The sequence below is a fragment of the Centrocercus urophasianus genome, unplaced genomic scaffold (assembly GCF_019232065.1).
Source record: "Centrocercus urophasianus isolate 14NV4802_14NV808 unplaced genomic scaffold, USGS_Curo_1.0 seq_12, whole genome shotgun sequence".
NCBI classification, from domain to species: Eukaryota; Metazoa; Chordata; class Aves; order Galliformes; family Phasianidae; genus Centrocercus; species Centrocercus urophasianus.
This window is the reverse complement of record NW_024884364.1, coordinates 779,748-845,174: the sequence shown is the minus strand read 5'-3', so window position 1 is coordinate 845,174 and position 65,427 is coordinate 779,748. Positions and strand designations below refer to the sequence as shown.

Sequence of the window (65,427 nt, the reverse complement as noted above, 5' to 3'; positions counted from 1 at the left end):
TTGGTCCTATTTCTGAGAAGAAATTCATATGACTGTTCTGTTTTATAGGTCTTCCTCCGACCTTTTTAGCCCTGCATTTCTTATAAGTCTTTACAAGCCACCATTCCTCTATTCCTTGCCCTATATTTTATTTCCAGCATAACTGATCCTGTTAAGAATCTGCATCCTACCATAACTAGGGCTGTCCTTGTATGCAAGCAGAGATACTAGAGAGGCTGCAACCGCAAATCCCTTCATCTTTGTTTCCCATTCTACAAAAGAAGGCAGGTCAATGTGTGCCAATTCACCTTCCTATTCCCCACATTAACTGGGACGCTAAAAAACATAAAGGAAAGATCAGAATGCTTTGCCTATGTCCAAGGAGCTAACACCAGGAACATGCAGTACCCTGAAGGCACCCTTCTCGTCTAGACTTACTTTGAAACGTGAACTGCATATGAAAGGAAAAGCAGATCAACAAACAAAAGCTAATACATATGAATAGACTTCCAGGTGTTACTGAGTCTGGCTGTCAGGACGGTATATTCTTATCAACATATCATCCATTTCAACTGCATGACTCTCTAGGCAGAGTGGGAATAATCCCACTTTGAGATGTTATCTGTCAAACTGTACAACACAAAAGTTACAAATTGTTGACTGTTTTCCGGAAAGGAGCCTCTGAATGTCAAAGGTAAGCCAAGATCCTTTACCCTTAAAGTAAATACGATGAGGTTAACAAAGAAATTCAGGCATTCTTTAAAAATCTCTTCAAGCTTAAAAATTATTCATGTATCAGATGTCTTGGCTTTACCTGTCAGTTGATACAGATTGATGTAACTGTTTGAGTTTAGCAGAAATGTAACATGTGGAATAAGATTTAAAGTTAGCAAGCCATTGCATTTGAGTCTAAAAGCATGCTTACCTTGCATGGAGAAAGTACAGATGATAAGATGAATCCATGGAGTCATGTAGTTCTTAATAGTAGCTATTTTAAAACCCTGTTACTGTTACTTCAAAAAGGAGAAGAAAGTCTTGGAATAAACTTCAGAATCTGTATAACGTGCAACGTTTCCCAATAACAAACCTTAATATTCCAAAGTATAGCTCTACAGTTTTGTATTTCTTTGCTGTTTGAGGGGCTGAAAATGAGAGAAATAAGAAAGGTAGGTTTATTGCATGTTACTATGTCTCCAAACTGAACAATGTTAGTTGAATATAAACTAATACACAGCAGTCCCTTAAAGTAGGCATGCTTTCAGAAGAGGTTGCCAAGTAATTGAGCAAGAGAACTGGAGTGACCAGGAACTTCTAAGCGCTAAAGAAACACTGAGGGTTCTCCTTTACAGAAAGGGAGGGAGGGTTGTTTTCGGTCACAGCTTAGCGTTTTTTATTTTGTGGCTGTACAAGAAGCCCAAAATCTAGGCAGATACTTACTGAATATTCTATTAAAGGTAGACACAGAGGGTTTTCTAAGCTTAGCTATGTGTTGAGGATACATACACCTGTCCTGTGTTCTAACTTTTCTGTGTATTAGGGTTTATTTCGGTGAAAATAAATCCTATGATAACACTCTGTGAAAGGCTAGGAAATTGACCACTTCTGACTCGCTAGAAGCAGTGTGATCTTTCAATCCTGTTTGCACAATACTGGCAAATATTCACAAAGGCCCAAGTAAGCCATATTCACAAAATCATTATGCTTCAACTAAGCCCTATCTGTTCATCTTCTACACACACAGACTTTAAGTATGCTACTTATTTTTGACAACAGCTCCCTAAAAATGTCAGAACTCATTTGAGGCTATCCAGGATGATAAAATCCTCCTTTTTAAGGGGCTTCTTTCTCATTCCTTTTAAGACATTTTTTTTTCTATTTTTCCCAGAAAAATCCTTTTGTAGCTGAGATGTTACTTACCAGATTGCCTTTAGCTGCTTTCTGTACTGTGTTAAAATTTTATAGGAAATAAAGGAGAGACAAGGATAAAGTGTCCTTGCAAAATAAAATTTAGGAAGAACAAGGGAAGGATAAGGGGATCCCTGCAAAATAAGAAAAAGAAAAAGCTGAGAAAAAGATTTTCAATCACAAAAATCTGATTAAACCAAATTATTTTGCAAATATATGCCAGAAGGTGCTAGCTTAGCACCTGCATGTGAGTCTTGTTTGCTGGGCAGAACAAACAGAGATAGACTTTACAGGATACAAAGATAGTTCTAGCTGGGCAAAACAACAAACTCTGAATCCAGATTATAAAGTATGCATAAACAAAGGAAACAAAAGGGAATACCTACTGGACGGGGGATGGCTGATAGGCAAATTGAGAAGAATGTGAACATCGAGTACCTCACCCAATGGGGAAAGGGGGAAGGGCTCCCTAGTATCGGAGTACAGGAATAAAAGAGGGGTTGTGTCCCTCAGTACTCTGAGAGACCCTACAGGGTTATGCCCCAGTGAAGTCTCCCTTTGTTCAAATAAAGAAAGTTTAAGATTCTCCCCCATCTCTTTTTGGGATAAAGATGATTGAGCAAACTTATTGGAGCAGAAATTTTCCTAACAGGAAATTTCCCCATTTCCTCCAGGCCATCTGGGAAACCAAATCTTGAAAGCTGCTATGATGGGAGTAAGTCACCTGGCCATCTGCCAGTTACTCAAGCTTCATTTCATTTACACATACCAGAGGTTCTTTTCTGGCACTTGAAATTGAGAAACTCAGTAGAATAACTTGGCATCCCAAGGAGTTATGTGAAATTTCTTTAATACAGCACTGGATGTATGGGGGATTGCCCCACCAAAAATGCACACTGAGGGGGTACACAACTATACGTATAAAGGCAAAGTACATACATAGTCATCAGATTTTCCCAAAATGTGTTACATATGCATTGAGTTTCTGGGAACTCGTTAACATACTCTTCCACCCTTTTGAACCTGCTCTAAAATGTTGGAAGGAGTGTCTAGGCTCCACCTGATGGTCATTTGATGAAGCCTAGTAGTCATGCTTTTGAAGGCTTGAAGTCTTCCTCACTGTGTTCTTTTAACCTTTAGAGAGGTGGTAGCCAGATGGGTTTCTGCTGATATTGCAACAGCAACTCTACCTTATGTTCACAGAACCCTGTGTTCCTGTGGTTTCTGTTCCTTAAGAAAGTTATCTGTTTGCTTTATCTATGAGGCCTAATTTTAACAAGGCTTTACACTGATACTTGAAAGTTGTTTCTAATTGATATTGCCAAGAATAAGCAGCACCTATTCTACAGTCAGCTGAGAAACATTCAGGTCACCAAGCCAGCGCATATACTGCCTGCTTACTTTGGTCCCAGATATTTGTGTCAACAGGCAACAACCTCACTGACATCCACTGTACACCCCTATATTAGGGAAGCTTGCTCTGCATCAGTTTTATTTCAACATCCTGATTTGCCAAATTCCTTAGCCCATCATTTGCTGCTGGACAACGTCAGCCTGATTTGAAACCATGCCCTGAAAACATCTTTCTGTATTCACATTTTGCACCTTTTATTTCCTTACTTACCTGCCCCATTCAGACACAAGATGGCAAGATTGCTTATCTACAGGAAAGGGGTTGAGGGAATGGAAGGTCAGGGATGGAGTACTATGGATCTGAGCACTGCAGCCTGAGGGCAAAGCAGCAAACTGAGCAGGTGAGTTTCATCTCTCTGCTCGTATCATTTCCCTGTCAGGTTCCTTGTGAACCCCTGTGCTGCTGCCCCATTGCAGTACTCCCATGAAACTAGTGCTATTCTTGATAGTATTAATGGAGATACCAGAAAGAGCCAGCAGTCAAACAAGAGGAAAGAAAGGAGGTAGCATGGTTTCCCTGTGTAAGCAGGAAACTGTTAGCCTGCCAGACCTGATGCTGGAAGTACAGCCACAGTATCACCTCCACATCACTGCAGAGTACCAAGGAAGTTTCCTCTATAGCAGATCAGCAGATCATTCTTCATCAGCCCTTTCCTGGATGGGCTTTCTAGAATGCTTGCTTATTGGTATTCAAAAAGGTTGCTTCACCTGAAGGTTGAGACTGCACCATGACACTGCCAAGAGGTCTGCTTTTTGACCCCAGCAAAGGACAGAGGTTGGATGTTCTGGGTAGGCAACTGCTGGACATCTTCTAAGGTCTTTTTCATTTCTGTGCTCTCTGAAGTGACACTGCAGTCCCTCTGAAACTGCCAAGCAGAATAGAAATTTACCTACGTTGCTTTGAAAGTAAGCCTCCTATTTATTTCCATGGAAACTAAAACATTGTCACAGTTCCAGCCTGGTTTGGCCTAGTTTCATTATTAATGGAGTGGAGGGATCCACAGACCCATGCCCTGGGAAAGAGGAAAGGCGGGGAAGGGTTAAGGTAGGGAAATGGGCCTTAAAACAAAACAGCAGTAACAAGCTAAGGGAGAATACTAATTTACTAAATATGATAGCAGAATGCGAAATAACACAAAATAATGCAATATAATTGGAATTGAAGCTAATAAATCAAATAAATGAGAGTGTCCAAAACTGAAGGCCTTAATCTAATGCTGTAGACAAGATGGCTAGGGAGCAGACGCTGCAGAGACAAGCAGAAAAAGAGAAGGCAGTCTTGCAACTCCCGGTTTTATCATGCATTTTAGAAATGAAAATGGAATAATCAAGACTTCTGGGAGCTGTAGTTCTTCTTTTGTGAGGCAAGTACCCAGAACTATAAACAGTCCATGGAACTGCAGCATTAACTCTTTAACTCCCAGTGCATTACATGATGTTATGATGTGGAATACTGGTAACAAAAAATCAGAAAACCGCAACAAGCGCATACAGAGAGCATGATAATACTATTTCATAGAGCTCAACTACAAGACACTATTTTTCAACATAGTCACCACCATTAGCCAGTGATGAACAAGACCCTGCATGCCTATGCAGTACATTGGCATACATATTCACTCTTTTTCAGGGTCTCATAGATATGTGCTCATGTCTCTTTGGGCATGCTCAGTGGTATTTAGGGTGGTTGAGTACCCACCTATTTCTTCCCCTTTTTTCACCATCGGTTTCATCACTGAAACCTTTGTCTCACTTCCACCCTCTTTTCCCCAGTTTGGAAGATTGTCATTGCTTATCAGGCCAGAGTGAGCCACTTTTTAAAAACAACTTATGTGGAACCCAAGGAAAAAGTCCTGACACATTTTGAGACAAAATACAGAAGTGTTCTGCTGTGACTCCAGTACTTCTCATGAGGCAAAATCACTGAGGCAAAAGATAAAACACTCTACTATGTTTCCAGTGCAAAATTATTGATGAAAAACAAGGCTGTTCACCTACTAAAGCTGAAATGGAAAGTTTTAGAACTATTGCTTATGGATTCCTTTTGCTAAGCTAACACATTAGTTCTTAAACTAATGTACTAATCCCTATTGCTAAGCAAACCTACCTAAATCAAATAGGTATATGCCTATAGCCCAACCTCCTGCTCAAATTAGAATCAGCTACATGATCAGAGCAGGTTGCTCAGGGTTTTATCCAATCAGGTCATGAAAACCTACAAGGACAGGGACTATACAAGCTCTCTGAACAACCATTTCCAATGTTTGCCTGTTCTCACTATATCCAGGCTGAATCTCTCATTTCATGTCTGCTGTCTCTTCTTCTCCCATCACATGCTACCATGAAGAACCAATTTCTGCCTGCTTGGAAACCTCCTTGTAAGTACTGGAAGGCTGCTACTAGGTCCCCTACAAAGCCTTCTCTTTTCCAGACAACCTGTGCTTTAGCCCCTGATAACCTTTCTCACTAGTTTATCAATATCTTGTACTAGGAGAGTATCAGTACTGAACACAGTAGTCTAGAAAAGGCCTAACAAACTTTGCACAAAGGAGGATAATGGCTTCCCCCAGCATTTGCCATAGAGCCTTAATTGTGACTCCTGCTTCCATCCTGCAATACCACAGTCCTGGTACTACAAGCTGGTGACAGACAACAGTCTTTAACACAGGTTAGTGTACCCTCTAGCCATAGCTGATAGCTTTCTGAGGGTCTCTAAGCTAATATTAATATACTGCTGCAATACAGATATATAGGGGAAGCTGTCAGGATATCAGTACTCCTTTTACCATGTCATCAGAAAAGTGAAACAGCCATATCCTTGGGAAGATCACGGACAGTTCACTGCATAGTAACATCTATTAACGTAATCTGTTTGCATGAAATTTCTACAGCAGATTATCCTACGTGCAAGCAGACTTCATCACCACATCTCACTCTACACTTTTTATGAAAGGAAACTACATCTCAAAAAGAAGATGACTAATATCTACTTCCCTAAAAAAGGATAAACCAGACATAAAAAGGAACTCCACAAACCTATCCATATTTAGCCCTTCTTTTTTGTGGCACAGCAGACTGTTTTTTAAGGCAGTTGGCCCTGAAAGAAAATCCTGGAGACTTTGGAATGGAACTGGCATCTGAAAGTATGCTCTGAAAGATCATTGCCCTCGCAGAATTTCTAAAATACTCCTGCTTGACATAAGAAATAGTAACAAACATGAGGCTACATAACATACAGAGAATTTGGAGAGGATTATTTTGACCTAATGGCCTCCCTTCATACATCACCATTATGAAGTTACTTGGAGAACTGGTTACGTAATTCTCCCTTGGCCTTCCTTTGCCTGTTCTTGTTCTTCAGCTGTGACAGAAAGATGATTCAGAGGGCTATGATGAAGGTTAAAAATATTTGGGTTTTTGCTCTGGATTTGTTTGTTTGTTTCTTGTATTTTGACTGCAAACAATCTGTTGTGTTAGCTCAATTGAGAAGGTAGTCCAGAAACAGTTAGAGGGAGCAGAATACTTAAGCCAATGTAGTGACCGAAAGAAAAATATGTGTATCTGATCTAAGAAATGTTTCTCTTTTTTACTTTTTTTTTTTTTCAGACACTGAATTTTGTGCGGATTTAATAAACTATCAAGTCACTGCCTTCTTTTCAGTTTTCACATAGTTTATTTCACTTGAACTCAAACTACTGTATATCAAGTCAGGCTTCACATAGAAAATAAGGGCATCAAATGAAAGAGGGTGCATTCAACAGAGCAAAAGTGTGTACAGCAGGAGAGCCAGAGTAATGGTGTTTTCCTTATGAAAGCAGGAAACTCAGATTACTGGTTCCAGAACCATGGTGTTCTTTTCAGAATCTTTGATCCAGACATCTGCAGAAAGAAAAAGCATAAGGCATAGTGCATGAAGAATATTTAGGAATAAATCAAAGGGCCAAGAAGTTGTAGAGAATCCTTTTGTCATTGACATAGACCCTTCCAGTTGCATTCAGAATTGGGATGCTGGGAGAACTGCACACATGAGGGAAATACGGAAATGGAATAAAAATGGATCCTTTAAACTCTCCATAGTATGTTCAAGCCTGGTCTGCATATTTGGATTAGAAATAGTGCCACCAGCTAGTGTAGTAGATTCCAAATCAATCTGCAGTCCGATCAGATGGAATTAAAGACAGAACAGAAGTGGCTGCTTTGCTTGCTTATGGCCAGTTCTCAGTTCCAGCTGTTTCAGAGGTTCCCATCTTGAAAGCGTATTAACACTAACCTGAACTGCAAGGAGAATTGTATTCTCTTGCTGTACGGTCATCTGTAGGAGCAAAAGGAGAATGCATGGTGAGTCACAAAACTACATAGTAAAATAATGCCAAGCTTCTTTCTCTTTAACACAACCATCCCACTCTCCTTATTTTCCCCTCTTTAGAGTGTGAATATAGGAACAGAAAAATGTCTAGAATTTTCATTTGTCTCTACTCCAGCTATAAAAGATCCTATTATGCAGTATGATTATGTTGGCTCACAATGTCAGAGGCAGATGGTGGTGGTATGGCAGTTGAGGTTGAACCTTGTTGCCAATATTCTGTTACATTTTGTTGCCGTGTGACAAGGGGCAATAGAGGAGCAGTCTGACAAATGGCACCTGACAATGAAGTGCATATGAAGAAAAAGTGTGGAATTGATTTCCCCATTAAGAAAAAATTGCACTCATTGATATTTATTGACACTTGTTGAATGGTTATGGAGACCAAACAGCAGATGTTAGTGTGAGGTAGTGGGCAGTGCATTTCAACACTGGGGACAACAACAGTAGATCACCTCTGATGGTACAGTTTTTTTTTTTTATGAATGTGGCATGCAAGCTCTTATTCACTACTGGAAAAAAATGCACAGCCAAAGGTGGTGACTATGTTGAAAAAAGGTATTTTGTAGCTAAGGATTTGCTCTATCAAATACTATTATTGTGCTCTTTGTGTCCGTTCTAGTTTTCATGGATATAAATAGGAGGCATTACTTTCAGAGTGACTTACATAATAGGATGTTTTTTAAAGAGAAAACCTTTTGGTAGGTTTTCCTAGTAGCCTTGTTTTTTTACTGATAATATATTCCTGTCTTACAACAAGCACAAAAATTATGGTGAAAGATGAGATAGCAAAGAGAGAGCATACTAGGTTACAGTACTTATTTCTGCAAAGACTGCATTAAGAATTCTCCTCTTCTTCTTGAAATGGTATGGGAAAGGAGAGCAGGATTGGAATTCAGTATACAACATGCTCAGCTTTCTAAATCTCCGATGGTACTTTTGCATATTGCTCTCAAATTCTTTTCAGATAGTTCTTTTTATCCTGTGTGCTGTCTCATACTGAGCATGGAGAGGTAGAGGCCTAGGATGAATTCAAGATCTCTGGGCTTAGTTCATGTAGAGCTTCAAGGAATTGATGCAAGTTGTAGCGATACTGTTAAACTTGCTGATGCTCTTTAATGGATAGCCCAGTAGTTTGTTTAGGTAGGGGGAAGAGCCTGTTCTTTGTACCGAGTAGATAAGGAAAGTTCTGCTTTGAATCAGATTATAGTTTTGTGAAACCACTGTGAAAGTATTGTGCAATCAAGGTAAGAAGCTAACTGAGCATCTGTGTAGACCAGGTTCAACCAGAGGAAGACTGCTGATGATGACCACAGACCCCAAAAGACCACCACCATAAAAATCTCATCCTGTGCAAGGAGGCAGAAGCCTATGTTAATTATTTTGGGAGAAGTATTGAATACATATGTACTGCCTGGGAAAACATTTGCATATGTAACACAAGTAATGTATATAGGCTGAAGATACTTTGTACAAAACATGCATGGTAAGCAGAGATGATTCACCACGCACCCAGAGCCAAAAATAAATATTGCCTGCTTTTGAAAACTCCAACTTGAGTCTTAAGTTAACAGGCTAAGAAATTATTTCCCTATTATCCTCTGGGACATGACAGAACCTACTCGTTGTCTGGACTGTTACACTACACCTGAGAAGCATAGAACTTAATTCTGCCTTCTTACCAATTAAGGTGGCAGTACGTAACACTGATTTTAAATAAATGTCTAAATATTTTCAAGAGAGCTCAGGAGTGAAAGAAGACATGGTAAACTAACAGAGAAGCTTTCTTTCCACAGAGACATAATTTGAAGTTCAAACAAACAAACAAACAAACAAACAAAAAAAAAAAACCCAACAAAACAAAACAAAAAAAAACAGTCATTTTGAATATCCACCCCAAAACATAACCTCAGTGTCTAGCAGTCTCACTTCAAAGAACAGAAAAGAAAGTGATTCTGAAACGTAAATGTAGAAGTTCTGTACAGAGGAAACCCAAGCTTGATGGTGACTCTTCATCAGTGACTGTGAAATCTCACCTGGTTTATAGTAGTCATAGACATGCACTATGGCTGGTTTCAGGTTTTCTATTTCATTATCTTGTTCCACTGATATGTTAAGATTCAGAGAAGTCTTGTCCAGCTGGAGAGAAAAATAGACACTGGCTATCTCAATGTCATCTGCATTCCGAGTTCATTCCCTCTGCATCAAAGATTTTTCTTCACTTCTCCAGATTCTTTCATACTCTCTTTTGCCAATTTTGAGTTGTATGGTTAGCCTAGAGATTTGTATTTTCTGATCTCTAAAGTCCCAACACAAAAGACTGCTGTTGTTTTTATGAGAGTCTCAAAACAAAGTATTTCTGTTGTGCAGCAACTGCTTTAGTACTACTTGACTGAGCAGATCTGTGTGGTCTTCCTCTTACTTCTTCCAAGTAGATTGTGACTTTGTCTGGTTTTATCTCTGCCTTTTTCACCAAGAGTACATTCTCCAACTTTGCAGGAAGACAAGAGAATGTGTTTTGTTAGCATCAGCTCATTAGCCTTGCCTGATGTCTCACATTTAGCTTGATATTTGTTAGCACACTACTGCTGATTATGGCACTTAGCCTAGACATGGGAGAGCCTGCCTTCTCTAACCGTAAGGGCCTGTATTCGCTAGGAGCACACAGAAAACTTTCTTAGATTTGGAACAAATGTCCTTTGCCTATGATTCTACTTTAAGCATTTGTAACAAAGGTAAAGCCATTAAGAAGGAAAACACGATGGATCTTTTAGTTATCTCCTAGAAAAATGAAACATATCACTGAATAATTCTATGGGATTCATCAATGCTTAACGGAGTATTCCTCCAAATGACAACAGTGAGAAATTTCAGTGCACCCCAGATAGCTCTGATGAGGTGTTTTTCAGCTCCTTGCTAGCTTCTTACCTCATCAGTGGTTCTAAATACCACAAACTACACAATCAGCTCAGCAAATAGAAAACTGCCTTGTGGAATAGCCCACTGTATCTGCACTTGCTTAGTTTATTTAACTAACTAACTAAAGTAAGATAACTTCATAGCAACTATTATACTCCAGCAGTTCTTAGAGGTTTGGGTATTTCTAGCTGAGATACATCTGGAAAGTCTATCTTCACATTTTCAGGGAAGGCCAGAGGAAAAAGTCTTACCTCTTTCACAGACTTTTTTGTAGGAATGAACCCTGACAGCATATCCACCTTCATCAGGACCATATTACTTCAGTTACGGTCCCCAGTGTAACTGAAAAAAAGGCAGGAGAGAAACACATTAGATGGGGAACTCATCACAACATTTACAGAATATCATGATAAACTTTAGTCCAAATTCTGTTCTGCTCTACAGTGATATGAAAGCACAACTGCCTACGTAAAGAGGAAAAAAATCTTATTGCCCCAACTAGCTCAATATGGAGAAAGACTGTGCAGCAAATGTACACATTGCCATGTAGTGAGATGGAAGTTATCTTTGACGTTATAGATTAAGAGTGGACGGGTCTCCCATTCTTTTGTCTTCTCACCCAATAAAAGGAAGATGTTGGCGTTGTCCTCTTTCAGGACAGTAGGCATGGAGAATACAAATCAAGACACACTGGTTCAGACCATGCCTCCAAATTCTCCCTGTGCTGGGAACTCTGGTTCTTGAGAACACTGGCTGTCTCATCTGCCAGTGCTCTAGGAACTGCTGTGCTGCACTGTGCTGAGACAGTTGGGCTATGGAAACCACTGCCAATGTTTTCCCTTGCTTTCCCAGGCCTTAGCTCTCTTTTCATTGTCTTTGAATCTGCGGAGAAGGCAGTCTGTCCCAGTGTTTGCCAAAAATAGAAGATATTTAGGGGGTTCTAGCTATATTGTGGAAGTTCTCACTGTTTTCTGGTGAAGGAAAAGCATCAGAGAATCCCATACCTAACTGATAAGTGGATGTCAAACTGTTTCCTGACACCATCACATTCTTGTGTTACTGTTTCCACATCCAGGAGGAAGACAACTTCAGTGTTTGGTGGCGGGGTGTTATAGTAGAGAGTGCTCTGGTAGAAAAGAAACAATGTCTGTCAAGTACCCCAGAACTTTCCTGCATGAGCCAAAGGTCTATCTGTGCCTCCAGCTTTTAACAAACCGATAACCAGTAACTAACACAGCTTGCTCCTGCTGTTCTTTCTGTCCAGACGTGCTACGTTGAGCCCATAGGGTCTCATAAAGCCTACGAACATAGCCCTAGGTTTGAAGGCTCAGATACCTTAATACAAGGTCCCATTCAGTCCAACGTTGTCTCTGTTTTTTAATAAAAATAAAATAAAATAAGGCTTGAGAAAGCATATTAGCTAGAACACTGCCCACAAAGAGAAAGAAGCAAAATCCTATATAGAGCTTGAGGCTATAGCATTTGCTTAGATCAAAATCTCACTTATAGAGTTAGTGGCAAAACTTAACAGCTCTGTTTCTTATATATACTCACCTGTATGTATACACACCCACTGCCAGTTGCCTGTACTGTGTACATCCCTGGGACTTCAAGGAGAGGTGCTTGATGCAAGACTAGTTTATTATTTTCGTGCACATGGAACTCTAGTGGAGAAGCCTCTTTGACTTTCACTGTCACCTTTACATCTCTGACTGCATGAGGAATCAGGGCTGCATATTGAGCCAGGGCCTGCAGGCTAACAACCGTATCCTGAAAGTAAAGAGAAACTCACTTTCCTATGCAGTAAAGCAGTACAAGATCCAGCACTCTAAATCAGGCACAACAGGGAAAAATACACATCGAATGGCCCCGAATCATGCTCTGATACAACTAGGGTATATATGCCATTGAGTTCACAGGCTTCTATATGACTTCTGTATGTGGTGAGCATGGCTTCTGAGCCCTGGGACTAGCAGTTCTAGTCCTGGGTGATCCCGCAAACAAACTAACAACTTCCCCACAGCATACCCCTTCGCAAGCAGGGCTCATGTATGCCTCTCTGCAAAGGATGGATCTGGAGAGGTATGCACACACACAACATACACGTATCACTCTATGTACAGTATCTCTCCCTATAACTTTCTCCCTATAACTTTCCCGAGATTGTTACCTGTGTGGAAGCAAATCCCCCAAGAGCATTTCTTTGTTTACTGAGCCAGTGCACAAGCCTGCACTTTCATTGATGGCAAAATCTGGTTTGGAAACATGAGCCAGAAGGACATAGGCTACTATCTCAATCATAGAGGAAGATTCTTCACTACTGGAATCTGATGTCAGATGTTCTGCTGGTGCACAGAGAAAAAAAATGTGGGAGAGAAAAACTTTAAACCCTGATGAACATTAGCTCATCCTGCCCTTCTATATCTGGAGGAGTGGCAGTTTTCTTTACAACACCAGAAATGGCTGCAACTTTCTGGAGAAACTCAGAATACAGAAGCCAATCTCTCCAGTGGTTTTTGTTCTCTGAAAATATGCAAGGCTCCAATTCTTCCTCTGGAAGCACAGAGAGATCAAGGCTGCAGATGTGACCCCAAGTTCTCATTCTTCTAAGAAACAGTTCTGCTAGGATCTGATTGATTCTGAACACAAGCTTTTCATTAAGAGCGCAGTCCTGGTTTTATTTCATTGCGTGCATACTCAAAGCTATGTTTCTGTTAGTGGTGACAGAGATGAACTAGTTTTCACATGCCATATTCCAAGCTATGATAAGGAAGCCACACTTGTTATTACTACGTAGCCAGGCACTGCTTCCTCAGTGATATGCTGTGAGTATATCAGCTCTTGGATCGTAAGTGTAGCTCACATTACTGTCATTAAGTGGAGAATGCGTAGGTTGACTTTAAGAGACCAGGGACCAATGGTGCACAGCATGGGGAATAAACTGGAGGAACTAGACATCTGTGTGTTGTCACAGGGCCATATTCTCACTGCAATCATGAAGATGGGATGGGACAGCTTGTATGACTAGAATGTTGTCATGGATGTCTATGTACATTTTAGGAAATATAAGTCAGCAAGTCAAGGTGATAGAGTTGCTCTTCATGTGAGAGAGCAACAGGAATGTATGGAGTTCTACCTAGGGATGAATTATGAATGAATTGAGAATTCATGGATAAGAATTAAGGGGTATCATGGGAAACACTGGAAAACAGGAAGTTCCAAAATAACATGAGAAAAAAAGTTATTTACTTTGAGGTTGACAGAGTACTGGAACAAGGTAACCAGAGAGGCTGCAAGAGTCTCCTTCTCAGGAGATTCTCAAAACCCATTTAGACTCTTTCCTCTGCAGTCTACTACAGGAAACCTGCTTTAGCAGGGGCATTGGACTAGATGACCTCCAGAGGCCCCTTCCAACTCCTGCAATTCTGTGAATCCAAAGAGAAGAAATCCAAATCTTTGAAAGGCAACAACTTACCAGTTTCTTTCTCTAACTTATCCAGAAGCTCCTGTCTCATCTCCACATCCCTGGTCAGTGTGAATACATAAGCCATCAAGGCCTTGACATAAAGGCTGGTCTCATCAAATGTAACATTCTTAAGACAACGTAAGGCATTATTCAGCATTATATCCTGAGAAAGGAATGAATTTAAAGTAAATTTCTCAATATATCAACAATCCTTGAGTATTACAGCTACATCTTCCCTGCAAGCCCTGCATCATTTTCAGTGACAACTGTTCCCCTAAGGTTAGTTGGGAATCATAGATGCTCTGCTTGCTGCAAATCAGGTTAGTGACAGCAAGAAAATATTATCCATGTTAAAAAGCCCTAAAAGAGTTCAAATGTGACTTACATTCTTCTCCAATTGGAGCTCCAGAAGGGCAGCAGCTATATAGGCTGTTAATGGGAGTGTATCATCCACACCACCCTGTAAATCACACAGACAAACAAAAATGAACATTGCTTGCCTTCAAACATTATGCGAACTGTCATTGTTTAACTACCAAAACTGCCTATGGATAACATAACTACCAGAGCATAGTAGCATGCTGTGGGCATTCTTGATATGGTGGTAAGTTATTGATTTATTTTTTTAATACGTTACAAGTAAACACTAGAACAAAGGTTTTATGATGCAGAATTTGTATACAAGATGTGAGTTTGTATAGAAATCAGTTGATTGTGAAAAGCTACAGGTTAACAAGGGGAAAAACAGTAATCCAAGTCTCTTTCCCCATCAGAGGACAAGCATTCCCAATGAAGTTCTGCCAGCATCCTCAGGGAAGAGACAAGACTGCATCATAAACAATGTTGTGAGACATTATTCATACTGACAGCAGAAACTTCAAAGTGCAAAGAGAGGGAACTTCATTGTGACCCAAAATATCTATTCAAATAGAAAGCCCATGTTGAGAAATGAGTGGAAATCAGATTAGGATAGTCTATCTGTACACTCTGGTTTTAGTTTGTACTGCACTGAAGGAAGGGAGGGAGGGAAAAAGTGAACCCTTTACTTTGCTAAAATGTCAGCCTGTTTTATTTCAAACTGTGCCTTGTGTTTAGTAGGGTGACTTTGCAATCTGAGTAGTCCTGATTATTTTTCCCTTTACAGAACACATGAACCCACGTAGTGCTGCACTATATCCAGTTGTTTGGTACTCGAGCATCAGGGCATGTTCATTGTGCATTTCCAGCTACAGTGCAGGGATCAATCTGGGAGTGCCAGGCTCCAGGAAAAGTAATACTTGGTGGGCAGTGAAGGGTCAACAGTGTCACAGTGTCACAGAATCACAGAATCACCCGGGTTGGAAGGGACCTCAAGGATCATGTAGTTCCAACCCCCCTGCCTAGCAGGGCCACCAAACACACACGTGTGTGTTCAAGTGTCTTCAGATCATTCCATGTTAAAGCACAAAGTTGGGCCTATCTGGAGTTTTTATTGTGGATCATAATGCATGAGAAGAGGGACATTCCAGCCAGAGTTTTTTGTACAAGCACTATAGAATACAAGTATTTCTCCCTGTACCCCTAATGTGCCTTGGCACAGTCATGGTGCCATTTATCTAGAGAAAAAAAAAAAAAAGAGAATGCTCAATAGAGATTAAAAACTCATGTAGAGAAAATATATATTGTTCTAGGCTATGCTTCACTCTGCTCAGGGAATATGTTTAACTGAGTTAAACCATGCTTTGCACTACTGTGCGCAGCAGAAGAGCCTGGGAGTTGACCCTGTCCCCATATTGGGTTTCTCCCACTCCTACTTCCACTGCCATTAGTCATACCTTCAAGTCATTATTGAAGAGCTTCCCCACACTCTGAAAGCAACCATTGGGTAACTGATGCTTCTGCAGCCAGAGCACAGCATCCTGCACATGATCTTTGCTGATGTAAATGTAAGAGCTGGCCTGCCCAAAGGACCGGGCCACAGAAACTGTCAGCCTGTGGGCAGAGCACAGATGTCACAGACAGGAAATAGAATGGATGCTAGGTTTGGGATGACAGTACCAACTCTGGTCACTCACCATGTGTTGCCCTGGGTGTCAGACTTCCCAAAGGCACTGTAGGAGCCATCATCATGTTTGTAGAGCAGCTGACGCTGATAACCTATGAAGACAGGGGCAAAAGCAACTCTCAGCATGAAAACATGTACCAACTCAAACTGTACTTTTAGTGTAGGAAGAAGCCTTTTACAGCAAGAGACTTCACCAGTTCCTACAGAGACATTGAACCAAACTTACTACATCAAAATGCCTTGAGCATCCCACAGTACCAGAGTGACAAGAAAAAGTTGCACAGCATCACTGAATGCAGCCGCTCTACACTATTAGCTGATTTTGCAGAGTAGAGACATGCTCAGCCATTTCACCTCCCCACACTTTCCAAGCAACACTGACACCGTACTGTGAACAGAAAGATCAGTAGGAATGGCTAAAAAGGCTTTTATCAGAAGGGACAAAGAGAAATCCTAATATGGTGTACTTTGCAAAATAAGACACCAGCACTGTATTAAATTTGGATTATATCAGACATAAGCAAACACTAACTAAATTATTTATCTGCTATGGCCACCCCTTATTCCAGTTAGTAGCAACTGTTACCCTGTTTCCACAAGGAACTGTATGTGCATCAGACTGATAACAGAATGAAATACAGGCATCACAGTATAATGGAAATAATTACCTACACCCTCCTGAGAAAAATAGGCTTAGTTCTTCAATAATATCCAGAGACAGAAATAATGATTCTTCAAAAAGATGCTTTACCTTTTTTGAAACCATTTCCTTATACTCAGTGATCTCTTTCTTTGGCACAACTCTGGCATTGCTTCCACTCATCTTGCACTCACACATTGGACAAATTTACAGATTTACATTTACAGCACTTTTTTTTCCTCCAAAAATAGAAGAAAGGACAACATTTACCAGTTCTCAGACAATAACTTCAATTTCTGGGTCCAATTGTTTAGTCTTCTTCAAGTACTGGAGTATGAAGATGTTTGGTGCAAACTGAACCATGTTCTGTTCACCACAGCCAAATGGCATCTTAAGCAGCTGATCTAAATTTTGAAGTGCCAGGCCCATGATATCCCCTAAAATATGAGGTGGAGAGTAAGGAGAAAGAAAAGTATTCAGCGATATAAAATGAAAGGACTCCTGCCTTCTCTAAGCTCTACTGGAATCCTGAAAAAGAGGTCCTCATGAAACTGATGTGTGTAATATCACAATTAGATTTCTTCCTGCCCCTCCTGAATAAGTCCAGAATAGCAAAGGAAGTCGTATCATTCTGGGAAGAGGCAGGGAATGCTAAACTTCAGGGGATCTGAGGAAATCCTAAGAGAACTGTCATTCCTGAGGTATCAAGGAGGGAAAAGAATTATAGAGGCCTGCCAGATGATAAGCCAGAGAGATGTTATTGGTTGCTTTAGGTGGATGATTGAGAGACATCAAAAGGAGATATCGTGTTTTGCTCCTTCTTCTCCAGACACTTGGGATCCTAAGATCCTTCCATATGAAAGGAATAACTGCTGAAAAAGATTACTTGATACACATTTCTAAGGCCATCATCACACTCTTCAGATTATCTTGTGGGGAACTGGGAACAGGCCAAAGCACTGTGCAATCTTTTCCCACTAGGGCCCAAGAGCAAGGAAAACCTTTATCACCAATCACAGAGAAAGTGGCTCGGCCAGATCCCTCCAGTGTTTCTGCAGGCAGGGTCAGGAAGAATTCTTCCGAGACTGTGTTATCTAAGGAAGGGAAAAGCCAGAAATTTACTCAATGGAAAAGTTATCACACTCAATTGAGACAACCCAAAGGGGACCCCGCGAGACTGAGTATGAAAGCTGAGATCTGAAAACATGTGCCTCATACAGGAAACGCCAGGCAGAAGATAGATATGAAGAAACTACAGTTGTTCTCTCAGGAATGACACAGGTGCTCGTTCTTGGACAAATTCCCCCCACCTCTGGGTACCTGCAGTAGTCCCATCCCTTCCATCCTGATAGCAGTCAGTGAATTATGTTCTATACCTGTAGCACAGAGAAAGGCATTTTGGGTCTTCTCTTGTAGAATGCCTCCTGGCTGCAAGTGGAGAAAGAGTGGTTCAGAAGGTAGGAAAGGAAGTCTCCATGCCTCTGTAGGCCTGTCTGTTTCCAAGAAAGATCTAAACTTCCTCTTGCTAATGCCTCATGGGATAACATACTGTCCCCAGGTATTCTCCATCATTGATCTGACTAACCTTCACAAAGGTTTTATCACTGTGTCTGTCTTTCCTTGCAATGGTGTCACAGCAACCCTGTTATCACACAGATTATGCAAATCTTCTGCCACACTGCTCACAGTGATATTCACTTTGCCTGCAAGAAGCACGAGAGTGCATCACTGAGCACTTGCAGCAGAGTTCTGTACATACAGGTGATGGAACCAAACAGAGGGGCAGGCAAATTTCACACCTCCTCCCACTAGCTACCACACATCCCTCTGCTTAACCTCACCCAGTCTAGTGGCTGTCACATTCCACGCAAAGATTTTTGCTTCATTGGCACAGAGGCAGCTGGTGAACTGGCAGACTGGACAGGCATCCACCTTTAGTTTTGGAGTCTCTATGAGGGTGGTGTGCACCTGAGTGTGCTGAGGTGTACAAACATACATTGGCATAGAATTAGCACCAGGCACTGATCAAAGGAACAAACATCATGAGTCACAAAAATGATACTGTGTTTTGTGTCCTAGATACCAGTATATAGCCAATAGCTTGCCTTTAGGCTTTTACTCTTGCTCTAACATAAAATATGGGACTGGGAAATACTCACTTGGATACAGACCTCGAGGTAGTTGAAGACGGTGGCTTTCAGGCTGAAAATCTCTCCTTGTATCACAGAGTATGGCAGAGACAAGTCTACAAAGAAAGGCTGGAAGACCCTAAGTGTAGCTGAATGAGAAATCCCAAAGCCACTATCAGCAACACAGAAGACATTAGCATTCCATTCTGTAATAGTGTCAGGTACAGTAATTTGGAGAGATGCTTGACCTTCACCACTGCAGCAGGAGGAGAGAGAAAACTTGCTTAGAAGTAGTCAGAAGTTTCCAAAGATCTCTGAAAAAGGCAGGCAGAGGCTATTACAAGCCTGACAGAGACTAAATCCCAAATCCAAGTTTCTGGAAAATATGTCCGTGGTTTGGGCTTTGCGTCATCTGACTGAGGTATAAGACTGGCATGAACAACATGACTGTCTGCAGAAAAGCAAGTAATACGTCAGAAAAAAGCGTAAGTCACAACAGGTGAAATTACTTCTTCATTCATAGGCAATCTAGCATAAACCATAAATTATCTGTGTATACAGGGTTAGCTTCACGTTTTCTGTGAAGACTACAGAACCCAAGGACAGCTAATAAGGGACATAGATTTGAGCTTTTAACTATTATTGGTTAACTGGGTTATCCTGGGCTTGCTTATGAAACTCCAGCAGAGCAGATCTCCAGAAGAGATCCTTCCCCACAGGTAGCCAGCTCTTAAATAGGTCTAGGAGAGGTGCAGCCAGGCTGCACCCCTTCCAGCAGCACAGGTGAATTGCTTTCACCTGTGCTCCCGTGGCTGACTCATTGCTCCCCTCAGGTGATCAATCAGAGGTTCAGGCCGTGATTCACCAGATCCCATGCGCTTACCCACAACACTGTCTGTATTAGACAACATCTTTCTCTCAAAGTTTTGTTGCACACAGGAAACAGGTTTCTTGATTTTAGTACTGGTAAATATTTTCATGCGCAGTAACTGGGAAAACAGTAAAGAGAGTAAATCAGTGGTAAATAACAGGCAATAAGGAACGTTGAAAATATCTTGAGATATTTTCATATTATAGCAAATTTCATAAGGCAGTTGTTGGTAGCTAAAAAACTTTAAGATTCTGCTTGTTTGTATACATATACATAGACATTGAGAGCAGCCCTGTGGACAAGGACTTGAGGGTTCTGGTTGACAAGAATCTGGAGCCAGCAGTGTGTACTTGCAGCCTCGAAGTCCAGCTGTATCCTGGGCTGCATCAAAAGAGGCATGGATAGCAGGGCAAGGAAGCTAACTGTCCCCCTCTGCTCTGTCCTTGTGAGGCCCTGTCTGGAGTACTGCATTCAGGTCTGGGGCTCTCATCACAAGAAAGACAGGGAGGTGTTGGAGCAGGTCAAGAGGAAGATCATAAAGATGATCAAAGGAAGAAACACTTCTCCCTTGAAGAAAGGCAGAGGGAGTTGGGATTATTCAGCGTGGAGAAGAGAAGGCTCTGGGGAGACCATATTCTGGCTTTCCAGTGAGGGGAGCTTATGAACAGGAAGCTGACCGATTTTTTATGTGGTCTGATAGTAATAGGACAAAGGGGAATGGCTTTAATCTAGAAGAGGTGACATGTAGGCTAGATGTTAGGAAGAAATTCTTTCTTCAGAGTGTGATGAGGCTTTAAAACATATTGCCTAGAGTTGTGGATGTCCCATCTCTGAAGGTGCTCAAAGCGAATTTGGAGGGAGCCCTGGGCAGCCTGATCTAGTTATTGGTAACCATGGCAGAGAGGTAGGAATTAGGTGATCTTTAAAGTTCCTTCCGCCATTCTATTATTCTACAACTCTGGACAGTGCATGAGGAATGCATTGTCCTTACTCCTAAATTTTAACTTTCCCCATAATCCCCAAGTGAGTGTGGGTACACTGGATTAAAACATGACACAGATAACTTGTAGCAATGAATGACAGGGAAGCTGAAGTTTACTAAGGCTAAATATTTGTAGGCATTCAGGATGGCACAGTGGCAATCATTGGTTCAGGAAAAGTTTGACACAAGTGCAGAGTCTCACCTTAAACAAATTAAAAACGTCAGCATCACTTTGGTACCATGGTGCTCCCATCTGAGTCTTTTTAATGAGACTGGATTGCTGGGGCAGACAAGGGTATGCATCAAAGTCTTCCAGGTGATAAGGGAACCCTTGTCCTCCAATTGTAAAACTGTCATCAAAAACCTTCTTACATAACTGCAAAGGAAAAACAGAGGTCTTTGTGAGGAACTGGCCAACAAGATTGTGTAAATGAGCCAAATATTTGGACTATAGCCCTATATTTAATTTCATAAATCTTCATAGTTGACAAAGTTGGCACTGAGCCATCTTATGATTAAGGACATGAGGCCCAAGGAGTGGATGTAGGCAAGAAACCCTTAGGCTCAAGATCTTCACCTCTGGCAGTTCAAGCCTTTTAACTCTAAGGTGCAAAATCCGGATAAGACACATCTCAGTTTGAGTGCAAGGCATTGGCATATCTGACTTATAAATTTGATGAGTATTATTTAATATATCTGTTAGAAGTAAGTGCTGTGCCTTAGAACAGCATTCCTGTAAAAGAGATCACCAGATCACACTGAGGTGCCTACCTACAGCTGCAGTAAGTCCTTCCAGATTTGGATGAGGGTTCTTTGTAACAGGCTGGCCTACTCTAACATATCTTACAACTTTGTATGAGGCATACCCATGTGTATCATCTCTGGTACACTTCTAAATTTTCAGTTCTTGCAATGTTTTTGTTCTAATAAGTCTTAAATTCATTCCATTGAACCACAGCACTGCTTTAAGGATAAGTTTCTTCAAATCTTCTCAGAATTATTCTCAAAATGCACCTGGGTGCCAACAAAATGATGGCCACTTTTCACCAGTGACCTCATGGCCAGTATGGGTTTTGTCTCCTGGCTTCTGTTTTCTAAAGAACTGCTTGAGTGCTCAGCCTGAGTCATGCAGTTATAATTCAGCAATATCTGAGACAAAAGGACAAGAGGGCCCTACCATCATAAAATCGATTTTTTAATTGTAGACTACCCTGAGTTGGAAAGGGCCCACAAGGATCATCGAGTCCAGCTCCTGACTTCACAAAGGACTATTCAAAATTCAGAACATACTTAAGATTAGCTTAGCCTCTCTGCCTGGTAGCAGACAGAAGAAGAGAAAGGAAGGTTTATGTGAGAAAAGAACTTTTCCTCTAAGCAGTAAGCACCAGCATCTCTTTGAATCTGCTCTCCTGACCTACCCTGGCAGTGGTGCGCAGCTTCCATCACTCTCCAGGTTGAGATTCAAAGCACAAGGCAAATGCAGTAGGAACATGAAGAACACATAACTACTCAGAAAAGACCTAGGAGGGAGAATGCCAGAGCAGCCACATAACAATGCATCTGGGCCTAGGAACGGCCTATGGGCCTTCTCCTTCCAGGAGCCTCCTGTCAAAGCACGGAGACAGAAGGCAGGCAGACATTAGGGTGCTAGTCATGGCAGGCTGTACTCACTGTGTCTGCTGTTAGAGTATTGTTCTCCATCAGGAGGACGCTTTTGTCAACAGATTGGACAGAGCAAAGGGATCCTGGAGCAGCTTTGAGATTCAGACTTACTTTTGACCCTGGGACTTCCTGCTTGCTTGAGAAGTCCAATTCCACCTGCAAAAGGAGATAGGATCAGGCACTTATCATTAGAGAGTCTTAGGTGTATGGGCAGTGGAGTGAAAGAGAATAGGGAAGGGATGAGATGCGGAGAGAGTCCATCCTGGAAAACCACTGGAAAGGTTGCTGGAGCTGCAATGTACACAGCCCAGTCTTAATTCCCCTACTTCTTTGCAGCCACCTCCTGCTGATTCAAGACAGCCTAGGCAGTGAGAATTCTTCAGTAGCTAGGTTAGCAGAATTCTCTTTGCATTAGGGAGAGCATAGAGGACACTGTGCTTTCAGATCACTGGGGAATGTAGGGAGAAAACAGTATTCAAAGGGGCATGATTTACTCATTGGGAGGGGCTTGCCACTCAGTGCAGGGGAGGGCAAAACTAGGAATTTAGAGATGAAGGAGGTTACTTATTTTGTTTCTCAGACAAAACTACTGGACATTTGTTTTAGCAGGTATCCAATCTACACCTTTTGACTAAAGATAAAACAGAACCAGAAACGACAACAGACCAGAGAATATCAGTGATGTGATTGTCCTCTTCTTCCATTTTGCATTTCTGCTCACCTTGTGTCTACTTGAAACTCTTCCACATCAGCCACTACTTGTCCATCCAAGAAGAGTGTGTACACTAGAAGCTTGATGTCAGGCAGGAAGTCATTGCCAATAGTTAGAGTTAATGAGAAGGAACCATGCAGATCTGTACAATGCAGGAAAGAAGAGAAAAGAAGAGAGGAAAAGGACTCACTTGAATCCATGCCATTTAGAATCAGCTGACTGGAGACAGGAATCAGAAGAGGGAATTCATTATTTTCTGCCTGTAAACAGGAACACTTCATACAGTGCCACAGATTGCAGATTAACAACAATTTTAGAATAGCAGCCAATCCTCAAGGTTGGCAAAAATATCTCTCTTCCCTCCTCCTGCACATTATGTAAGCAGATGAACTACAAAATTTTGTATCTTCTCAAAGATATAAGCTAGCAGCAAAGTCACAAGGTCAGGAATTAGATCAATTAGATCTAATTAGATCAATTAGACAAGACTGGAGAAGGACACTCACCCGGAAGGCCACTGCACCAATCATAATGGTAACTGTGTTGATCTAATAAGGTGGACCACAGTCTAACAACTCTTTCAATAGCCCCTGCCTGTGGTTAATAGTAACATGTATAGTATTTGGCATTGTTTGGCAGTCACGCTTTCCTGAGATGTGCAATAACTTTCATGAGGTACTCACTCTCATGCTGCGGGATTGGCACCTGCTTCTTTCCACTGAAAAGGATCCTGCCTTTGGCTATCACCTGAAGAGCAAAAAGAAGAGCCATTGAAGGGCCTGAATTCTGCAAGCATGAGAATGTAAACAGAATGAAAGGGGAGAGAAGGAAATGTTTGACGGTTACTGTCACAGAAGCTCTTCTGGTAGGACGTGCCCTAAAAATCTCGTCAGCAAAGATGTTGATAGCATCTCTGGCAAGGGAATTCAGAGGTGTTTGTTAGGCCATGAGAAGTGGCTACTTATGTAGCCAGAGTCTAGCACCAGCAGCTGCTATTAAACACCAGTGGAATCTGATCTTCATGTTACTAAGATACAATTTTTTTTTTTTTACCTTAAAAATGTGCCCAGTTCAGTAACTGATACTCATCAGGTCAGTAACAGATAATCATGACATCACAGCTAAGTTGTAGCCAGACTCTTGCTTTAGATTCACTTTCCTGTAAGCAGACTTCATCAGCACATGTTCATGTACCTCTGCAGTACATTAGTATACTGTGCAATTTCAATTTTTTTTTCCTGTACAGATACAGACAAGGAGAGGTCAGCTACCTCACACAGTTGGAAGTTTGGAGCACTCTATTGGATAGAAACCAGTCCAGTCTTTCAGTGCTACCCATGTGAAGATAATAAATACTAGACTAAATGGCAGTCATCTGCCATTGCTGCTCTCAAGGGGTTCTTCACCAGTTTGTATAAATACCTGGGACTGTCCTGGCCCAGGTTCAGCACCTTTTACTTGGCCTTGTTGAACTTCATTAGGTTAAAAGGGGCCCACTTCTCCAGCCTGTCCAGGTCCTTCTGGATGGCTTCCCTTCCCTCCAACATACTGACTGCATTGCTTAGCTTGGTGTCATCTGCATACATGCTGAGGGTGCACTCAATTTCATTGTCTAAGTCATTGATAAAGATGTTGAAGAGCACTGGGCAAAACAAAGCAGTTTTACTGGCCTCAGATAAGTTTAACATTTCCTAATAGTATCTACATGTTATTGTGAAAAGGACAAAATAGCAGTATGGTCTTGCCCTGAGATTCAGATGTCTTCTTTGCTTACTAGATAGTAGAAATCAATGTGGTCTGTTCCAGAGCTGAGTTTATTCTGGTTAAGGATATAGTCCACTTGCACATTCTGCTCTTGATCACAGGGCATCACATCATTCCCGGCCTGGATCTCAAGGAAGCTGTTGCTCTCAGAGTAGAAAGGTTTCAGCCAGTGGAAGCTCTCCCCAATCCCTGAGTTCTGCTCAAAATTGTCCATGGTGTAATTTTCAAGGTAGTAGGTGCCCTTCAGAGTACAAAAACATGAATAAGCAATCAGTATGACATGACAAGAGCTTGAGACAACTGAAAACACTAAGATTATACCTGAGCTACTTGGCAGATTACATATCTGATATGTTTTAAAAGTTCTTTTGTGTAAGGTCAATATTGAAGTCAATAATACTGTCTCTTATGAAGTTTTAGCAAAAAATTTTTAATTTAATATTTTTTTAATAAAAGTATTTAATATTTTGCCCCAATCTTCCTTTTCCTTCTACATCTTTGTAAGGACACACAACATCAACTTTTAACCATCAACCATGAATATAACACCCAAATTTTCTCTTAGTATTTCTCATAATATGCCCTGAAGCATAAAAGGCAGCAAAAGAACCTTTGCATGATGAAACTCTATTCCTTGCAGAGAATCTACGACTTTGTGAATAATAGCTGTGAGCCTATGAACAAAACCTAGAGCCTGCTTGAAAAGATTACAGAGCCCAAACAAAATTAGGAAACTTCACCACGGATAGACTGTTGCCTCAGGAGAAAACATAAAATCATAGAGTCATAGAATCATAGAATCCTTTGAGTTTGAAGAGACATCTGAAGATCATCTAGTCCAATGCCCCTGCAATAAACAGGGACATGCACTGCAAAATTAGGTTGCCCAAGGCATGATTCAGCCTTGCCTTGAAAGTATCCACGGATAGGGCATCAACCACATATCTGGGCAGCCTGTTGCAGTGCCTCACCACCCTCATTGTGAAAGACTTTTTCCATATATCCAACCTAAATCTACCCTCCCAGAACTTGAAGATATTTCCTCTTGTTCTATAACCACAGACCCTGCTAAAGAGTCTGTCCTCTTCTTTCCTGTAGCTCCCCTCTACTTTCCTGTAGCTTTCCCTGTCCACTACCAGGTCACCTCAGAGCCTTCTCTTCTCCAGGCTGAACAGCCCCAGCTCTCTCAGCCTGTCTCAAAGGAGAGGTGTTCCATTCCTTGGATCATTTTTGTGGCCCTCCTCTGGATGTGCTCCAACAGATCCATGTCTCTCTTGTACTGAGGACTCCACATTTGGATGCAATACTCCAGGAGAGTTCTCACCAGTGCAGAGTAGAGGGGCAGGATCACCTCCCTCGACCTGCTGGCCATGCTTCTTTTGATACAGCCCAAGATATGGGTAGCTTTCTGGGCTGTGAGGGCATATTACTGGCTCATGAATCCCATACCATCTGCAAGAATACACATAGTGGGAATACACACGTACTGCCAGGCTGGATACAATGAATTCAGAAGTTGTGAAGAGTATACAAGTGCTTCAAAGTGTGGTTTTGAAAATGAGGTCAAGAATAGCTACCTGCCAGGCTGAGCCTGAATAAGATACGTGGGAGACAGCATCCGCTTGAATTGGACTTCAGCAAAGACAGATGTCAACTGCAGTTCTGCTGAGCCATCTCCAGCACATCCCAGAGAAAAAGGAGAGATTTCACCTGAGGAAGTGGTCAGATTAAAGAATGATTTTAGTGAAGTCACTCACTTTTAGAAAAGTGAGAGGGATACAAAAGATGGATTAGGATCATGCTCCAGCTCAGGACAGCAGAGCACCTTTGAAGAGTGTTTAGCTGAACTGTTTCAACAAAGCCTCTTGTCTCTCGGGGAAGATGGAATCAGAGAGTAATTAAAGATGCTTCTACAGATATAGTCAGATGAGATCAGGAGCCAGAAGCCTGTGCATCACACCTCAGATGTCTTCCATTTTCCTTTCCATCCCTCCTTATTTCACTGATCTTTTTTTTCTGTGGCTGATGCTCACCTTCAATGAAACAAGTGAGCTGTTCCAGCTGGTGGTATTCAATGAGAAGTGGACTTTCCCTTCCTCATCTGTGAGGAATGACAGGTGTGTCTTCTCATCATTTACATCAATTGTTAGGTAGACCATTTCATTTCGGAGGGCAGAGTTATTACTGTGGCAGAACATCTGCAGACAAAAGTAGGAAGTTAGTACTCCCATTGTACTCCACTCCAAGGTTCTATCTGTGCTTAATATATATATATATTTTTTTCTCTATCATTAGTCCTTCCAAATCCTTCTATGTTTCATACAGAATGGAAGGATCCAAATAAAATATGGATTTATGCAAAGCAGTTCAAAACCAGAAATAAAGGCTAGTGTAGCCAAAAAACACACATACATTGGAGGTGGAAAAGGAAATTTCCTCAGATCCTAAGCCTTCTCCTGGACAATGCTCCAAAATCTTAGAACACTAAGTCTTGTCTTGTCTCCAGCCACTTAACTGTTGCTGTTTCTTTCTTTTGTTCATGGTATAGTTAGTACTGGCCCAGATAGAACTGTTTTTAGCCCCAGTGGGACAGCTGTCCTAGCATCATCCTGGGAACTTGAATCAGAAATGACTGTTAGTGAATAGATATGATTAGATACACAAAGCTTTAGTGATTTGCCAAGTTGCAATTACCACTTGCATGGCTGTCCACAGGCTGTACAGGGAGTAGTATCTCCCTGCTTCCACCACACCCATATCCTTATACCACATAGACTAGAGCTATGTCTATTTCAAGAGCTGCTCCTGAAGAGCCTTGCAGAGACTGCAGCTGGTCCTAAAATTCCTGTCCAGGGAAATTGCTAGGTTAGGGTGATGAACAGAAATTGCTTTTATAGAGGGCTTCAGTCATAGACTAAAGATTGCTTCCTTCTGCCAACAGAAAACAAGACCTATGATGTATCCTCAGAGAAGGGACACATGGGGGTTACCTGCCCTGTGTATGGTAGTCCACGTTTGTAGAATGGTTGGAGATTGATAAACTCTATAGATTTCATTCTTGTCACAATAGAAATTCCAGAAAAATCTTTAGTCTGTGCTCCTATTTAGAGAGAGAAGAAATCTATTAAACTCTAGCAGTGCTCTTAGAGAAGCAGAAGACAAGATGATACTTCCAAGCCATATACAACATTCAAATTTAGAAAAGAAAATACGTTGTGCTGGTGTGTAATTCCTTCAGTCTTTTGGGGGACATCTGCATTATGAGGGGGTGCATATAAGCACCTATTTCTCTTTATTGCTGATTAAGGGAAATCAGATCATTTTTACTTATAGACAACTACTACCATAGGTGCCTAAAAGTGGCCTGAAGAATCCCACTCACAGTGTGGCACTCCAAAAAATGGACACCTCCAGTTGTCACATCAATGGGACATTAACATTCATGCTGAGAACGTACCACGTTATAGTCAATATTGTGGCAGACCAAAAAGGAGCAGAATGAGATTCCTGACAGCAGAAGTGTACATAAGCAGACTTGCCTGAGGTTTAGGAAAAGAGAGGATGAGATTTTGGGTACGAACTGCTTGTCAGGATGGTGCACTACAATTAAAAAGAACTGTGAGGGTTTTTTCCATGACTTTTCCAGGGCTTTGCAACTAGCTAAGAAACACCTTGGTGTTCAGGCAATCACCAAAATGACATCCACTAGCAGGTAGATGTGGAGATGAAGGGTAGAGAGGATTGGGAAATCTGGTAATAATAGATAGAAGAAGTACTAGAATAGAGACCATCATCATGATGGAAGACAGAACTACTGCAGGAAGGTCAAAGCCAAAAAATTTCAAACAAAGAAAGAAGCCTGCTGCGAATTATGAAACTTTTCACATATTCTCCAGTACCTGTTCCAATTTCCTCCATTTCTCCTATCACAATTATGTAGTTGTCAGATTCATTTAATTCCAGAGCCTTTGTCTTTACTGTAAATTTAGCACAACCATTTTTGTCTGTCTGGAGAAATGGAAACACAAACAGAAGGATGATCTGGAGGTAGAGGAGCTGTTTCATATATGGTGGGTAATCCTAAAGAAATACTTCTAAATACTTATGGAACAGAAGGAAGCTCAAAACCTGTAACTGCACAAATCCATCATGGATAACAGCAAGAGAAGAAACTCACACACTTGGATTTAAAAAAAATGTGGCATTTAAAAAGTTCTTCAGTTAAATTATACAGTGGTTAATTAAGTCTAAAACAAACTCAGAAGGAGACTGCACTAGGCCCAGATCCTGCACCTGAGTGACTATGTTTCCATCTGAATTAGAGGTAGCCTCCTCCCTAAAATCTTTTGGCCATTGTGAATAAAGGCTGACATGATGGCATTCCAATCACAACTGTCTCTCTGATGTGACTATTTTAAAAATTGGCATCCAGCCAGTTACAAATTTCAAGAGCTGTGCCAAGCATTAAACAGCGACTTGGTACAGACAGTCTGCCATGAGAGGTGGGGTGAACAAAGTGTTTTTAATTGTGCCTGTTGAGTTCTCCTGAGAACCTTGCAGGGATTATTGCATGATGTGTGAGAGGAAGCTGGCACTCATTTGGCGTTTTGCACAGCTAAGACTGCAGCGTTTCAGATGGAGATAATTTGCTACTGGATGAATTTTTAAAAATGCAGCAATCCATCTGGATTTTTCTATTTAGACTTGTTGCTAGCTGACATGATATTTAAAAATGTTTTATTGTGACTTTCAGCCTCAAAAAGGTGCATCTGAAAGCTGTAAGAAATACTAGGCTTGCAGCTTAATCACAAGCATATAATGAGCATAGATGTGCAAAAAAGTGTAACTAACACTGGGCATAATCTTTGACAGGACACTGGTAAGTTTAAGATGATCTATAAACTGTATGAAAAGTGCAACAAATAGTGCATCGAGTCTGTGACTTAATGCTCTGATACCACATGTGTTGGTGGGAGCAGACACAGGGCTGAATAGACTAGTGATTTAATTCTACATAATATCATACAAACTCTTTGAAAGACCAAAGACACTATTACTTTTAAAGAGCTTACACCTTCTCCTGAAACAGTGAGTCAGATATGGGCAGCCAAAACAGTATTTGAGCAGTAAAGTCACAGGAAGATAAATGGTCTGATCTATACATCTAACAAGTAGGAAGAAACTACATTAAACAGATTTCTGTGCATTAGGGGTGCAATCAGGCAGGTTAAAGGGACAGACAGACAAATAGACATTTTCATCAGGTGATAATTTCATCTATCTTATTTGTTCACCTACCCAGCTCCGTTGCTTCCTAATCTCAGAAGAATTTGAGAAATTCTGCATTTCATACTGCAACAATGTGATAAAAGTAATATCTATTTTCCCTTGAGCAGGCTTTCCATAGGTATACCTGTGTCAAAGGAGAGAAAAACACGTCTGAAGATGAACTGCTTCAGCAGAAATATTGAACCAGGTCCCCTGCCCTATCTAGGGTTAAGTGGAGCCCAGAAGAGTGTTGTATCTTGCTTGCTCAGAAACATCATCCCTTAAAATCAGTTTGCATCCCACTACCATACATTGGGAATGTGTTTCAAGCCACTGTCTCAAGTGTGCCCTCTAACCAGCAACCTTAGTATCCTTCAGTGTCATAGTAGATGACTCATATAAAAAAGAACTAGCTTGACAGAGTGATTTGTCTCCCTCAACAAAAAGTTAATGTAAAACCACTGTACTGATAGGCCACTTCTCTTCTTCTAGCAATCTGGAGGTGATTATGGAGCCAGAGGACAGATCACAACAGTACTTACTTGCCACATAGTTTCAGCTGAAATTCCTCATCCTCTGTGATGAAGGGAGGGTGCTCAAACTTTAATTCAATCTTTGTCAGCTCTGCAAACAGAAGTTGGAAAGATACAAACCAAGGGGGAAAAAAAAAAAAAAAAAAAAAAGAAAGTGATACCAATTAGAAATTCTGCTATAGCTACAGTCCAGAGGGGAAAGAATATAATATTCCCACTTACTCATTCCAGTGCTGTGACAGAACTTACTCCTTTTGCCTGTGCCTCCCTCTGCTGCTGCAGTTCCACGAAGAACTGCTTTCTACTCCAACCTAGTGAACCATAAACACTATAAACAGCACAGGGTTTTATTCTTACACATATCACTGCAACTGAATGGGGTTAAGATGTGATGCCGCTCCTGTTATGGCAGCTGAACAGTATATTTAGCTTAGAAGAAGAAAACAATGAGCAGCAGCAAGAGCTCATTACAGGGCCCAGCTACAGCTAGAACAACATGATAGACTACAACTTTTTACCCTACCTGGCTGCAGAACCTCTAGAGTTCCGAAGGTTCTGACCACGTCCCCTGTCTGCTATTCTCCCAGAGCAAAAGGTCTGATGAACACAGCCACATCACCCTCGTCTTTCTCTAGATATCCACAGTGTTTTTTCCTCACTTCTGCTGTCTAAGTCTTACCATATTCATTAACACTGAATGTTTTCTGAGCCATCTTGTTGCACTGAAATGGTATATTTCCCAAGGGCTGCTTCAGAGGCCAGGGGAAAGGATAGATCCACAATGCCATGTCTTGACTTCACATTCAGCCATTCAGCAATGCGATTATTTTCAGGATCCTATTTTGGAAAGAGCATTCAGAGCCACCAAATCAAATTGACAGGATGGGTAGTCCAACTATACTCAGGCACAAGAATGCACTACCTAGGCTTACCCTTGCCTCAGGAAATAGTACACCTTGCCTCAGGTGAGATTCCTTCTCCCTCCAGTAAACTAAACTCTTGAATTGCAAAGGCTGTCAGTAAAGGTACTGGGAAGTGGTAAAACCATGATACCATAGGAAAGACAAGCAGCTGTGCTGCATCTATTCATCATTTTGCTTTGTGCTTTATGCTCTGTACAGACCAGTTTTAGGGCTTGAGGTTTTTGAGATTCGCTACTGTTTCTAGCTCAGCTATGTGCATCATAGAGAGCTGGTTTGAATGAAGAACCCAGGGTGACCAAGTAGAAAGGTCTCCAACTGACTTATTTATTGGGTTACATTTTTGGTGCAGCCCAGTCTAGGAGTGAAAGGCACAGTGGAAGAGACAGACATCTCCCTGTGGTCAGATATTCGTCACTTACCTGCAACCATATCTGAAGATACTGTAAAAAGAAAAGAGAAACAAGCTCAGTTTTGTATAGACCTAAACAGTACACCAGAAAAGTTCTGCTCCATCCAGATCCTATGGTATGCGTCTGAGGAAGATATTATTAGAACCTCCTGTTCTAGTCTGCACTGCAGTCTTTCTCCAAAAGGCCAATAGATGAGTGGTTTCCTTTCAAAGATCGTTTATCCTTATGATTTAACAAGCACGCAGGAAGCTTTACATGAGCATCTCAACGTGTATCATGCTTAGGCTCCTCCATCTAGAAATGCACAGGGTTATACTTACCTCATTTTTAATGACCATAAGGTCATCATCAAGGTTGATGGTTCGAAATTTCACTGGAAATATAAAGAAAATGAGAGTAAAGCATTCTGAGTGCAATATATGCTTGCACGAATACTCTTATCATTTCCTCTGCTCCATTATTTGTGTCTCTCTTAGTTTACTTCAGCAGTATTCTGGTCTTCCCCCAAACAGCTCTTCTATCACCCATCCTAAAACATCTCCCCATCTCATCCCACCTAGAACTTTGTCTAGGAGATAAACATACAGATATACATACATGCATGCTGTAGAAAATAATTTTACCTGGAAAGATTGTAAAAAAGTATTAAAAAGCGTCATTTGTCTTTCTGCAGTCTGTTCATACTGTGAAAACTCTGGAGCAAGTCGCCATATTTATAGAACTTGGAGGTGCACTAAGCACACAGCATCTACGCAGTGAATCTAAAGTCTACTTGAAGGTAAACAAGTATGCAAAAAATGACAGTAGATTTTTCAATTATTTTGGAGACTTCTGGCTTTCCTTTTAGGCATCACAAGACACATTTCCCCTGAACGACACACAGGAGCAGCAGGCTGACCATCTGATGCAGCATGGATCATAAGAGTGCATGCTACTACACATTGTTCCTGGAAATCCTGAAAATAGAGACCTGCTTTCTTCTAGTTCCAACAAGCTTAGCTTGATGCGCTTGATGAAGATATCCCACCAAATATGGCTGCTACTTTGAACATTGCCCCCCATTTCCTCTTAACCTTCATTCCTCACCTGTTTCTCCAGGTTTGTAGACGGCCTTGTCTGTCTCTATCAGAATTATGCTTTTCTGGGGCTTGACCAGAATCTTCTTGTAACCCTCAAAGAGCACATTGTCACTGCTGTGTATCAGGACATGAAGAAAAATCACCTCTTCTGACTGTCAAATTGAAAAAAACAACTGTATAAGACTTCAAGTAGCTTGAAGAAGAAACTGAGGTCCCCTTCCTACTAAAATCTTCAACTTCCTTCTTTCCTTCCACTCTCCTTTCCTTAGTCATAGTCTACTCCATATTCCTCAGTTTCCTCATTTTTTCTCTGCCTTTCCCCTTATCATGCTTGTGTCTTTCTATGTCTTTCCTTATGATCTTTCCCACCCTGCATCTCCCCCCTTGAGTATAGCTCAAACACAAGACAGATGGAATTCCTGTTTGTAAGAGGAGAGGCAGCCAAGAGAAGTGTCTTACTTGTGTAGCTGAAGCAACTGTTTCCAACGAATTTAACTTTGGCACCTAGGTTGATTGATATAAGAAAACAGAAAAAGAGTCATCAGAGACTTTTCATCTTAACCCAGAAGTGAGACATTAACTCACTCAAACAACTTTCAAATTCCTGAGTCCAAATTCCACTACGTGAATCTGTCTTTAGTGAACTTGATATCATGGGAGAAGGAGCAATCACCATCTGTATGGGAACTGCTGAATCACTGCCTGAGCCTCTGATTGATCACCTGAGGTGAGCAATGAGTCAGCCACAGGAGCACAGGTGAAGGCAATTCACCTGTGCTGCTGGGAGGGGTGGAGCCTGGCTCCATCTCTCCTAGACCCATTTAAGAGCTGACTGCAACTGGGAAAGGATCTCTTCTGGAGATCCCTCCTCTGGAGTTTTGCAGTGGGTTCAGGACATGGGTAAGCTTTCTATATATTCTCTTTGTTATTATGATCTGTTTTTCCACACTCTCTTGTTTATTTTGTAATTATAGCATCTTTATACTCATTGACTATGTACCATCTTACTCATGAATGTTAGAGTGAATAATTGAATGTGTCATTCTCACCATTCACAGAAATGCAAGATCTTTGACAAATGAGGAAAAACCACAGGGAGGCCAGATCTGGAACTGATCAAGGAAGTTATGAGAAACAAGCTAGTGGTCAGACAAAAACTTTGGGTATCTCACTATCAGAAAGACTGAACTTACCTGGATGAAGGTTTTGTTTTGTTTTTTGTTTTGTTTCTAACTACAAATGTCCCTGGCTTTCCATTACCAGGACTTGTTCTTCTATGGCCTGGCACCAAATGCTTGCCTTCTTGATGTAAGAACTGAAAGTGACTACAGCCCCTTCTAGGCTTCTGCTGACTTCGCAAGATAATCAGGACATAGATATACTGATTTAGTATGGTGCTGAGGAAGACAGAGAAAGTTTATAGTCTCAGCACCAGACAGATCTCCATGGCTGTAACTGAAGATGTAACTGAAGTTCTGCAGTTATGTCACAGCCTCAGCTTCGTTAGTTTAGCTAACTACAGCAGCAAGGTTTCAGTGACAGGAAGTCAAGTCACCAACAAAATATCTACCAAGGTGAAATCCAGTTCATTGTGGATTCAGCACCATCACCACCAATTACAGGTAACATAAAGCAAGCTCGATGTCTATGTAGACTGCAACTACAACTTATCGTACAGATACAGCCTTGGAGTAAAATCATCCTCTTGGAGCTGGAAGGACAGATTTCTGAGGAAGTGAGAAAGAAAAGAATGCATTTCTTATGTATTAAATTGCACTGTGATTTTTTTTCGAACATTAACTCTTACTCACTGTTTAGACCATTGTAATGCTTTCCAACAACCTTTAAGTAGGGTGAGATGAGCTAATACAGATCAAAAGAACAGTTTTTTATTTATACAGTGAAAGATTCCCTATTTTGTGTGAATTGGTAGGGAAATACTTTTCACCTGTTTGCAGCCCATGGCAAGGCAGAGAAGGACCACATGCCAAGAGAGCACTATTGTCTGAAGTGAGTGTAAGAGCATCCACTGGTAAGACAGCAATCACAGCTACACTCACCTTGAAACCGATGCACTCAAAAGTGCCTGGCTTCTCCACGTCCTTTTCCACCACAGTTTGATCCTGGGTTTCCAACTCCAAGGTGACAGCCAGGTGGACATCCTCAGTGATGGAGCTGAGGTGAATACAGAGCTGCTCCTCTTGGAAACGGTGAATGACAGCAGGGAACACCACCATGTACTGACTAGAAGAGAGGAAAAAAAAAAAAAAAAATTTAGAAACATCCAGAAGTTGAGACCAGAATCCATTTCTGCTGCTTTCATGAAGAGGTAGAAACCGGAGGTCAGAAATGTCTAAAGGCTGCAGAATTGTAATGCAGTTCTCCTTCCATATCCAGAAATGGCAACATGCCTCTTACATGTTTGTCATCTTTCCATTAGCCAGGATAGAACTGCTCAATAGCAAGTACACAGAAACAAAATGATGGTGTGAGGAATTATACCGAAAATTCAGTGACCAAAGCTTCAGTTTCACTTTGAATTTCACGTCTGCCAGCAGGATGAGCAAAGGGAAGATTTGTGGCTTCTATAGGTTTTTGGTGTGTGCAGTACTACATTGCTAGAGCAGCTTCTTCAGTAGCAAATGCCAGGGTTTTTACCTGCAGCAGTGTTTGAGACTTCAGTAGGAGTTGCTTCTGCTCAGTCTCCCTAATAACAAGATTTCCCCCATGCAGCTCCATGATACTAAACAGTGCAGCATCTCAGCACTGTATCTTTCAGTGCGGACACATACACAAAGCCCCCCTCCAAAATCAAAACAAGATGGTCTCACAGTTCCAGACTTGCTTCGTCTGCAACTAGGAATAGAGTCAAGGCTAAGAGGAGTGCTAGTGCTCCCATTGCTTGAGCTGGGACAGACAGCTGCCAAGATCTTCCTGGGACAGAGAACTGCCTGTACTGATGGGCAGGAGCAATCCTAAGTATACCCCTCAGATGCTCCTAAGTCCAAAGAGGGGAGGGAAGTTGTTATATCTACCAGGCTAATGACACTAGCTAATATTTACTGATTTCCACCAAGGCCACACAGTACAGTTTTCCACCCACATTTAAATTCAGATGGCATTCCAGGTGATGGGGTGTTGGAGTACTATGGGGGAGATGTGGCATGGGTGAAATCTAACCCAGGCTGATGAGGACTTAGGAGGAAAAGGTTATCTCAGTTGTGGCTGGCCTGGATTCTGTCTGTACCTCTGGATGAGAGCCAAAGCAGCTATTATGCATAACGTGTGAAAAATCATAGAATCACACGATCACCAAGGTTGGAAAAAACCTCAAAGATCATCCAGTCCAACCGTCCACCTACCAGTATTTCCCATGTCCCTCAGTACAACATCTAAAAGCTTCCTGAACATCTCCAGGGACAGCAACTCCATCACCTCCCTGGACAGCCTGTTCCAGCACCTGATCGCTTTCTCAGAAAAGAACCATTTCCTAATGTCTAACCTGAACCTGCCATGCCATGACTTCAGGACATTCCCTCTAGTCCAATTGTGAGAGGAGGCTAACTTCCACCCTACCACAGTCTCCCTTCAGGTAGTTACAGAGAGCAATAAGCTCACCCCGAACCTCTTCTCTAGGCTGAACAATCCCAGCTCCCTCTGCCACTCCTCATGAGGTTTGTCACACATCAGCTTGTCACGACCCCTCATCAGCTCCATTGCCCTTTTCTGAACATGTTCCAGGGCCTCAATGTCTTTCTCATGGTGAGAGGCCCAGAACAGAGCACAGTACTCCAGGTGCAGGCCTCACCAGTGTTGAGCACAGAGCTACAATTGCTTCCCTGCTTCTGCTAGCAACACTATTTCTGATACAAGCCAGCCTGAACAGATTGCTCCCCAGGGCCTTACTACCCCCAGGCTGATCAACACTTCTGGCCAACTTGGTGTCATCTGCAAACTTACTGGCGGTGCATTCAGTGCCCTCATCCAGGTCATCAATAAAGATATCAAACAAGACAAGTCCCAGTACCGACCCCTGCGGAACACCACTCGTGGTGGGTGGCCATCTGGATGTGACGCCATTTATTACCACTCTGGGCCCGGCCATCCAGACAGTTCTTTACCCAGCAAAATGATTCTTGGTACTCTTACTGTGCTTTGTCAGTGATCTTTCCCTTATCCAGTTTTTCATCTGTACTTCAATTCGAAATCTTTCAATTCACCTGCTTTTCCTTTGTTGACACCTCTGTTCACTCATCCATCCAACTCAAGCCTGATCTTCCTGGGCAGAAGACAGAAACCTTCTCCAGGGCTGCTCCTATCTACCCACTGGAAGCTCCTGTTATAGTTTCATTGTAAGGACTTTCCAAAGAAAGCAATATATTTTAAGGCTCCACATATTTTACCAAGTTTCCCCAAACTAGTTGTCCAGTCTTCTGCCAGCTTCATCCAGCCATAAAGTACTTCTATGTTGACACCACCACCTATCTCCTCCAAAGTCCTACCAGGCACTGCAACATTTTTTTCACTTTTCTTGAATGGGAGCGATGGCAGCTGAACTGAGCAGGGCTTGAACCTGTTTGCCTTCTAGATACAACCTCATTTGAAGGCTGTTGTCTTGATCCTGTCCTGGCCCTAGCTGTATTTTTGCAGAACATAACCAAAGGTGTACAGTATAGAATGAATTTTTTGCCTGCCCACTCTTTGATCCCAGTTTCCTGAATTTACTTTGGCATGGTTTCTACATGTGTGTTTGGTATCCACTCTCTTAGATAACAAAGTAATGTAGCAAGAATGTATGCTTTCAACCTAGCACTGACATTCAGATAATCTGCAGGTTTAAAGCACTCTCTGTCCTTGATCTGGGAATGTATTTGATTCTCTGAAATCAACAGGGTTTTGAGTTCAAGCCAAAACTAGCAGGACAGAAAACAGGTCTGATTTCAGATGCATTCCCCGTGGCTCTGCATCTCCACGATGGCTGCTGATGAAATTACATGGGAACAGAAAGAAAACTATAAGATAATAAAGTGCTAAAATTCTTCCCTTAATTCACAGCGAAGTGAGAGGCACTGGCAGGACTATGCATAGAGCCATGAGTTGATCTGGCCAGAGGCTTAAGGGCAGGAGTAAAGTTGCAGTAAAAGAGGAAGTTCTACAGAAATTCAATCCTAAAGCAAAATCACAAAGAATGAATTTGCCCATTAAGATGCTTTCAGTAAAAACCCAATAAAGATACCTTATAAAAATAGAGCCCCTGTATCAAAACAAGTATCTGAGCACTCTTGCTGCCATAAGCTGTGCTGCATAAGGTAGGGCTGTGGAAGATATCTCCCAGAAGAAATATCAATAAGCCTTAGTGCCTAGGCAATAAACACTGTCTCCACCCCTCCTATCAACCCACATCCCAGCCCCAGCCACGCAGTGTGATTTCTACCTTGGTTTGAAACCAAAAGAGAGATACATTCATTCTTTCAGGGCAAGAGTTGCAAGAGTTCAGCTCTGGATAAGGGGGAGAGGAAGGAAGGATATTAGCAAAAGCAGACATGAAGGAGGAACAGAGAAAAGGCTCAGATTTCCATGGAGGGATTCGACTAGCAATCAGCTATGTGGAGAATCACTCTTCTGTGGACAGCATTCTTCTGCCTCACATGGGTGGAACATGCTATGAGAACCTTATCTGCTTTGTATACGCCCACTGGTCTTGGGGACGTCCTTGGGAGTGGCAGGGCAACAGAAACAGGACAGAAGGAGTATTTTCCCAGAGGAATTTCATTTTTCATATGCCTGAGATTTCACTTGATTTTCATGTGTCCTCCTTAACATGCTCTCTCTATTACTTGGCTCTCTTTAATGCCTATTAGTATAGGCCTTATATTTCTGCAAGTACTTGGGTCAGATAACCCTGCCAGCTTTCTGCATGTATTTATTTCTGACCTGCCAACATCTCGTATGTTCTACTGTGCTCCAGAATATACTTCTTCGGTGCTTTGCTTTTTTCTCCAGTAAGAAGCTGACATTAAAATATTTAGTAGGTAAATTAGATGCCTTTACAAACAAGGCAAAAATGAATCTATGGTATCTACTGTAGGTGCTTTTTGTAAAGCAACGTGTTAATTCTGGCTTAGCTGGCTAAGTGCTCCCTACAGTAGAAGTTACAGTGGGAAACACATCAGTGGTTCTTATAAGATCTTCCTCAAACCACATGTAGTATGAAATGCAAAAGCTTAGTTTTGAAAGCCTTTTCTAGTGGGAGTAAAGCCTTTTCTCTTTGGCTGATGGAGCTTTCATTCAAATAAGTCTTTTGATGTTTCCTACTGCTGCCTTTTGCATGAAGCTCTGTTTGGTGGTATAACTGCTGGCTTCAATAGGCTGTCTGCTGTCCCACCTGTATGTCAGTGCTTTTTGTAGCTTCATCAGAAGGTAATCCAGCCTAGCTCTAGAAATCCTTGAACAACAACCTCAGAGAGTCTGTCTCAGACTTTTCTAGCTCAGAAGGCAAGAACAGGAGATACATTAGCAAAGGGACGTAAGAAAATGCCCCAGAGTAGAGTGTGCTCAAGTAACATTAGGAGCAAGGCAAGTTTGGGAAGTTCAAGCAGCATGCCTTTATTGCACATCCTTGTCCTGTGTTGTTGGCACCTGCTATCAGCTCCCCTGATATTAGCAGCAGATGGACTACTCAGGGTAGCTTGATAGCACTCAAGTGTGAAAGCATTCAAGGCTCATGGCCAACAAGACTCTGGGGCTGCTACTGTGATTTTTGGTTTAGAGTTTGGCCCAACTAATCATCTGTTGACAGCAAGTCTCAGTCTTGGTTTTTGTACTTACAGACAGTATTGAGCAATGTAGATACTGCTCATGATGTTGTGTCATGGGAAGTCCTGGGGAACTGCTTAAGGAAGAGTCATCAATAGCTGGGATACGGATGTGCTGAGGGTGAAGAGGATCTGTGGCTGAACAGAGAGCATTCGACCAGTGACTGTTATTTCCTTCCCACAACACCACCTAGTGGAGCTAAGGGTAAAAAGCATCTACTCCACTGAAAGTCCTGGCTGTCTCTTGAGGAAGAAAAAGGTTTGGAGAAGACTGAGGGGAAGATATGGATGCAGAAAGCCAATTAGCTCAGAATGAATGAGAATTACCCTTGGTTCCTTCTTGTTGCTTTAGTGTCCGTACAAATTTAGCAGTGCAGTGTTGTGAAACAATCTCAGAGTGGCCTCTGCAGTAAATGATCAGTGCCAGTGAGAACAAGTCAGCTGCCCAGCCCACTTTTCTAGAGTGGTCAGAGTACTTTCAGTCCCTCTAGCCTGTGAATTAAAGTTATGAAAATCCTAATTTCTCCAAGGAGATTTCTAATATGTAACATACAGAAAATAAAAGTTTGATCAGTTAGTGCTGTAGTTACACAGCTACTTGAGAGAGCTGCTTTTCCTAAAACAGCTCTCAGGGTATTAATTGACCTTCAGATCTGTTAGTTTTAATATGAGAGATAAAATATGGACCGCAACCACCTGAGCTGAGGAACGATACCAGAAAGAAGTATGTTTGTAGCATCCCATACAGAGAGGTCTGACTGGGAGAACTGTCTGTCATGAACTGACTATAGCTATCAATAAAGCCTCAAAAAGCCCTTACAACTCCACAGCCTCTGCTCACCACTGAAGTTCTTAACATCCTCATTTCTATAAGATGCATCATGGTCTCTTGCACAAAGTTCTGAGCTAATTTCCCAAGACTTTTCCAGGGATTCAAGATATCATAATCCACAGTAATCACTCTCAAGTAGATCATGACTCAGGCAGCATGTGCTGTCAGTGTTGCCCCGCTTCACAGTGACCTGAGGGCTGTGCCAAATCAGGTCACCACAGGGAGCTAGCAGTAGTACTGATAGTGCCAACAGAGAGCAATAGCAGAACACATTGATTTTGTCAATGTATTTGTCAATGAGACAGGGAGAAAAGTCCTTCCCTCTTCAATCTGGGACATACCTGGGCATTTTAGATGTGTCACAGATCTAGGTTCTCAGGATGAGTATGTGTGCTCAAACAATGCTGTGGCAAAGCAGATAATCCTGCAGAAGTGTCTCTTGTTGTGCTTGGAAATAACCACTTTCTGTTACTACATGTCAGGTGAAATCAGATGCTGTACTACAGAAATCACATAAAAATACACCAGAAGGAATTTTATGAAGTTATATTTCTGAATGCACGCTTTCAAGTCTAAGATAACAGTAACACTAAAATTGCTGCTTAGAAATTATCAGGTGATAGATTTACCCTTTCAGGCTTCAAAATTATGGATTTTTCTTTGTTGTAAGATTGGAGTTACCTGGCTTCACTTAGAGTCTAACTCTTCTAACAGGAGGCAAGCAAGAATTTCAGAGTACTGCTTTTGTTCACTCATTTTTTAAGAAGCAACTAAGAAATAGGGATTATAGCAAGGGGTTTTCTTAAAGTAACAACAGTAATTTTATTTGTCCTCCATTCTCCGGGGTCTTTTGTGAGGAGAAAATCTGGAAATATGTCTGGAATCATTACTTCACAAATTGAGAAATTCATAACCATACCAGAGCTATTTGGAACTTATGGCTTCTCCACATCACAAGTCCCATAACATGGGTGAATCCAGCTAGCTGCAGCACAGAATCTTTTTTTACATAGAAGTGCTTTCCTGTGTCACAACAGAGGGGAGTCATGGCCTGTAAGCTGTCATTTCTCCTAGAAAAAGAGGCACAACAGTGGGTTGCATCTGTCATTTTTTGGAACCTTTATCTCACTGGTACATATTCTCTTGAATCTTGAAGAAACAAATATGATCCGATACAACGAACATGAACAACCTCTGCATGTAGGTGAGGGCCCAAAACCTATTTTCTCTTCATAGGCGGAGTTCTGAATAGCAGGGAGAGGGAGTGAAATGCAGGCAAGGACCATTTTAAAGAAACTTTCCACCCTTAGCCTTGCTAATTTTTTCTTACCCTCAACCTGCAGTGTGAATTTCTGTATCCTAGTGGTTAAATGAGGAAAAGAACTGAAGGTGAAATAGAAAGTTTGAGGTATCCAGTTCATGACAGAGTTGAAGTGCATAGCAGAAAATGGGCTGACTGTCCTGAGTCCTACCACCAGTCCTGGCATTTTGTATTGAATATATTTTCCCTCAAGTCTACGCAGTTCTTATTCCTGTCATTTTTCTTCCAATTATGTAAACTTCCTGTTGCTCTGTACATGCTGTCTCCAGCTTTACTGCAGGGCTGGACTTTTCAGTGGCACACTTTTTGCAGCCTTGAACTGGCTTCCAAGCCATGACAGGAATCAGTCACCTGTTGTAAAGGCAGCAGGACCACCCTCAGATACGCACAACAAGAAGGTGTTACAATAAGAAAAAAAAAAAAGAGTTCCTCACCCATATTTGAAGATACAGGCTCACAGGAAAACTCCACAAAGGAGGGAACTCTGACAAGAGAGCCTTCCTTAGTGGCAGTCAGCCCTTAAAATGAGGACTAAGGGGGGTAGAGCCAGGCTCCAGCCTATTTGGTCATACAGGTGACCAAAGCACAGGCCTTCACCTGTGCTTCCAGGGCTGATCAGGTCTTCTCTCCAGGTGCTTAATCAGTGATTCAGGCCATGACTCAGCAGTTCCTATATATCTGTCCTATTTCCAGTCTGGGTAAAGCCAATGCTTAAACTGAGTGTTCAATTCTTTTATAAGTCTTGCCACATCTCCCCATGCCTTTGTCTGCAGTCCAGCCCAGAAAATGGAGAAAAACACCTGCATCATAAGTCACCTTGTGGGAGACACACAGCCCTGCTTTGGGATGCCTGTCACAAGCCCCACACATCTTGGTGAAGATTCTGCTCTAGACTTTGTGCAGGTAACTGAAACATGCTCAGAGGACAGTCAGAGAGATCCCTGTCTTTGATGACTTGGCAGTCCTATTTGGCCACAAGGCACACAAAAAAAAAACACAGAGTTCCTATTGGTCAGTTTTAATATTTCAGGAAAACAGACTTTTTGTCCTTTGTTGTCTCCACGGGAACAGACAATCTCTGCAGTCGCTGTGACCATCACTCCTCTCGTCACTCCTGTTAACAGCTACTACATGGAGATGAGAAGCAAAGAGAAAATATTTGAAAATAACCTCCTGAGCTGTTAGCTTCTTAAATGCTAGAACTATGCCTGGTCTCTTATTAAAAGTCAGGAGACTAGAATGATCTGGTTGAGTGACTGTTCAATGTTTTTCAGCATTTTTCTCCCAAACCAGGTAAATCACGGTTAGAAGTACCTGGGCAAAATAATTCCTTCAAATCTGTTCTGTGTTTGCATAGAGTGCAAAACTCTAGCCTGCCAGTAGCAGACATGCACCGGAAAAACCCCTCAAGGCGGAGTTTGTACTTTGCAGCTGTGATCATCACACAAGCTTCAGTCAAAGGCAAGGAGGGACTGGGATAAGTTCAACACTTTGTCTGCTGTACAACATAATAGTTGCTTTCAAAAAGCTTTGCTAAAAACAGTGGGCAAGGATGTACTGCTGAGTAGGGGTGATGGGCTACAGTCTTAATTACACTGCATTACTGTGTGGAGACTGCTTCAAAGCAGGCTGATGGCACAGGAGCTTGCATAAAGGACACAAGCAATTAAAAAACGTACAGTTGCAACTTACGACCCAAAACTGCCTGGGCCTTCCCCAGTGGAAAACTGGAAACTCCCACAGTGCTCTACGGGATGATGTCAGGATACAGCATGTTCTATGCCAAAATTCTGCTTTGTCCTTCCAGGAGGGATAGTTCCAGACCTGTCCTCACCTCAGGCTGCTACTGACAATCCATTCCCTTTCCAACTGCCAGTTATGTCATCCCACGATGAAAAATATTACATTGTCCCAGCTTCAGCTTGTTCCTTTCATTTCCCAAGTCCCTGTTTCCTACCCTGCAATGAGTGTAGCAGGTACTCAGGAGGGAATGGAATCTCTTTGTTAGCTCTGCCTTCTCATTCCATGTGATGCAGTCACTATGCTTAGTCTTTCCTTCCCCACTCCCATTTTGAGGCCACCAGAGTCTTTCAGCTGTCTCTCTGGCTACAGAATTGTCCTTAGCCTAGTTCTAGATGCTCTGTTACAGACAACTGCTTATTCCTCATTTTTTTCTGGATATGTGCTCTCCACTTCTTAACCACTTCCCGGTTCAGATTGCTTACATTCTTCCCAGACATTCTCTTCTCTCTCTCACTCAAAACCCACCATTTCATGATGACACTTTTTGAATCACACAGGGACTTGCTGCCTACCTCAGCTACAGACAGCACTGTACATAGCCAAGGCTTGCTCCTCTGCAAAAGGAAATGAGGAAGACAATTACACAAATGTACATGCGCACAAGGAATAGCGCTCAACGACTTTGCTTGGACACAGCTAGAGAACTAGGAATTCAGCTTCCAAACACAGAGTAGGAAGGAAATTGGCAACCCACCTGGCTGGTAGTAATCATAGATTTTGATGATGGTTGGTTTCAGATTCTTCATCTTAATTATTTGTTCCAGTTGCAGAATCAAAGTCTGAGACTCATCACTAAGCTAGAGGAAGGAGGAAGGAAGAAGTCAGTGAATCTTCATCTTCCTAAGCTTGAATTCTTTCCTGTACAAAATCTCACTCATCCATTCAAGATTCAGGATTTTGGAAATGGAGTGTGTGAGGAAAACCAAACAAAATAGGCAAGCTTCCTCTCACCACAGTTTTATCAGTGTTCTCTACCACGGCCTTGGGCTTCTCATATAGTTCCTTGTCCTCTGGCCTGCTCTCAGTATGCCAAAACTAATGCTGTCATTTTCATTTACCTTGTCCAGATAAATGTAGATGACATCAGCTTTCACTTCTACTTTCTTAATGATGGTTTTGCGCTCCAGCTGGGACAGGAAACAACAAAGAAATCTGTGAGCATTTCCCTTACGGAGTGCTGATCTGAGGAACTGTTATCCATGTGATGTATGCGTGGACATAACGTGGAACTGGACTCTGAGTGGGACTATGTCTTTTGCACACACCGGGGTTTTTTGGCTCTATCTTCAGTGCTCCCTCCTGGGGAATCTCCTGCAAGCTTCATCTCAGGAGTGAACTACGCTGTTCCCACTCAGAGGAACTTCTCATTCTGGGGACAAAAGGCAGCGCATTGTATATAGGACTGATCATTAAGCATGCACCAGTAAAGGCTGTTGTTATCTTATCTCACTAATAACTAGAGTGCTCTTAAATACCTGTCTGGGGTTTGTGTGAATAATTCAGCATTCAATTTCATAGATGAATTGGGAAAAAAACGTACCTTACTGGCTAGAACTAAAGCCTCTCTAAGAAATCTTTCTTCAAAAATTCTCACAAATGAATGCTGGCATTTAGTAATCCAGCAGCATATTATTTTGGTCCAGAATAGTGTCAGTGGAAGAAGGCGAACCACCTCTTGTAGAAGAAAGCGAACCTCTTGTAATAGACCCTTGCAGGACATGTATTGAAATGAATGTCTTTGGTTCAGTGTCAGTAGCAAAGGGTGCCCTACTAATGTAGTTACCTCATAGCCTGAAATAAATAGTTCCTAATAGCAGCAAACATGTGGGGCATGTTTACCAGAGGCACTCTTCTTTTTATTCCATACCCCTTACCAACATCCTGGATCCTGGAGCTAGGACAAATCCAGACAACAAGGAGACTTCCATGATCACCATGTTGGATGTGCCTCTGCTGCCAGTGTAGCTGAAGAACATCAAACAGTCAGAGGGTCTGATTTAGGTAGAGCAGAGTCCTCCCAACTCCCTCTCTACCACCACATCTTGCATGTAGGATCCTGAGCCAGGAAGCCTATCTGGGACTGAGACAAAGGCATCTATTTCTCTTCCCATCCCGTCCACCTGCCAGCTTCACCCTCTCCCCTGCCTGTGTCCAGTCCCTCCATTGCAGCTCTGAGGCTTTTCCAGCTGCAGACTGCAAGCATGTGTCTTACTGGAGGAAGAAATAGTTATTAGGGTTACCTGGCAAGAATGTGGACGGTGAGAACATGCATATTGGCCTGGCTACAATTGGCCAGCTCTGTGTTGACATGCAGACTGAAGGTTATGGAGGTTTGTGGAGTTGGCTCATAGTACCTCAGCACTGTCTGCGAGGTGGGGTAAAAGACAGACCAGGAATGATCTCATGAAATGAGAAGAGACAGATTTCCCCACCTCTCTCCCACATTCACCTCACCTCCTTACCTGAGCAAACACACAGCTTCTGCCTTGGACCTGCACCAAGAACTGCCCTGGGATCTCTGTCAGTTCTGCATGCTGCACAAGGAGACGTTTCTGGCGAGTGACTTGGAATGTCTTTCCAAAATCCCTCTGTGACTTCACCTTCACAAGTGCTTGGCCTGATGTGCTGAACATCCTTGCTGCGTATTTTGCTAAGGCTTGCAGAGCAACAACTGTGTCCTAGGGAGGGAGAAACAGTCACCTCCGTGAAAGTATTATCTCTAGTGAGGCCAGATCAGAACAGGAAGACCTTAAGAAGGCTTGCCCTGTCAACTTCAAGTGGAAAAGTAGATGAATCCACATGGAGCTACTTGTTACCTGAGTGGAGGCAAAGCCTCCATAGGCATTCTGCTGCTGGGTCAGCCACACCACAATACCAGCTGCAGTTTTCATATCCCTTGCATTCAGTTGTGGCTTGGAAAGGTATGCCAGGAGTACATAGGCTGTCAATTCTATGTCCACTGACTGGGTACTATGCCAGAAGTCGGTGGAAGCTGGGGAGCTTGTTTTGGGACTCCAGTGTATTTGCCCTCCTACAGAAGGAAAAGGAGAGGCTGTCTGAAATGAAAGAAACAGAGGGTTCTAGAAACAGGAAATAAAACTCTAACCCCATCTCCTCCCACAAGAGGATTTTTAAGTTCTCCAGGCGGAGGAAAAAAATTCTGGTAAGTTACCCTTTATAGCTTCCTAAATAATATGTTGCATTTAACGTGATTCAGTTACAACACAAATGCAAGTGTAGCAGGTGTATTTTTTTTCCCTCATTAAGCCTCTTCCATAGGCTAGCATATTTGGTTATAAACTCCAGGCAGGCAAAATGCACAGACACACTGCTCCAGATCCTAGCAACTGAACAAGAGGTATTGCCCCAACAGTCAGCACCTGACTTGATGGCCTGTTCCTCCAACTTGTACAGTAGCTCCTGGGTTATCTCATAGTCTCCAGCCAGGGCAAAAGCATAGGCCAGCACAGCTTCTGCGTATGTGTTGGTGATGTTGTGAACTGCATGCTGTAGGCAGTGGAAGATAGTCTGCATCAACTTGCCCTGCATTCATAGAAGAGACATATGCCAAACTCTGAGGTACAAAGAAAGTGTCAGACTCTTTCTGGTGGTTGTTCCAGGGAGCCAGACTTTATCTTTAAAGTGTGGCTCCAGCAAAACCCACTGAACTACCACTCTCTCTCGAGGAAAAAGAAAGTAGTTCAATCCCATTGTGCACTGGAAACCATAGCCACCAAACATTATTGCTTTATGCTAATGTTACAGTGCTGTCTCTTAGAAGGAGTTAACAATTTCACCAAACACTGGGACCCTCTTAGCAGCACCTGATCTGTTTATGGTCTGCAGGAGCCCAGGGTTTTGAGTTTTTTCTCCACTGCAGGGAGCAGGCACAGGAGAGAAAAGGACAACAGCAAGTAGCAGGGATCTGCTCACCTTCCGTGGCTGACCCAGCTCCAGCAGTGCTGCAGCAACATATGCTCCCAAAGAGATTTCATCATCCAAGCTGCCCTGTGGAGGGAATCCATCACCAGATATCACACATAGGGGACAAACCATGAGGAGTCATCAATTGCCAGAGATACTCTGCAGGTGAGAGATTTCATCTAGGTGGAGACACACCACTACACCTGGAGCTTCTCATTAAGCATGGATTCCACAGCTCTCACATGTGTCCTCCCAGACTGTGCCAAGACCTGAAGCACCTTTCACTCTCTAAGTAGTGTTTGAAGGGCTCAGAAAGTGACTTCCAAGAAGAAGCATTTCTCATGCTTTCCCTGCCTCAAACCCTGTTCTCTTTCAGACTGGTTGCATGATTTGTGGAAGTGACTTTCCAGGATCCCACAACCCTTTGCCACCACAATATTTGTTCCACCATTCCCCAGCTGTGCTTCCTGACTTGGCTTTCATTTACCTTCAGAGAGGAATGAAAGAGATTTCCTTTGGTGGCAAAGCAGCCACTGGGGAGCTGGTTTTGCTCCAGCCAGCGCAGGGCATCCTGGATATTCTTGTCATCTATATAGATATATTTCTTGGCTTGGCCAAAACTCTTGGCTACAAAAGCTGTCAGCCTAGGAAGAGGATGAGTTGTGAGAGAAATAGAAACACAAAAACACAAAAAGAAAGACTAATGCTTCCCGAGGCATTTGATTTTTCCTGAGGCCTTCTGATACACTGTGGGTGCTTAAAAAATGTCTCTTTCACAGGAAAAGCAAGCTAAAAGTGAAAAGTAACTCCTCTCCCTCACCCTTGGTTCATGCAGTCATGCATGTACTATTGCATTACTCATTCATTTCACAAATGAAAAATCTCTGGCCTTCTACTTTTACCTCTTGCACCTCATCTCCCTTGAGAACGCAGAGACAATACTGAATCTCCATTCCTTTCACTTCTCCCAGCCCAGCCATCACAATGACAGTGGAATTCTTTGAAACTCTCATAAGCAACTCCCTCACTGGGAAAACAATTTCTCATTGCCTTTCCCTGATGTTTCTCCAGTCAGAACGTACCCCTCTTGGCTGCTTGGGCATCACAGGAAGAACCTGATGCTGTGTTTGGGTCCACAGAGAAAAAAAGGGATCTCCTGCCCCCTGAGATGATACATTTGTGTTCCACTTTCCCAGCAGCTCTGCTGCCCTGCCTGACTCCTTTTTAAAGTGTCTCAAATCCCTCAATCTGTCTCCAAAACAGAGAACACACATCCTACCAGCCATTCACAGGCACGTTAACTGCCCTGGCCCAGACAGTACAAATTATGAACAAGAATTATTCCCAGTGCTTACCAAGTGTTCCCTTCCCCATCCTGCTGCCCAAAGACACTGTAGGACCCATCTCTATGCCTATAAAGAAGCTGTGTCTGGTAGCCTGGGGAGATGGGAGCAAGGATTAATAAAGCATAGTAATTCAGAAAGGCCAGCACTGACAGAATGACTGGCAGGGAGAAAGCTGTTAGTACATTGGACATGGGGGACATTGGTGAATCTATTGTACTTGCCTTTGTGCAAGAAGCTGGTTGCTCTCTCTTTGATCACAGGGGTCAGCTGCCTTGTCTTCTCCAGGTACTGCAGCACATAGACAATGGGAGTAAACAGAACCATATTCTGCTCCCCACATCCATGGGGCATCTGCACCAGGCGGTCCAGGTTCTGTAGTGGCAGTCCCATGAGGTCACCTGTGCAACAGTATAAGAAAGAAGGCAAATTTAAGTAAAATTTGAGATAATCTTCAACTAGGAATTTGATAATAGTGTGTTATCTCAGCAGAGAAGGAAAATACTAGAAAAGGGAAAGAAAAAATTGAGTGCAGAATGAAGCAAGATGACTATTCTGCATCTGCTCTTTCTTGGGGGGATGTGACACAGGACAACTCCTCTATGGAGTTCTCACTGAACTTTTTCAGTGTGAAGTGCTCCAACCATAGCAGGTGCTGTTGTAAAATACTATGAGCAGGGCTAAAATTACTCAGGCAATGCCATACAGACATACAGGTATAGAAGCTCTTAGACAAAGTTTTAGATGACTTGGGTTTTTAGGTAGCCTATTCTGCCTGGCCATGTTTTGAACATCAAAATATCACTAAGCCAGTAGTGGTGCTAGTCAGATGGCATGAAAGTGTCTGTGTGTCCCTCAAACAGTGAGAAAATTCTTGTGTTTTATTCCCTTATTTGAGGAATTATGCCAGGCCTAGCTTAATACCAGTTCTGTCATTGGTAAAGGAGTCAAGTCAAAGAAGCATAATGAATGGTAGGTATGTCTGGTCCCAGTAGTCTCTCCCAATAACTCTTCTGCAGCTTAGCAATGCTGGGAAAGATTTCTCCTCTCTAGTAGCTTTTACTATTGCTGTGAAACTTAATGGAGAATAAGATAGTTTTGAATTTTAAAGATAGTATCTACAAAAACTAGCCAGACTCTCAAAGTCACAGAAAATTAGTTTTCCAGGCTCTGCTCCAAAGTCCTTGCCAGAAAAAAATGAGGATTATTCTTCTCTGCAAATTAGCTTTCCCATGAAAATCGAAGAGCTAATAAACATACAGAAAACCTGGTGTTGTCTGATCTTACAAAGAAGTGAAACTTGATGCTGCTCAAAAGAGAAGACACTATTTCAAATGGATACCCTGACATTGTTACCAAGTTAGACCTTGCTCTTCTGTAATAGCAGTCAGTGAGCTACTTGACTTACTTGAGATGGAAACTGATGCACTGGCAGATCCCTTTACTACATTATCAGGGAGGTGAATCAGCATAGGTTCTTCAGCCATGTTTCCTGATAACAACAGGGAAAAGGTTCAGTATGAAAAATCAAATCTAAAGTCCCTAATCTGACAAGCAACACTGGAACAGATAAATGGAACATTGCCTATATTCTGTTTATGCAGAGTGCTCTCTATAGGCTGTCCCAGTCATCACTCCATTGCTTGGAAACTTCTGATTAGAAATAACTTGAGAGGTGCTGGACAGGATGAGAGATCACCGAGCTTCACAACTCAGTTTGCCATCCTTCACAAATTCCACACAGATCACAGCTGATCATTACTAGCTGGGGACATCCTAGAGGGACTTGCAGAGCTGCAGGGTGATATGGCAGGAGCTCCTCATTTACTGATTATCATGCTCCAGGAACATCCAGGAGTTGCAGTGGGAAAGGAGGCAACACAGCACAAATTTGCCACCTGAACTCAGGGGCAAATTCAACAGGGAAGCAAGTGTAGAAGTAATATTTCCTGTCCTTTTCTGTCCTAATAAGAAATGAAATTTCCTATGTGAAAATATTCTTTCATCAGCTCTCCCACAGTTCAGTCCTATTCTCAAGTCAATTTCTTTTCAGTCTGCAGGACCCATTCAACCTGTCTACATACCTCCTCTTGGGCACAAAAGGGAGCTGTAAGACTTCTCCACTAGCACACCTTCTGGCTGCCAGGGCAAAAATAAAGGCATGAGATGTAAGGAACAAGATAATGCACAAAATTCCCAAGCAGCAGAAAAATTGGAGAGCAGTTTTAGGTCTGAATTGAGGGGTCTGTCCACAAGCTGTTAAGGACTCCATCCTCCTCATCTTTGGCAGGGCTGCACTGAAAGTGTCTGATTAAGAAATCAAAAGTAAGCCCACAAGACAGGACTCTCTTCTCAGTGCATGTATGCAAAAATTAATGAACAGCGGATGATTGAGCAGAAAGGGAAGGCATACAAATTTGGCATACAAATGCAGCTCAAGAAAGAGTAATGCAAGGAGGGAATAGGCTTGACTGGGTCCTGGGGAAAACAAAGCAAACTAAGACCAGGCTGGGGGAAAAAAAAAAAAGAAAAAAAAAAAAAAGAAGAAAAAAAAAAGGAGAGAAAACTGCTTAGCACAGCTCAACCTCCCTTCACTCGTGCAAAGATAGTCTGGAAGAGAAACGAACCCACTCTCATACTGACCCGAACCAGCAAGTGTTTGATCAGAGCATGCCTCCGCCTCATGGTAGCTGGCAAGGGCTTCCTTCCCCCACAGCGTGGTGTTGTGTCCAGTACTTCAGTCTTGATTGTGATATTCAGAGTCCCTAGCAAATAAATTGAGCAGAGCTTGTTTCATATGTCTGTAGGCAAACTTTAACTAGAAGTGGTCTCAGGTCCGGAAGGAAGCCTGTCCACATAGACTTAGTGGCTTAACAGGCAAAGAAGAGCCAGTCAGTGCTGACAGCTTGTTCAGACAGCTTAAGTATGAAGGTAATGCCTCACCAACAGTGACTATAATCCAATACATGTGACTGTAGTGTAAGAAAGTTCAACTCCTTGATCTCCAGTGATGCCTTCCCATTTCATATGAAGTATAGCACCACACTGGGTTCCCCCACTCCAGTCTGTGAAGCCTCTTTCTCCCCAGCTGCTCCTACATCTCTCTCCCCAGGAATCCTCTGTGTCACCTATTCAGTTCCTGCCCTCTTCTAAGAGCCTGTCTAAGACAGGAAAAAGAAAGCAAGTACAGTGGCTTGCATTCTTGTACTACTAAAGATAAACTGAAGGTTCTGCCAGCTTTTCTGGATCTCCCACCCCCCTTTCACTTCAGTTTTAAGGTTCCCCATCACTACTCCCATTTTTCCTTCCACACCCAGCTGGATTGCTGTCACATTCCATGTGAAGGTCTTGGACTCTTCCACACACAAGCACTCTCTGTTCCTGCAGGTCTGGCAGTCCTCCACCTGGAAGTCCAGCAATTTATCTAGGGCCACATGTATCTGAAAGAGTGATGATACAGGAGAATGACTGAGCAGCTCTGGAAAGATGAGGTGGTACATGTTCCGTAAAAATGGAGGGCTTGATAGACCTGTCACATACAGTATTTCCTGTGGCACAGGCACATTACCTGTAGGCATTGCTGTAGGTAGTTGAAGACAGTAGCCTTCAGCATGAAAGTCTCTCCTCGGATCACAGAATATGGCAGTGTCACATCCACAAAGACAGGCTGGACTGTTCTGAGACTCGTGGTTGGAGCAAGGCCAAATGTCCTCCCAGACAAGCAGAACATCTTGACTTTCCACTTCGTGACAGCACCAGGTGTCATGACTGGAATGCTCCTGCTGCCATTGGAACTGAGAAGAGGAGAGCACTTGCATAAATAAATTTGTCCCATCTTGAGTTAGGGGATGAAGGGTAAACATGGGCCAGCTGTAAAGGAAGACAAGACAAAAGAATGTAGCAAGCAGAATGTGCAGTAAATAAGGGTTAACAATTGCATAGGAATGTGAGTAAAGAGAGGATAAGATAAGGGTTAACTATTGCATAGAAATGCAGGTAAGCAGGATGTGAGGCCAGATAAGAAAAGAACATCTTGAAACTCTATTGTAAACTTGAAGAGAACATCACACAAGGAACAGGTCTGATCGGATTATTTCAGTTGAAGACAATGAGCCTTCATCTCATGACCACCAGAAGAAGACCCCCACTGCCCACGGCGCACGTGCAAGAGGGAGGGACCGTATGCTGGTGCGTTCTCGGAAATGTAATGAATAAGTATATGAATTCCAGGAAAAACACTGATTATGTATTAGTTCAGCCTGTATCTGTACCATGCTTTTGTCCTACGGGGTGCGAGTTCGGAGGAGCTATCCCCCTTGCACCCAGTTTGGCGCCAAATGCTGAATAAAACATACCTGCTTTATAACCTAACTCTGGGTTATAGAGTTTGATTCCATAAATCAATCTCACTGCAATGGGAAGAGCTCAAAGGTCTCAGATGAGGGATGCAGTACAGATACTCAGTCTCAGATCAACCTCTGCTCTGTCATAAGTTACTTCCCCTCCAATGGCTCAGAGCAATGTAGCTCTCTGAATCTATTCCCAAAAGTCGTATTTCCTTCTTAAATGCTGTTAGCAACGATGTTATATTCTTTTCCCAAGCAACACACTGACCAGCATTCCAGCTCTGTACACTCAAGTCAACAGAATGGTGTTTTGGAAAGCAGCAGCACCACATTCCCCTGACTGCTGATTAGTAGCACTGTGGCAACAAAGACTACATATTTAACTGATGCACCCACCAAATTGTGAAGTCTAAGTGGAGTGTTCACTAGTGTATGAGAGGATACTCAGTATTTTGATCATAAGAAGCACTGGTCTTTTCTAAGAATGTATGGAGCTCTGCTCCTCAAAGACCACTAGTCCTTCATTTGGATGCACTGTAAGTTTAGGGAAGAGCCACAAAATTCATACAGAGACCTCTCTTCACACCTGTGAGTGCTGTTTTGAATGGATACAAGTTAATAACGAGGGTTCATTCTTCCATCTGATTGTGAAGTCTGGCATCACTTACCCAACGAAGAAGAGATTCCAGATCCAAGTTTCAGGCAAAGAGTTCTGAAATCTTCCTTGGGTTGTAAACTGGGGTTGTTCCTTAGTAATTCTTTGATCTTCCATAGAAGGTACCCCTGAAAGAAAGACTAAAGTTCTCCACTACAGCAGGAATCCAGAGATGAGACCTATTAATGACAGATAGTCAAGCACTGGGGCAAGAGGCAAAGTAAGTGAAAAGAGTCAGACAGAAACTGACACAAGAGAGTGAGATGACTTGGTAGGAAAGGGAAAATAGGAAGAGGGGGAAAACTGGTAACGGAAGAATCAGTGGCAGTATCATATCCAATGAGGCATGAGTATTGCTCACTGAAACTGCTGGCAGGTCTAGAAGTTTACAGAGATTTGGCTAGACAAAACCCTTGCTGACATGATCAAAAGTTGCTGCTAAAAAAATCAATGAATCTCTAGAGGGTCCTTTCAACCAACATTACCATAGAATCAAAAAATCATAGAATAGCTGAGATTGGAGGGGAACTTAAAGATCATCTAGTTCCAATCTCCCTGCCATGGACAAGTTGCCAGCCACTAGATCAGGCTACCCAGTATCCCACACAACCTGGCCTTGAATGCCTCCAGAGATGGGGCATCCACAACCTCTCCGGGAAACCTGTTCCAGTGCCTCATCACCCTCTGAGTATAAAAATGCTTCCTAATATCTAACCTAAATCTTCCCTCTTTTAGTTTAAAGCCATTCTCCCTTGTCCTACCACTATCAGACCATGTAAAAATAGGTTCCTCTCCTGCTTATAAGCTACTTTCAAGTACTGGAAGTCCACAATTATGTCTTCCTGGAGCCTTCTCTTCTCCAGGACAAACAAGCCGAACTCTCTCAACCTTCCTTCATAAGTGATGTATTCCATTTCTCTGATCATCTTCATGGCTCTCTTCTGAATTTCCAACAGCTCTGCATCCTTTGAAAACTGGAGTCCTCAGGCTTGGATGTAGTACTCCACTTAAAGGCCCATGAGGGCAAAGTAAAGGGGAACAATCACCTCCCTCTCCTTAATGGTTACTCCTCTTTTGATGCACCCCAGGATATACTTGGCATTCAGGGCTGCAGGTGCAGGCTGCTGGCTCATGTCCAGCTTTTTGTTGACCAGGATACCGAAGTCCTTCTCCACAGAACTACTCTCAACAAGTTCTCCCAATCTGTACTTTTATCTGGGATTTAAGTCAAGTGCAACACCTTGCACTCGGTTTTGTTAAACCTCATTAAATTCTCATGTGCCCTCTTCTTGAGCTTGTCCAAGTCCCCTGGATAACATCCCTCCCTTCTTTTGTGTCAGCTACATCACTCATCCTAGTGTCATCTGCAATCTTGATGAGGGTGCACTCAATCCCACTGTCCATCATAAAGACACTGAAGAGCACTGGACATGAGTCAAAGTCCTATGGAACATCACTTATCGCTGGCTGCAACCTGGACATAGAGCCATTGACTGTAACCCTCTGACTGTGACCATCCAACCAATTATTTTTACACCTAATAGTCTAGCTTTCAAATACTTATATCTCCAATTGAGAGATAAGGATGTGGTATGGGACCTGACCAAATCTGCAAACAAGTCCAGGTAGATGACATCAGTTACAACCTTTCTTTGTCCACTGCTGCCATCACTCCACCATAGAAGGCCACTGGATTGTTCTTGCCTGGTCTGATCTGCCCTTGGTGATGCCATCCTATCAGTCTTGGATCACTTTCTCAACTCACACATGCCTTAACGTGTCTTCCAGGAGGATCTGCTCCATGATATTCTCAGGCACAGAGGTGAGGATCACTGGCCTGCAGTTCCCTGAGTCTTCTTTTTTTCCCATTCTTCAATATGAGAGCAATGTTCCCTTTTTCCAGCCACTGGGGACTTCACCTGACAGTCACGAATTTTAAAATATGATGGACAGTGGCTTGACAACCACATCAGTCGGTTCCTTTAGAACTCTGGGATGCATGTCATCTGGCCCCATAGATTTGTACACATTCAGCCTCATGAGGTAGTCTCAGATTTGCTCCAGTCTTATAGTGGGAGGAATTTTGCTCTCTTCACTCCTGCCTGGAAGTTCAGGCAGAGGAAGTTCACACAAGAGGCATAGGAAGCCTGCCATGCAATGAAGACTGAGGCAAAGAACTCATTAAGAACTTCAGTCCTCTGCATATTTGAGGAGGCCAGCTTTCCCTTTTTGTTTATCAGAGAGGGTACACTCTCCTTTGTCTGTCTCTTCTTCCCAGTGTAGAATCTCCTCTTGTCATTTTTCACATCCCTTACCATGTTAAATTCTGTCTGTGCGTTTGCTTTCCTGATCACATCCCTGCATATCTGGACAACATCCCTATATTCTTCCCAGGCCACCCCTCCTTGCTTCCACTGCTTATACCTTTCCTTTTTTTGCCCTGAACAAGACCAGCAGGTCCTTGTTCAGTAATGCTGGTTTCCTGATTTATTTCTTACTCTGGGGGACAGAGAGCTCTTGTGCTCTTAGAAAGGTGAGTGTAAGTGTTTAATTCTGTGCACAACACTATTCCTGTTTGTTTGTTTGCAGAAAACTCACAGCCCTTTGCAAACAACTGTAGTTTAAATATCAACAGGCAGATGAGTTAGTTTGGGAATATTATTTTGTGCAAATTGAGAGACAGAAGAAGGAAACAACAGCCCTCACAGCCATGGCTGGGGTCAAGCCAGGCCACAGCACAGCCTAGTATAATCACTAGGAAACACTTCCAGATCTTAGTCTGTGCTCAGGCTTGTCTGTATCGGGAAATGGAGCATCATCCTTTAACGTCAGAGAACACACAGATAGTGACATATTTCAAAGGTTTTTTTTGCTTGTTTGTTTGTTTTTATAGTAACTTAGGCATTCCTACTGAGGGTTGATAGGCCTGGCAGTGAGGCTGTGACAGCATCATTCATACTCCTCACCACTGGCAAACTCCAGTGATCAGACGGCTTGTGTACCTATGTGACCTCAGACTCCAGCACAAGGGTAGGCAGAAAGTACAGCTCACCCATGGTTGGCTTCCTCTCTGCCTGCTGAGTGCACTGAGTTGGCTTCTTGATTGCAAGGTTTGAGAAGACTTTCAGACCCATGTCCTGTTGGAAGAAGGAGGGCAAGGGAAATAGAAAAGCAGGTGTGAGAGGGGAAGAGCAGCACTGCTCCTCAAAATGACTCTGAAAATCATCACAGCTAGGAAAGCCAGTTGCCCAGGCAGCTAGAAGTAGCACTTGCCCAAACAGACACCATGCTGAGGAAGTAAGGTTCAGCTGCCCCAGTCCCTTCTTTTACTAAACAAGTACCTCTGTTCTGTGGGACAGACAGTCACCTTGCTCCTCTTAACACATTTCCATTGCCAGTGCCACTTCCCTTCCCCTCATGTGCACCAGAGGGAATAGCTGGAATTAAATCTGCCACCTGAAACACAGACTGTGATGAAAAGCTTCCTCCCTCATTCTTCCTCTAAAGCTGTGACAATGTGCATATCTACAAACACAGGAATAACTCCTGTGCTGTAAAAGAGCCTCCTAGGATGTGGCTAAATAAAAGAGAACAGGATCTGATCCCCATGTCCAAGGCCAAATGGCACTGCTAGTCTTGTATTCACACAGCTTAAGTCTAGTCATTTCTATTTGTAATCTCTTATTTCTATTTGTAATCTCTAGAGGACACCTACCTTGAAGAAAGCAGATTTACCTTGGAAGAGTCCAAAACACTATTAGAGAGAAGGCTAATGACTTGGTCATGTAAACAATCTGTTGGTTGGGACCATTCCTTGTCTGTCTCTTCTCTATTAATGCAAACAAACGTTACACATGCCCATGACCTCATTCCTAAATCCATAAATCTGGTTTCTGCCAGATCAGGACCTTATCAACTTTCTTTTTGCATCAGTGTGGGGGAATAAAGGTGCTCAAACTAATAATGGTATCTCACATCTCTTGAGAAAGCACAGCTATGTCAGGACAGAATGCAACAGTTGCTTGGAGAAGGCAAGGTTTTATCAGATTTCTTGGGAAGAATAATGCATCAGATGAACATAGTTTTGGTAGCCCTGGGAAAATATACAGTTGATTACCCAGAAGAGGTTGAAAATATCAGGCTGAAAGGGATGCTGTGGTTGTCCTTGGTGCCAAGATGACATGAACTGGGGCTGAAAACAGTGATCTGAATGCTCTTCAACTTGGGCAGGGTATCCATGTCTGTAGATAGCAGGGAACAAGCCATATACCTAGAGAAACTCGAAGGCAGGGAAGAATCAGGCAATGAGCAGATAGCTCCAGATGCTTCACTCCATTCTCCTCCCCAGCACACATCCTGCCATCTGTCAAGGCAGATCCTGCTTCCTACTCTAACTTCTCTATACAAAGACCCCCTCATTCATTAGCCTCCGGTTCCCTTTGCCACAGTCCCTGCCTATCTCTCTTAGCTCACACATCACTCCTGCTTTTATTTTTTGGCTAGTTGCACTCACCTTTTGGCTTGTCAGCTCGTTCTCCGGTCTCATGAGGAGCACGTTTTCATCCACTGCCTGTACTGCACACAAGGAGCCAGGGGCTGCCTCAAGTTGGAGCTGCACTATTGACCCTGTGTGGCTTTCTTTAGTTGGGAAATCTACCTTGACCTTGAGCAACACACCACAAAAAGAAGCATGAAAAAGAGAGAAAGAAGGATGAGGAGGCTGACAGATACGTGGCACAGCTCTCCCTCAGCTTTAGGTGTGAGTCTCACCTGGTTTTGAAAGCACAAGGCAACATCAAAACGGATGCTATCAGCTGTCACTCCTCCATTAGGGAAGATAGTATACACCACTAAGCAAGGTGAAGGGGTGAAGTCAGCAGTGAAGGTCAGCAGGATAGAGAAAGAGCCTTTCAGCACTGAGGAAATAAAACCAAAGTGTTGCTCTGTTTGCCCTCTCCCTCCACTTTCTAACCCCATGAACTCCATCTCTTCACAGTTTTTCCCAGTCTCTCCTCCCTGCATTAATTCTTTTTCTACTGTTTCTCCTCTCCCAGATGGTACAATTACTTCCTCCATCTCCCTCTGTCCTATTCTCTGACAGCCCAGGAGCTGTAGTTTCAGGCAGTTCAAGAGAAACTCCAGTACCTTTCACCATCTGACCTAGAAACCCAACAGGCCAAACTGTTTCCTGTAGGTCAGCCAGGCCACTGCAGACTTACTGTTCAGCTTTCCAACCTGAACACTTCTCCAACCTCTGTTGACAATGCCAGCCTTTCCAGTGACCTGAAGGGTGAGAACGCTGAATGAGGAGATTGCTGTTTGAAACCAGGGCAAACTTACGCTCAATCTGTGTGCATTTTGCACTGTTAAACAACCACAGGAATGAACTGTTGGTCCAATTCATCTTCATATTTCAGGCTTGGCAGATTTACAGGTACCACAGTGGGAGAGAAAAAGCTTTTATAGATGAGATTCTGGTGTGATCTGTCCAGGTAGTGGATTCACTGAATAAAAGAGAGTGAGAGCTAAGGTATTTCCCCTCTAGCAGGCATGTTTCCAAACTAGAAGCCATTTCCACTGAGCAGCTGCTTGATAACCAACTTGAAAAGTGATCCTTCCATCCAGTTTCCAAAGAGAGAAGAGTATGAGAACAGATTCTGCTTAAAACATTTCCATCTCCCATTGCAAAACGGGCTGAAGATAAGGGTACAGTGAGTTGCAAAGGTCTCCTCCCATCCATGCAGGAGGGATGTCTGAGCTCTGCACGTGTGTAGAGTTCCCCCATGAACAAGCCCATATTGTCATCACTTTGGGGATGATCTGAATTACACACATAATACTTCACTATGGTCTGGTCTCATAGGCGCTATCTTCCCCCATCTAGTTTCTTGTCTACCTTACTCACGTAATATGCAAAATCAACGCGGTTGGTGTCTTCTCCCACATCAGCCCTACTGAGTGTGAAGGTCACCTGGACACTCTGCTTCAGCCCACAGGGCAGTTTCCCTGTGAGTGGGTGTATTTTCAGGAAGCTCTTGGTTGTGACATGGAAGGGCTGCAGATGATGGTAGGCATTTATATAATTGATACTAGTTTTCCAAGGTTTTTGCGTGACATTCTCCAGCGCGAATCTTCCCTGGGATGGAAACAGAGATGAACAGAAATCAGGACACAGGACACATACTTCAAAGATCTGTTAAGATGCCCTTCATTCAGTTTGGAAAAGTCTTATCGTTGTTTTCTTATAGCTCTGTACTGGCAGAGCTGTGTGGGGAGCACAGGATTGAACTGGCAGGGGACTGCAGGGCAGGAGTGGAAGTACTAAGCACAAGGTTTATCATTTTCCTGTGTACAGAGGTGGAATTTACCTCCAAGGAGACTGAGGAGGTGTTCCAGGCAGTTGTGTCCAGGTTGAATGATGCTCTTCCACTGCTGTCTGTGATGTAAGTTTTAATAAGCTGACGCCTCATGAACTTTATAATGAGATTAACTTTTCTGTTTTTCATACTATTTCCATAGTGGTCCTGAAGCTTAATCTGGTGAGAATAGGGAAGACAGAAAAGCCAAGTTCAGATGTGTGTTTCAGTGTCATACCCCAAACTTTCCTTCCCACACATGCCTTCCTGTTTTGGTGGCATTGGCTTCAATCTGACTCCAAGATAGGAAATCTGTAAAACCCCCTTATCTTTGAAGATAATTTGAGGGTGATTTAAAATTATCTTCTCCAAAAAGAGCATGTGACTAGAGCATGAGGAATTCAGGCCCTAGCCAACAGCTGAGAAATACTTGCAAAAATCATTCACTAATCCTAGCAGAAGCCACAGATGTAATCACATGAGAGAATCTGAAATGCAGAAACTGGAGCTATACTGCTCCATCAACTAACATGACACACTATAAGATAAGCTACTTTAAGGAACAGAAAATGGTCTGGGTCAGGAAAATTTGCTGACACTAAATTCAATTGTAAATAATGGGAAGGGAAGAAGCAAGGGAAAAGTCACCTTCCCCTTGAAGGGTACTCCAGGGATATAGTAAGCATTTGGTGTCTCAAACACAACACTTGCAGCTGTCCTGGAAATGACAATTTGGCTGGACGTGTTGATTTGGACTCCTGTTGGAAGATAGAGAAGCAAGATCAGTATTGGAAATGACCACCTAGTTTAATCTTACTTTGTTATTCCCAGGACTGCCGATCGGAATGCCTCAGGCTTCCTTCCTAAATTAGCACATTTCAAGGTGTACAGGCTGTTCCTGCGGCAGTTTTGTGTGAGTGTTCCAAAGCTGTGAAGGATCACATGCCCAGCCACACCTCACCTGCTCACCACACCTCAAGCATGTGCACCCTTTGAGTCTTCTAGTGACCCCAACACATCACAGTACAGGAAGAGGAATGCCTCCTCTGATGCTTAATCTCCAGAAAAGGACCCTCTCATCCCTGTACAATCTCTGCTTCAGACGATTGTAAGCTTCTGGGTACAGGTACCTGTGCCTTCCTCCAGGAGAGAAGCTTCTGCATAGATTTTACTGTCTTCCTCACTGGGAGACAGATTAAATACTGTTGTGCTTACTGAAGATGTGAAGCAACCCTTTCTTGCTGTCTGCAATGGGAAAAGGTAGATATAATTGGAGGCTGGGGAGAAGGGAAGGAATTAAAAGTACACAACATTAGACATTCTGCCATAATTGTTGATCACAATAAGTAATAATGTGGACTCATATACACTGTTCCCATTTTTAATTTAGTATCTGCATGTTATAAGCATGAATATGTATAATTCATATCGTAGAAATATAAACAGATCACTTATCACAGCTACATTAAAGTTACAATTTTGGTAACTTTCCAGCTTTAGTAGGAAACTCAAGGCTGCACTAACTGGATCACAAAGTATACAAGTATTTTAAGAGACCTGACTGGGAGAACTGAAGAAATAAAATGAATCTGCAGAATAAAAGTAATTGTTCTCAAACCTGGAAGGTTACAACTACCATAATATATCATAATGACAAATCATAAAGCATGAAAAGTACTAATCATTTATGCAGAAGGGAAGGAACCAACTATAACGTATTTTTTTTAGGGATGGAAAAAATGAAAGAATATTAAAAAAATAAATTAAAAAAAGGTAAAAAGAAGTGTCTGTGTGAATTGGCTGTTGAAATAACCTTGTCTACACCTGTGCATAGGCATTTTTATGCAGCTCCAGGGAGGGTGCACCATAATGTTGTATTTTTGTATCTGAGAAAGTTCTATTAATTGATGTTTCTTACACTGTGTCTATTCCTGGCTAGTTATACTTCTCTACAAAAAAGAACAAATTTTCTTTTTCTTTTCTTCAAGTTTTGTCTTGTGAAATTCCTCTTTTCTGTTCCCTATGCCTATAACAAAAATAACAAAGAATTTCTAGTAATAAAAGCCTGTCTGTTGGCCTGGGTAACAATAATTGCATTAATTGAATAAAAATGATTACTTATTAGCCTACAGATACATTATAGAGGTTGGCAAACCTCCCTTAAGTAGCAGTTCATTCTGTTCTCACAGCCCTTGACGCACAGACCTATGTGGTAGTCCTCCAGTACCCATATATCTTCCAGGATCATACTCACCAGACCGCTGTATTCTCTACAGATATCTTTGCTGACATCTTGAGGACAGCCCTTTGCTTTCTGGCACAAAGTCACCCACACAGTTCCTTTCACCGCTTTCCCATAACTGTACCTGCAGGGAGAACACCACATGAGCTGCCATGCAGAGAACTGCTGTATGGTTTGCTGAGCATATTATTCCACACAGGTGGACATCCTGACATAGGTCTTAATGTAGTTTGTAAGCAAACAAGAACAAGTGAAAATACAGCAGTATGTATAGCTGGGAAGTATAAGATGGTCAGAAACGGAGCCTAGGCAGGAGAGCGACCACACTTTCCAATGCTCTCCCACTTCCGGGTGCTTAGTGTCCTGGAATTGCAGGCAGAATCAAAGAGCTGATCTAAGCTGATGTGTCCACACAGCACCCAGTAGATACAGATTAGATATACAAGAAGCAGAAGCTCGTTTCCCCATAAACATCAACAAGATGGTGTGAGAGTGTATGGGAACTGTTGAGTCACGGCCTGAAACACTGGTTGAGCACCTGGGAAAAGGACTGAGTCAGCTCTGAGAGCACAGGTGAAGGCAATTCAGCTGTGTGAGTGGAAGGGGTGGAGCCTGGCTGCACCTCTTTTAGACCTTGTTTAAGCAGTGGCCCCCTCTGGGGAAAGATCTCTTTATTGAAATTTCTCTTTGGTGAAGCTTTCTCCTGCAAATGTAGACTCTTCTGGTATGGATGAGTTATCTTCTTTTCCTTTGTAGCACTTTTCTGTTGTGCTGGTTCTTCTGTCATCACATCTTTGTTGTAATACCTTTCCCATTGTATTGATCTGTCTATTGCTGCAGATAGTAGTAGAATTTCACAGAATGTTCCTTCCTGGTGTTGGCCTTACAAAGACAGTTTGAGTGTCTCTACCCCTCCCTCTCCCCACCCTAGTGCATGCATCCTATCCAGCACATCCACCAGAAGCATTTTTCACTGTCACACTGAGTACTACATCGCTGTAAATCAAGAGGTGGTGGAATGGTTGGTAGAACAAATGTAAAACTCATGCTCAGTGGCTTGAAAATCTATTGTTTGTTCAGCAAACTGACTTTCTACGTGTCTGTTAACAGGTCTGTTTAGTTGCAGATGTGAAAGACTTTCTGCAGCAATATCTGCCAGAGCCTTCCATGTACCAGTAAGCTTTCCTTGCAATCTCTTTCCTTTGTTTCCAGGGCTTTGGTTGAAAGCCAGCTCTGATATGCTGAAGCTTAGTGATCTTATAGTAAAAGCTGTTAGAAGCTTCACTGGCACCCGTCTATCTGGGACCTGTATTTAAGCTCCAGACTGTGAGCTACACTGTAGGCATGCCTATACCAGGCCATACACCTCACTGTTCCTCAGCCTGACTCATTGACCTGACTTGCAAGATTGACCTCAGACTTTTCTCCTCACTATGGGCTTATTTCATAATCTCAACTCTTGTTTTCATTATCAGACCTGCTGTCATTTTTGTTGCTCAGCCACAGCAGAACCTGGACCTCATCAGTGTGGACTTTTCTGCTGCTTGTCCTGTTTCCCTTCCTTTCCTTGTCCGTATTCTCGTCTTTTTACAGTAGTGTTTCCTGACTGTACCAGTGACAGGAGAACATTCAAAAACCACCCTGAGGATGCAGAGCACTGTACTGTTTTCCACTAGTGCTTCATATGCTCTTATAATAAATGTCCCAATTAATAAGAAATTATGCCAGTCCATTAACAAAAAGGCAGCAATAATTTCAAGACAATGCAGCCCCAAATATGGTTCAGATCACCTCTTTTGTCTGTCCTAGAAGTGTTTTCTAGAACATTCTTTCTTCCTTCATGCTCATATACTCTGAGGCGGAAGCCCTCTGCTTTACATTCCCATATGTTCAGTTTTTGCTAATGATTGCAGAATGAGAAAAATCTACCCATTGCTCCGAAGGAGGAAATATTTCATGCTGCTAAACTTAATACTATATTCTAAAGAAACATCAGCTCCTGATCCTGTAGCTCAACAGATCGGTTCCATATCAAATATGCATGTTTCCCCACATCATATCTTTCATGGTCAGACACATGCAGCTTCCAGTACAGGCTATCTCTTGACTATAACAAGTCTGACTATAGCTGGATGGTCTCTCCCAGGTGTGGGTCATGAACATATTTCCCAAATAAGAACTCTACAGTTTGACTCTTGCACTAATCATGATTTCTTTAAAAAAAAAAAAAAAAAAAAAAAAAGTTAGTGTTTGGCTCTTCCTGAGCCACTTCTCTTTCTTGGATTCAAGAGAGGGAACAGTCATGATTTCCCTTCTCCAGAATTGCCTCCTCACCTGCCACACACACTCAGAAGGAAAGTTTTATCTGAAGCATAAATCCGAGCTGGTCCTTTGAAGAAAACATCAAACTTTTTCAACACTGGAACAAAAAAACAGAGTTACTTCATCAAAGGCAGTAGTCTACCTAGATGTGAGATCATTAATGGGAAGAGTGTATTATCATAAGACTGCAGTCCCATGGAGGAACATGTTTAGGAGAGGAAAGCAAGGATTAACTAAAAACAGGGAAACTAAAGGAAGAATCCCTTTTTTTTTTTTTTTTTTTTCCTCATAATATATTAAGAGTCACAGAGGTTTTAGGTGTACTTTCACTCTGTGCTATCCTACTTGTTACTATATATCCTCTTCAGGAATCTGCAGTACAATATCCTTTGTTGGCATTTCTGAT

The 65,427-nt window shown here is 42.4% G+C and overlaps 1 protein-coding gene and 1 pseudogene across 1 annotated transcript; both read right to left on the bottom strand.

The window, feature by feature from the left end:
* Positions 1-6,973: 6,973 nt before the first annotated feature.
* LOC122155685 lies at positions 6,974-35,961 on the bottom strand (annotated as a pseudogene).
* Positions 35,962-42,977: 7,016 nt separating this feature from the next.
* Positions 42,978-63,058, bottom strand: LOC122155600 (alpha-2-macroglobulin-like protein 1). Its single transcript, XM_042809607.1, has 28 exons — positions 62,712-63,058; positions 61,588-61,702; positions 61,106-61,215; positions 60,470-60,637; positions 60,007-60,237; positions 59,275-59,384; positions 58,872-59,244; positions 58,615-58,764; positions 58,219-58,371; positions 57,474-57,557; positions 57,154-57,409; positions 54,115-54,229; positions 52,669-52,894; positions 52,414-52,540; positions 51,744-51,865; positions 51,185-51,239; positions 50,509-50,592; positions 49,325-49,501; positions 49,113-49,194; positions 48,245-48,401; positions 47,767-47,841; positions 47,214-47,376; positions 46,650-46,864; positions 46,296-46,511; positions 46,074-46,198; positions 45,708-45,798; positions 44,892-44,960; positions 42,978-44,630 (listed from the first exon to the last, which is right to left on the bottom strand). Exons 1-28 carry the CDS (start codon positions 62,841-62,843, stop codon positions 44,478-44,480), a joined length of 4,134 nt encoding a protein of 1,377 aa, XP_042665541.1. The 5' UTR covers positions 62,844-63,058; the 3' UTR covers positions 42,978-44,477.
* Positions 63,059-65,427: the final 2,369 nt, after the last annotated feature.

Coding starts and splice junctions, on each gene's coding strand:
- LOC122155600 (XM_042809607.1), bottom strand. CDS start 62,843: ATGTGGTGTTCTCCCTGCAGGTACAGTTATGGGAAAGCGGTGAAAGGA. Junction 59,245..59,274: donor TACAGGAAACAGTTTGGCCT/GTTGGGTTTCTA, acceptor ATGGTGAAAGGT/ACTGGAGTTTCTCTTGAACT. Junction 47,842..48,244: donor TCTTTCATTCCTCTCTGAAG/GTAAATGAAAGC, acceptor TTCCCTCCACAG/GGCAGCTTGGATGATGAAAT.